Source organism: Idiotropiscis lumnitzeri, chromosome 5 (assembly GCF_059441095.1).
Source record: "Idiotropiscis lumnitzeri isolate Australia: NSW breed Sydney's pygmy pipehorse chromosome 5, RoL_Ilum_1.0, whole genome shotgun sequence".
Taxonomy (NCBI): Eukaryota; Metazoa; Chordata; class Actinopteri; order Syngnathiformes; family Syngnathidae; genus Idiotropiscis; species Idiotropiscis lumnitzeri.
The window spans coordinates 3,162,525-3,234,613 of record NC_142395.1 but is presented as its reverse complement, the minus strand read 5'-3'; the positions used below and the strand labels follow the sequence as shown (position 1 = coordinate 3,234,613).

At 43.3% G+C, this 72,089-nt stretch overlaps 2 protein-coding genes and 1 long non-coding RNA gene across 7 annotated transcripts; 1 reads left to right on the top strand and 2 right to left on the bottom strand.

The window, feature by feature from the left end:
* Positions 1 to 26,642: 26,642 nt before the first annotated feature.
* Positions 26,643 to 34,856, top strand: fgf19 (fibroblast growth factor 19). Of its 5 annotated transcripts, XM_088297091.1 has the most exons (5): positions 28,570 to 28,655; positions 28,742 to 28,851; positions 28,945 to 29,048; positions 29,614 to 29,758; positions 31,323 to 34,856. In XM_088297091.1, the coding sequence occupies exons 4-5, from the start codon at positions 29,723 to 29,725 to the stop codon at positions 31,641 to 31,643; spliced, it is 357 nt and encodes a 118-aa protein (XP_088153217.1). In that variant the 5' UTR covers positions 28,570 to 28,655; positions 28,742 to 28,851; positions 28,945 to 29,048; positions 29,614 to 29,722; the 3' UTR covers positions 31,644 to 34,856. The 5 variants fall into 5 exon arrangements, with proteins under 5 accessions (XP_088153216.1, XP_088153213.1, XP_088153217.1 ...); XM_088297090.1 differs by lacking the exons at positions 28,570 to 28,655; positions 29,614 to 29,758 and adding an exon at positions 26,643 to 26,661; XM_088297088.1 differs by lacking the exon at positions 29,614 to 29,758.
* An 828-nt stretch (positions 34,857 to 35,684) lies between these two features.
* LOC148335988 (uncharacterized) lies at positions 35,685 to 36,405 on the bottom strand. Its single transcript, XR_015843252.1, has 2 exons — positions 35,936 to 36,405; positions 35,685 to 35,838 (listed from the first exon to the last, which is right to left on the bottom strand). It is a non-coding gene; the product is annotated as an uncharacterized LOC148335988 (long non-coding RNA).
* Positions 36,406 to 42,550: 6,145 nt separating this feature from the next.
* Positions 42,551 to 68,447, bottom strand: LOC148335987 (apoptosis regulator BAX). Its single transcript, XM_088296837.1, has 6 exons — positions 68,206 to 68,447; positions 65,237 to 65,285; positions 51,206 to 51,367; positions 47,662 to 47,794; positions 43,323 to 43,427; positions 42,551 to 43,230 (listed from the first exon to the last, which is right to left on the bottom strand). The coding sequence occupies exons 1-6, from the start codon at positions 68,273 to 68,275 to the stop codon at positions 43,132 to 43,134; spliced, it is 618 nt and encodes a 205-aa protein (XP_088152963.1). The 5' UTR covers positions 68,276 to 68,447; the 3' UTR covers positions 42,551 to 43,131.
* Positions 68,448 to 72,089: the final 3,642 nt, after the last annotated feature.

The following is a 72,089-nucleotide window of genomic DNA, read 5'->3' as shown; positions in this document are numbered from 1 at the left end:
TGGCTCCTCCGTCCCACGGGTCATCATTCTCCAGCACCGGGGAAACTGCGAGCGCATGCCTTAGCGCACTGCCCGCTTGCTCTTCAGCCAGTGGGAGACGCCCCGCCACGGAGCTCCCCTCGAAACAAAAATCCTCCTTTCACTCAGTGGAAATACTTAGCTTACGGGTTCCCATATCGATTTTCTACTTCAGGTTTACAGTAAATGGAACAAAATGGAAACTCCAATTTTGCTAACTAGCACCCTTGTATGTGCATGCGCTGTGAGATCTATGATTGGCTGCTCTGTATGTCAACGATCGACGTAATGGGGACTCCTGGTTTAATGCAGAGAGGTATCGGAAGGTGTTTTTGAAATTACAAAAGGATGACCACATGGGATATGATTAAGTTGGCTAAGCAGTTGCAAAAAAAAGAGGAAAATGCTGAATGACATCAAACAATTGAAAGAGGCAAAAGATAAAGCTAAATGGATTCGGAATGGGAAAATGGAAAAAGAAAATGGCAAAAGTTATTCCAGTTTAGAAAAATGGGGATGAACATGATTTGTTTTTTTTTTCAAAACTACAGGCCAATGGCTGTGATGTAAGATATTCGAGAAATTGTTTAAAATTATTAGGTCAGACAAATCTATAGATTTAGAAGTACGCACTCCACATTGAGGGTACGTGTGGAATTAACGGAAGGAATATCAACTGTATTAGAGAAGAAAATTTTGTAAGTGTTTTTGTTTACCTTAAAAGGCTTTTGATACCTTGGATTAAAGTGTACTCCTTAAAAACTGAGCAAATATGGTTGCTGAGGAGTTGCATTCAAAGGGATTTGCAAGTTATTTAGAAAATAGGGAGCAGTTGTGGGGATAAATAATATTTTTATGTTTATTTTAATTTTTGAGGGAATATATTACAGGTGCTGAAGGGGTTGAAACAATAATTTAAAAGAATAAAAATCAGGTTGGATTAAAATAAATGATCTAATTAATTAGTGTAATTATAATTATTAAGTCAAAACAAATGTCACGTTATTCAGTAACAGTAGGAGAGACATGAGTGTTCAAATTGACATTTATGGTATTCATATTACTAGAGTAAGAGAAACTGCTTCTGGGTGTCATTCTTAATTAGAATTCGTGTTGGAAACCACATCTATCGAGCACAAAGTAAAAATTATCAAAAAACAATAGCTCTATTCGGCAGAGTAAAAGATACACTGGATAAGAAAGCACTATATATATCGATATTTAATACAACGTCATGAGTGTTCCATATATGACCCATTGGATTGACACATGGGGAAGGCCTACAAAACATACAGTCAGTCAATTTTTACTTTACAAAAAAAAGGGCCATAAAATAATTAGTAGTAAGCAATATCGAGAACCAACAAATCCACTATTTTTGCAATTAAAATGAATTGGATTTCATGAATTAACAGATAATAGTGTTCTTCAATTTATGCTCAAATACTCACCAAACGATGCAAATCATTAGCTAAGCCATTTTGAAACGCTGATACCCTCAGTCGGAATTTGATCCTTACATGCCTGACATGTTGCAGAAGACTAACATGTTGGAAAATATGTCTATTTTTTAATGTTATTATAGAGGAATTTCTCTCATGAGTTTAACCGTTCTTGTGTCCCTCTTGCGTTGTTCCACTTTTGTTATATTATTGATTGAGCTCACTTTGCTTGTGGCTTAGTGCTCGGCTCGGCTGGTTAGCACGTGGCTGCGGCCATCCAGACTGGAGTCGTTTTAAGAATACTGTTCTGAAGATTAGAGTTTGAAAACTGACAAGTTTAAGACTACTTATTTTGAGACTATTGTCATTGATATGGGCCTACTATTATCTTAGTAGTTTTCTAAATCTGGTCACGTAAAATGTTCCTGTTCTATTGGCAGATAATATTTGTTTTACTTATGATTTTTCTGAGTTAATATTTTTTCCCTTAAATAATTCCAGACAAATAGGAGTGGAAAACACTGAGGCCCTGGGTGGCCCACGGCCCTTATGTTTGTTTCCATACAACCCATCCCTTCACAGCCCAGTTTGTCTCTTCTCCTGACGCTCCTCTCCTCGTTTCACTGTGTGTGTCTGTGTTCCCTTTGGCTGATAAACTAAGCTGGTTGTTTGGTCTACTCTAGTTTTGTTTAGTTTCCTTGCTGCCTACTCTCTGTAGGTTATTGTTAATTTGATTCTTCTTATTATGTTGCATGAAGAACATTTTTTAAGGATCCATTGGCATTAATAAAGGAATTTGTGTTCCCCTTAAGAAAATATGAGCCTTGATTGGGTCAAAGTGACGTCTTACTGCAGGTTCCTTGCTCGATTGATGTGTCACTGGCTGTTAAGGATTCTTTAGTGCCATAAGCACTGGCCACTTATATAGCTCCCGATAAGACCTGTTAAATTTGTAGAATTAATGAGTCCTATAGAAAACGAACGTCTTTGTTCAGAGGCGTGTATCTAAACATCAACTCAAAACATTAAGACCCTTTTTCGATTTCTCTGCCGCTAACTCTCTCATGTTCTCTCTCTCTTTTTCTCTCACTCTTTGTGTGTGCGGGCGAGTTGGGATTAAAACACTTTTTTGGACATAAAGAATATACAACTTAATTGATATAGCGCATTTCACTTTCCAGATCAGGTAATAAAGTAATTAATAGATAAGATAAATATAAATTAGCAGGAAATTAGAACACAAACTAAAAGTCAAGTCAAGTCAAGTCAATTTTATTTGTATAGCCCTTAATCACAGACAGTCTCAAAGGGCTTTACATAGCCACAATTGACATCCCCGATCTTAACCCCCAGAAGGGCAAGGAAAAACTAAAAAAAACCTCATTAGGGGAAAAGTGAGAAACCGTGAGAAGGGACCACAGATGGGGGAATCCCCCTTCCAGGATGACCAGGCTGCAATGGATGCCAACTGGGCAACATTTGACACATACAATGATGCTATGCAATAATAGATGAGATAATGTGAGAGTCAATTGAATGAGGTGCTGCAGGAAGATGACTTCAGTGGAGTGGGTCCTCATCCAGGGCCGTAATATCCATGGCAGCATATCCGAGGATGAGCCTTCGATCTTGTTCCGGTCAGTTGGTGTAAATTCAGAACAGCCACTTCCAGGTGAATCACCATCACCTAATTCCCAAGTTGGGGAATTGGGAACAGAAAAAAAACAACAGAAATAATAAACAGGCCAACAAGTAGTTCAACAAAGTGCTGAAATATAAGGAAATCAGAAGAGGCGCTGCATGAAGACGACTTCAGCAAAGCAGGTCCCTTCCCGGTTCGTCAGTGCCGTAATCTTCAAAGCATGTCCCCATCACCTAATTCCCAAGCAGGAGAAGAGGGGGCAGAAAAGAGAAGAAGCGGCAGTAAACAGGCCAACAAATAATTAAATTAGATTAGTATACAAATAAATTGATCAAATGTTGCGCTGCAGGAAGACGACATCACTGGAACAGGTGCATGCCCAGTTGGTCAATGCCTTAAACTTCCTAGTGGGTCATAGTCACCTAATCCCCCAGCCGGGGGAAAACGGGGCAGAAAAGAAAAGAACAGAGGGGAAAAAAGCGGCAGTAAACAGGCCAACAAAATAGTTCAGCTAAATGCACAAGAGTATATAAATGCGTCTTTAATAGTGTTTTGAACATTTCTACTGAAGTGGCGCCTCTAATATCTGAGGGTAGTGCATTCCAAAGCATTGGTGCCCGAATAGAGAACGCTCTAGAACCTGTGGACTTCTTTTTGGCTCGCGGGATCACTAAAAGACCAGCATTTTGTGAGTGAAGGTTTCGGGACGGAACATATGGTACTACGAGGTCAACGAGATAGGAAGGAGCTAAGCCGTGCAATATTTTAAAAGTAAGTAGCAGAACTTTAAAATCACATCACAAGTGGACCGGAAGCCAATGCAAGTTAGCTAATATCGGGGTAATATGATCAAACTTTCTCGTCTTAGTTAAGAATCTAGCTGCTGCATTTTGAACTAACTGCAGACTTTTAATACTAGACATGGGGAGACCCGAGAGCAAAACATTACAATAGTCGAGGCGAGACGTAACAAACGCATGGATTAAGATTTCCGCGTCACACGTTGATAGAATTGGGCGAATTTTAGCAATGTTACGCAGATGAATAAACGCAGTCCGAGTAATATTTTTAATGTGGATTTGAAATGACATAGTTGCGTCAAATATAACACCGAGATTTTTTGTTGAGTCCTTCTGGGTAATATTACATTTATCGATACTCAGAGTGGTGTCTTTGAAAAGGTACCGATGACGCGCTGGTCCAATGATGAGCATCTCGGTTTTATCTGAGTTAAGACGCAAAAAATTTAAAAACATCCATTGTTTAATTTCGGCAAGGCATGCCTCTAATTTATAGGAGTCGCGCGGATTCGTTATATCCAACGGCATGTACAATTGCGTATCATCAGCATAACAGTGAAAACTAATGTTATATTTCCGTATAATATCACCAAGCAGTAGCATGTAGATGCTAAACAATAGAGGTCCAAGTACCGGTCCCTGCAGAACTCCATATGTGATCTTACAAAGATCAGAAGTCGCATTGCCATGAATTACACGGTGCGTCCTCTCCGACAGATACGAATTAAACCAAGAAAGCGCTGAACCTGAAATGCCAACACACGTTTCAAGGCGTTTTAATAATATGTTATGATCAACGGTATCAAAAGCGGCACTAAGATCGAGTAAGAGTAATATTGATGAGGTGTCGGCGTCCATAGCTATGAGAAGATCATTAGTAACTTTAGCAAGGGCCGTCTCAGTTGAGTGGTCGGCTCTAAAACCCGATTGGAAAGGTTCAAATTGATTATTAGCAGTCATGTATTCATTAAGTTGTTGCGCTACGACTTTTTCAAGAATTTTTGCAATAAACGGAAGATTTGAAACCGGCCTATAGTTGTTGAGACTCTCTGGGTCAAGGTTTGGTTGCTTAAGTAGCGGTCGGATAACGGCGGTCCTAAAAGCTGCTGGTACTACACCCGTGGTAAGTGATAGATTAATTATATTTAAAACAGACGGTCCTAGGGTCGTAAACAGTTCTTTAATTAGTTTGCCAGGAAGCGGATCGAGCACACAAGTTGTCGGTTTTGCCGCACTAACCAATTTTGTTAGGCTCTCAAGAGATATTTTTTTAAATTGACATAAGGTTATCGGACAGTTATCAGCCCTAATGTCCCTATTAACACCATTTATCGCGGAATTTGACGGAATGTTAAGAACAGTGTCTTTAATCTCATCACGAATACATTCTATCTTCTGAGTAAAAAATTGCATAAAATCGTGAGCTGAATAGGAAGAGCTATCCGAGGTTGGTCGCTGTTGCATTAGCATTGCTACGGTATCAAATAAATATTTAGGGTTGTTTTTATGTAAGACAATTAATCTAGAATAATAATTAGTTTTGGCTAGATTAAGCGCTTCTTTGTATATTAGTAAACTATCGCACCATGCCTGACGGAAGACCTCAAGTTTGGTCGCACGCCATTTGCGCTCAAGCTTCCTACAAGATCGTTTCAGTATGCGCGTTTCCTCTGTAAACCACGGAGTAAGCCTCTTTGGACGAGTTTTAGTTTTTAAAGGCGCGACGGAGTCAAGCGCATTTAACAAAGCGACATTAAAGTTGTTTGTGAGATCATCAATCGTACCAATATAATTAGGAAACGAATCAGTTGCTAAAGGGAGTAGCTCAGAGAACGCAACGATGGTTGAGGAGCTAATGTTACGGCTAAAACACTAAAACATACAAGAGACACCTGAAGAACAGCAGAAGAGCGCCAGTCTTACTAAAATTTAAAGTTTTAAGCAAAGGGATTATGGTTTTGGGATAGGTTTTAATTGAAATATTCTAGGATCATGTTGAAAGAAAATCTTTAGAACAGGAGATGTCTAGCAATTGGAGATTGGTTTACCAAATATAAAGTTGGATTAAATAGTTCTGTCGATGATTTATTAACTGATGTGTATTAAATGTGACAAAGGTAGACGACAGACGTTTTATGACTGTATGACGCAAACCCTGACATGACAGCATTCCATAAATACCAGACTGCTAACATCCGCATCTATGAGGTGTTTAACGTCACAGGTGCAGGATCGTCAGCTACATCCAGGAGGAACAGGAGAAACTACATCACGGGGACTGAATGGGAAAATCAAGAGACCCACAGTTGTAAACTTTGGCATACGCTGGCTGAATTGAGGCAAAATTAAGGATCTGCCAGCACAAATCTCAGTGAAATCAAGGCGGACGTGCCGAGGAATGGGTCTCTGTGTGGAATTGGAAAGTATCTTTTTGGGCAAGGAATTAGATATCTAGAGGTGAATGAAAGTGTGAAAGAAAAAGTGTTTGTACGTATATGTGGTTTGAGTGAATGCTTAAGGGACGGGCCTCAGGAAGAAAACCTGATGAAGGGCACCGGCAAGCCCTTACAGTACGTAGGGTGCAATGGGCGGACAGGCCTGATCAACCTGAATCCCTATTGCACTCCCGAGTATTGATTTCCAAATTATTATTGGTGACAGATTGGAGCAATTAAATTCAAGCATCAAGTGAATGATTGATTGCCGTTATTACACAAAATTTATGCAAAACTGAAAGTTTCATAAGGGAGGTATTTACCCCTTCTCACTGGCAAGTTCCACTCCTCCAGTTCTCTCCACAGGTTTGAGGTGACATGTGACCTGTGTGACCAAAAGGCCGGAGAACGCTTCAAATAGCGCCTCACCACGCCCATCCCGGAGGTTCTCCTCAACAAGGAGGGAGATATAAGATATTCTAATTTAGGGTCCACGAAACAGATTATGATATAGTTGTTGCTTTAGCGGGCTCAAGTATGTTGAAATTTGTGGTGTGAGCCGTTCTTTATTGAAGTGCGCAACAATCAGCAACATACAGCAGCGCAAAAAAACGGAAGTAAACAGAGTCTTCTTCGCGATACACAAAGTCACAGCATTAAGCAACAGCACCACCCATTGACAAATTACCGTACTACAACACTCCCACTTAATTTTACAATGGTATCTCGAAGTTTTAAACAATTTTACAGAGCTGTGCTCCCTTTTTCAAAAAATGTCAAGACAGGCAAACCAAAAGCACATTTCTCTTTTACAGTGAACTTCAGGAACTCTTTTTCACATTTCTTCAGGAACTCTTTTTACACGTTTCACACATTGTAACCAATTCAACTGTCAGACACCAACATATATTTAGACTGGAAATAATCCAATTTCCCTCCTAAGATTTTCTAATCTTTGTTTCGTAAGTGGCTTGGTCAATATATCCGCTTTCATATCATTTGTTGGGCAATATTTTATCTCAATTTGTCCATTCTGTACACATTCACGGATGTAGTGGTATCGAATGTCAATGTGTTTAGTTCTGGAGTGGTCCACAGGATTCTTTGCAATTGCGATTGCTCCTTGGTTGTCTTCCACAATTCTTATGGACATATCCTTCATCCCAAGATCACTCAGTAATCGTCTCAACCAAACACCTTCTTGTGCAGCTTGACTCAGTGCGACATATTCAGCTTCAGCTGTTGAAAGTGCAACTGTCGCCTGTTTCTTGCTAAGCCAGCTCACGGCTCCTCCACTTACTAGGAATATGTTGCCTGTTGTTGAGCGGCGGTCATCTTGATCACCAGCCCAATCAGCATCAGAGAATCCGATCAAAGCATCTGTGTTTGACTGCTCATACTTGAGAGAAAGATTTGCTGTCCCTTTCAAGTATCGGAATATCCTCTTCACAGCAGTCAGATGTGCAGCGTCTGGATTGGCGTTGAACTTAGACACAGTACTCACTGCATGAGCTATGTCTGGTCGTGTGGCCATTGCAGCATACAGCAAACTTCTTACCATTGACTGATAGATTTGTTGATTTACTGGCTTACTGACACCATCGCTTTTCCTTAATTTGACATTGGCATCAGCAGGAGTTGCCGCAGGGTTTGCATTTTCCATTCCATATCTCTTGAGTATAGCCTCGATATAATGCTTCTGACTAAGAAAGACACAGTTCTTATCTTTGTCTTGGACCACAGAGATGCCCAGTATGTAAGACAACTCACCCATGTCTTTCATCTTGTAGCGCTCACCGAGGGTCGTTTTCAGCAGGTTCATGTTCTCCTTTGACTGTGTTATCAGAATGAGATCATCCACATACACAGCAAGTATCTCAAGCTCTTCTCTTGATCTAACAAACACACATGAATCAGCTGTACTCTGTTTAAATCCTATTTCCGTCATGAACTCGGTGAAGGCTTTGCTCCAGCAGCGAGGTGACTGCTTCAGTCCATAAATTGATATTTTATCAACTTACATACCAAGTGTTCTTGCCCAGGTTTGATGTATCCCTCTGGTTGCTCCATGTAGATTTCTTCTTCTAGGTGTCCATTGAGGAATGCAGTTACAACGTCCATCTGGTGTACATGTAAATTGTTTTGGATAGCAAAGGACAGTAACGTACGAATTGAGTTGAATCGTACCACTGGTGAAAAGGTTTCATAATAGTCAGTACCGAACAACTGTGAGTAACCTTTGGCGACAAGTCCACACTTGTATCGCTCCAGTTGTCCATCACTACGATACTTGACTTTGAAAACCCATCTTGATCCGACTGCCTTTCTTTCCTTTGGTAAATCCACCAGGTCCCACGTTTCATTTTCCAACAGCGACTCATATTCCAAATCAGCTGCCTCCTGCCATTCCTTTGCATTTGGACTCATCATTGCTTCTTTCATCGTGACTGGTTCCGTCACACAGCAGATTTTGGCATGATGATCAACAATAACTGTATCAGCAAACTCATCATATCCATATCTCTTTGGAGCTTTTTTCAGTCGGTCACTTGTTCCAACAGGTGTATCAACAATGACCTCTTGTGTTTCACTCTCATCTCCTTCCATGCTGATTTCAGTCTCTGAGCAGGTTACTTCCACTTGTTGTTTCCAATCAAAGTTGGATTCGTTGAAGATGACATCACGACGAATTAGAATCCTTTTTCGTTCTTCATCATACATACGGTAGCCCTTTGCATTGTTTGCATATCCCACGAAACAAAGTTTTACAGCCTTTTTGTCCAGTTTGCGTCTATCTTCGTCAGGAATATGTGCATAAGCAATACAGCCAAAAACCCTTATGTGTCTCATGTCAGGTTTTTTCCCATACCATCTCTTGTAGGGTGTTTCTTGCTTCAAGACAGATGTGGGCAGCCTGTTCTGAATGTAAGCTGCCGTGGCTACAGCCTCTGCCCAGTACATCTTTGGTAACTTTGCATGAGATAGCATGCTTCTAGCAGCTTCAACTAGTGTCCTATTTTTTCTTTCTGCAACACCGTTTTGCTGCGGTGAGTGAGGAACAGTAATTTCATGATGGATGCCTTGATCCTTCAAATATTCTTGAAACTCCCTTGATGTGTACTCACCCCCATTGTCAGTTCTCAGTCTTGTGATATTTCGCCCACATTCATTCGAGAATGTTTTCTCAAATTCCTTAAATTTGTAAAGAACTTCATTCTTCTGTTTCATGAAGTATACCTTGCAGCATCTCGAGTAGTCATCAATGAATGTCACAAAATATTTTGCTCCACCAATAGATTCAGTCTGCATGGGACCACAGACATCACTATGAATGAGCTGCATTCTGCGTTTGGACCGTATTCCTCCAATCGACTTGTATGGCCGTTTGGACAGTTTGCCTTCCACACATCCTTCACAGAATGGAATCTCTGTTTCTGCAGAAAAGTCCACCCCTTTTACTAGATCCTTCAGTTCCTTCAGCTTGGTGGTGTGTCCCAGGCGCTGGTGCCACAGACTAGCTGCGAGTGATGCACCATGACAGGCGAGTGAATTTCCTTCAACATCCAGCTGATAAAGTCCATCAGCTCTTTGAGTTCCTATTCCATGGAGGATTCCATTTTTTCCACGAATGTAGCAGTGAAATTTCCTGAACTGTACTGTATTTCCCTTTTTGGTAGCAGCTCCCACTGAGAACAGATTTCCAGATTTTTTATTTATTTATTTTTTTTTTTTTGCATGGTTCCGGCGCCGCGCGAGTGGCTGCCTGTTTACAGCAGCGTGGCTCACTATTGAGCCTTTTTCGTGTGTTTTTTCCCTTTACCCTTTTTTATTTTATTTTTACCTCACCTCAGCAATGGACATCCAACTTGCGGTGGTTTTACTACTGTTGGGGGTTGTTTTTTGCGCGATCGTGTCCGGAGACGAAACTCGGAGCTACGGATCGATCGTGTACACAAGAGATCAGCTGTTAGCACTCCGTGCTAACCCCGCGTGGGCTCCCGGAGCGAGACCCGATATTCCCCGCGAGCTGAGGAGGAAGAGACGGGGATGTCGTGCGGGGGCTAAACGCCAGGCAAGGAGGAGACGATATCACCCCGTCCTCCCGTCCGTTATTATGGGGAATGTTCGATCCCTCCCCAACAAAATGGACGAGCTAACAGCGCTAACCCGGCACGAGAGGATTGTCCGGGAGGCTAGCTTGCTGGTGTTCACGGAGTCGTGGCTAACAGAGCTAACGCCGGACGCCGTCGTGGAATTGGACGGCTTCCAAATACTACGCGCGGACAGGACACTGGAGAGCGGTAAGAGAAAAGGGGGAGGGCTGGCTGTGTTTGTTAATGATAGATGGTGTAACCCTGGGCATATAACTGTTAAGGATCAACTTTGCAGTCGGGACATTGAGATGATAGCTGTTAGCATGCGTCCGGTCTATTTACCGCGAGAGTTCAGTCATGTGATCGCGGTGGCGGCGTACGTGCCTCCCTCTGCTAACGGTGAGACAGCCTGTGATGTACTGAATGCAGCTGTGAGCAGGCTACAAACACAGCACCCAAATGCCTTGTTCCTTATCTCTGGTGACTTCAATCATGCTTCTCCTTCCTCCTCTCTGCCTTCATTCACACAATATGTAACATGCCAAACCAGAGACAATAAAATATTGGACCTCTTCTATGCCAACACCAAGGAGGCGTACACGTCACTGCCCCTCCCCCCGCTGGGCAAAGCTGACCACAACTTGGTTGCTCTCCTGCCTGTGTACTAACCTCTCGTCCGCAGGCAGCCAGCTGTGACACGCACAGTTCAGCGATGGTCCGGAGAAGCCGAGGAGGCCTTGAAGGACTGTTTCAACACAACTGTGTGGGAGGTATTCAGCGAAGCTCACGGTAAGGACATTAATGGTCTAACAGACACAGTTACAGACTATATTAACTTCTGCATGGAGAACACCATTCCCACCAGGACTGTAAGATGTTTCTCCAACAACAAACCCTGGATCACACCGGACATTAAAGCTCTCCTGAAGGAGAAAAAGAGGGCTTTTGTTTCAGGCGACAAGGACGAGCTGAAGAGAGTGCAGCGTCAGCTGAGAAGGAGGATCCGAGAGGGGAAAAAGTCCTACAGGATGCGGATGGAAGAACAACTGCAGCGGAACAATGCCAGGGATGTCTGGAGGGGCCTGAAGACCATCTCAGGCCACGGACAAGCAGGTAAGACCCAGAAGGGGGGGGGGCTTCAGTGGGCAAATGAGTTGAACCTATTTTTCAATAGGTTTGATCAAATGTCTGACCCCGCTCAGGCTTCCCTGATGCAGACCCCACCCACCCCTCCTGCCACTGCGAACAAGACCCTCTCTCCCCCTCTCTCGCCCCTCTCTCTCTCCACAGGCTCCAGTTCCCAGCCTCATCAGACAACCACCACTTCCTCCTGCTCAGCCTTGTTCCTCACAACATCTCAGGTGAAGAACCAGCTGAGGAAGATGAAGGCGAGGAAGGCGGCAGGCCCAGATGGGATCAGCTCCCAGCTCCTCAAATCCTGCGCAGACCAGCTGTGTGGAATCGTCCAGCACATGTTCAACCTGAGCTTGAAGCTGGGCAGAGTCCCCCAGCTGTGGAAAACATCCTGCCTGGTTCCGGTTCCAAAGACACCCCATCCGAAGGAGCTCAACAACTTCAGACCAGTGGCGCTGACGTCTCATCTGATGAAGACCCTGGAGAGACTGGTCCTCATCCATCTGCGCCCCCTGGTCAGCTCCTCAATGGACCCACTCCAGTTTGCATACCAGCCTGGCATCAGTGTGGATGATGCCATCATCTACCTGCTCCACACTTCACTCTTCCACCTGGAGAAGGCGGGGGGCACGGTGAGGATCATGTTCTTTGATTTCTCAAGTGCTTTCAACACCATCCAGCCCGCCTTATTGGGAGACAAGCTGGAGCAGGCGGGAGTGGCCCACCACCTCATCACATGGATTCACAACTACCTCACAAACCGGCCACAGTACGTGAGAACACAGGACTGTGTGTCTGACGTGCTCCTCTGCAGCACGGGAGCGCCGCAGGGAACTGTGCTGGCTCCCTTCCTGTTCACCCTCTACACCTCGGACTACAAATACAATTCCACAACCTGTCACCTGCAGAAGTTCTCTGATGACTCTGCGATTGTTGGCCTCATCACTGACGATGACGATCGGGAGTACAGAGGGGTTACGCAGGGGTTCGTGGACTGGTGTCAGCAGAACCGCCTCCAAATCAACGCTGGGAAATCCAAAGAGCTGGTGGTGGATTTCCGCAAGCGTCGGCACTCTCCACCTGCACCAGTGAATATCCAGGGAACAGACGTTGAGAGGATCTCAACTTACAAGTACCTGGGTGTTCATCTGAACAATAAACTGGACTGGAGCGACAACACAGACACTCTCTATAGGAAGGGTCAGAGCAGACTCTTCCTACTCAGGCGGCTGAGGTCCTTTGGCGTTCGGGGAACACTCCTCAGGAACTTCTATGACTCGGTGGTTTCATCAGTCATCTTCTATGGAGTGGTCTCCTGGGCAGGAGGCATCTCGGGCCGAGACAAAAAGAGACTGGACAAACTGGTGAGGAGGGCCAGCTCTGTCCTGGGCTGCTCCCTGGACTCTGTGGACTCAGTGGGGGGCAGGAGGATGACAGCAAAACTGTCATCAATGCTGGACAAACCAGCCCACCCATTCAATGACACTCTGAGAACACTCTACAGCTCCTTCAGTGACAGACTTTTACACCCTCGCTGTACCAAAGAGAGATTTCGCCGCTCCTTTCTGCCGACTGCTGTCAGGCTTTTTAACAAGAACATTGGGTCAGGCCTACAAACAGGAGGGCATTAGTGCAATTGTGCAGTCCTAGAATGCAATATACACTACTACTTTACTTTCAGCCAAGGGTGTACTTAAACATCGACCAATGATGTATTTTGTTTACCATTACAGTATTCTTATTACAATACTTCTATCACTGTAGTATTTCTACCACTGCAGGATGTTCACTATTACAGTACTTTTATCATTGCAGTACTTTTATAATTACGGTATTTCCTATCATTGCGGTACTTTTACTATTACAATACTTCATCATTGCAGTATTTTTCCATCGTTGCAGTACTTCTACCATTATAGTACTTTTATCATTGCAGTATATTTTATCATTGCAGTACTTTTACCATTACAGTATTTTTATCATTGCAGTATTTTCTATCATTGCAGTACTTTCCTGTCATTTCAGTACTCTCACCATTACAGTACTTTTATCAGTGTAATATCTTTATCATTGCAGTATTTTCAATCATTCAGTAGTTTTTATCATTACAGTGTTTCCCCCTCTGTATAATGGACAGGCATTAGGAGTGTTTCCTTACACTTAGATACGTTTATACTGTGTATATTTGCATGCTTTTTATGAATGTCTGCTGCTAATGTTATACATTAACGGCTACATTACGCCGCCGACTCTGTGTGATCTATATCTTTGCTGCTGTAACACTTCAAATTTCCCCATTGTGGGACTAATAAAGGACATCTTTATCTTTATCTTTATCTTTTATAGCTTAGGAACATACAGAACATCATACATTGTAATCCGTTTTGAATCCCTTTGTTTGAAAGTCATTTCCAAACAGACATTTCCTATTCCAAGGGCATCAACCACCCTGCCGTCACCTAGTTTTACAGTCTGTGCCTTTAAGAACTGGTGGTATTCTTGAAGTATATCTTTATCACATGTCATGTGCTTTGATGCTCCTGAATCAATCAACCATTCACCTTGTTGCGATTTGTCAGTTGAATGTACTTCTTTTGTGACAAAAGCACCTTCTGTTGCATCTTCTTCATCTTCACACATCATGCTTTTAGCCTTGTGAGTTTTCTGCTTATCTTTGCGTTTCCAGCTCGGACAATCACGCTTGATATGACCTTCTTTCCCACATTTGTAACACCTCCACTTGCTCCGTCCTTCTGCTCCCACTGCATTGGAGCTATCCTGCACAGTTGCCTGAAATTGTGTGGACATGGCTGATGCACCACCTGTTACAGCACTAGCATTAACTCGTTTTTGATCCTCATTGATCAATGCTTGCTGAACAAACTGCAGTGTCAGATTGTCAATCTTTGTTTCTAGTGCAGTGACAATTGTGGCATAACTTGGTGGCAAGCTTCCCAAAAGTGTTACAATTTGGTCTTTCTCTTCAATTACAGCTCCTATTGCTGATAGCTGATCAGTAAGCTCCTTCATTTGTTTTAAATGCTGAGTCAAACGTTCTCCTTCCTTCATTTCACATCGGAAATATGTTTTCTTCAAAAACAGTTTATTTGCCAAGGTATCTCTCTCAAAATGGCCTTTCAGCGTAGTCCACGCCTCTTTGGGAGTCTGACAACATGTTATCAAATACAACTGGGTTGTACTCACATTCAGTACTATCATGGAGAACGCCTTCTCACTTCGTTTAGTGAATTCAGCCTGTTTGTGGGCGTTAGCATCAGCGGCTAGTGTGTCTGTCTCTGTTAGCATGCCCCACAGTCCTTTAGCCTTTAGCAAGTGCTCCATCTGAAACTTCCACGTTGCCCAATTCTCCGGTCCGCTCAGCTTGTCAATAAACAGTTTCTCATCCATCGTGAAATCCCACGGTACTGTTTATCTCTTACAAAAAAAATAATTCGTGTAAGCAACCTTTTTAGCGCCGTTCTGGGCCCATAACCTGTTGAAATTTGTGGCGTGAGCCGTTCTTTATTGAAGTACGCAACAATCAGCAACATACAGCAGCGCAAAAAAACGGAAGTAAACAGAGTCTTCTTCACGATACACAAAGTCACAGCATTAAGCAACAGCACCACCCATTGACAAATTACCGTACTACAACAATGTGCCCCACAGGTTTTATTATTCACATTGGGTGCACGACTAGATAACACACACCCAGTCCAGGATAGGGCAAAATTTTGTTGGATTGTTTAGACTTTTCCATATAGTACGGCACCACAGCGGTGATACTTGAAGTTAATGTCAGTTAAGTGGGGCAGTTGCGCTGTTTTTATGAAAAATGACTCACTTAATGCGAGGGTAGGTCCTCCGTAGGGGGATGCGAGAGTTACATTCGGGACAAAATTTACTTGTCAGGAACTGTCCTCACTTGAGGCAGAGGCCCAACCTACAGACCAGCATGATGGTCATCGGCTGAATGGGGACACCTCAGGTGAGATTGGCCGTGCCGTGCATCAGATATTTCTGGCCCTGTTGAGGCCGATGTTGCTGTGTCTTTCAGGTGGGGAAGGGGGAGACAGGCCTGGTTTATGTGGCCAGGGCGAGACGCGAATGGAGTGAGCCTTCCGGAAGTGACCCGTCCAATAATGTCGTCATTACACAGCTGTTCCAGTTGGCCGTCCTCAAGGGCGTGTACCTTCCGGTTGCAGACATCATGAGAAACAGTCCATCAATGAAAAAACTGCTAATCAGTCTAAGTAGAATGCATTTGTTACATAATTTTACACTACATCAGAAAAGGAAAATATGGGATTGGATTAAGGAGCGTTCCTAAAAATTGTTGCACTTGCAGGTTTAGGAGGACAAGAGAGATAAAAAATAAATAAATAAAAAGGGGGAGCAGCTAAGTCAGCAACCGACGCATGCGGCTCCCATTGGACCTGCTCCTTCCACCTCTGCTGCTCCTAGGCAAGGTTCGGGTGACGCGGCGCCACAGCCGACTGGCTGTCCGTAGCAGGGCAGTCAACGAGGTCGGGATTGCGGTAACAGAGGTTGGGGTGGTTATAGGGGTTGTGAGTGGGGTGTTCTCTTGCTGTGGGGTGTGGGGTCACTGGGTGATGAGCTGACCATACCGAGCCACTTTCTGGAATCTGCCATCCTCTGGTCCGGTGCCATACCTGTCGCAAAGAGCTCCACCGGCGCAGGGGGCGCCATCGTTACCCACTCCCAACGCACTCTTGACACCAACCCGCTGGTACCCCATTTTATGACAAGGGGCCGCGGAGCTTCAGCGCTCGAGGACTGGCAGGTCCCTGCATTCCGGGGACGGTGGATGGACAAGTTTTCAATGGTGCTTGATACTGGGGCGAAATATTCCACACGCTGTGAGCTCCTTCCACATCTCCCAGTGAGCAACAACACTATCCTTGTGGACACTCGAGATTGCCTGAGTCACTGCCCTAGACTGAACGAACACTGGAATTCGAGTGGCATTTCCGGATGGGACTGAACTTGACTGTGCACATCTTTCGGAGGCTCTCTTCCTTCCCAGTGGCTGAACTAAACTGAAACATCTGAGGGCAGCTCTGAAACCTGGTTCTCCATCCTCCCGCGGTGGGTATGCCCTGTTCCTGCTCTGTTCTGAGTGGTGTAGCAACCTCCACCCATTCAATTCACCAAATGACACATTACATTGTACATGTGATCACACACATGATTTGGTTTATCAAAATGCATTCATCTATATTTAGTCAGGAGTCGATCTTCCATTAGGATTATATATTTGTTATGTCTACCGGCGTTGCCTCGCACGCCTGCCTTGTCCCTGAGCAGCGGAAATGGTGTCATGACCCGTGTCGGGCATGTCAATGTTTTTGTTATTGTTTTCTTCCCTCCTTCCTGCCATGTGCTTCTGTTATTGTTTTGTCAGCTGTGTTAGCGTTTCCCCTCAGCACTCGTCATCACCAGCCACGCACCTGTTCCCCGTTACCCTCATCAAGCACCTGCTTCCCATCTGCTCCCCTAATGACTCGGACTATTGAAACCTCCCAGACCGACAACGCAGTGTCGGGTCATTTTCGCCTCTGTGTCTCGCTTTGTTGCCGCATTTCATGGACTGCCACGACCGCGTTTATTTCCGGCCCTGTTCATGCTCTCTGGTTCCTTGTCCTTGTGCCCGTTCAGTCTTGGTTAGTTGTAGTGATGGGTAGATGAGGCATCCTGTATCGTTTCGATACAGTGACACAATGTGTTGACACTGTGTTGACACTGTGTTGCTGAATACTGACACCTGGTGGACTTGCAGGAAACATTTGACAGGGTCATCTGACACTGATCTGTCAAACTAATTTTATCCAATTCCATTGATTAGCGACGTGATGTGTTTTTATATATCCTATTTCGTATTACTTTGCATCGCACTAATTATTCTCTTTTTTATCTAATTTATATATTTAACTGAATTATTGTTGTATTGCACTGGAGAGGGGAGCTCTCTAATCTCGTTGCACACTTGAGTACAATGACAAAGGGATTTCTGATTCTGATTAGGCATTTGCTTTCACATTATTTTTACATACACGCAATTTCATAAAAAAAATCTTTGATATTCAAGACGCAGTTGATAAATTAAGAGAACATCTGTCTGAATGCCCAAGCAAAAGTGTTGTGAATGACAATGCACTCATTGTAATTAAAGATTTTTATTAAAAAAATTAGTTTCTCCAGCGTTTTGTTATTCAGTCTATTTCTTTTTTTTGAGGCAATTTCCCCCGCCTTTGAGAAGATCCTCTCACAAGGCACTGAAGAGGCCGGTGTGCACAACGCCTGTGTGGCTAATATAAATAGGTGAGGGAACGTTGCCTCCATGGACTTCCAGTATAAGAGCGGGTCTTCCGTACGTGCAACGTGTCCTGCTGACATATAGCGCTGCACCTCTGAGTGCGCATCAACAGTGACGTCTTCCATCTTGCGGATCTTTAACGCAAAGTAACGCGCCAATAACTCGATGCTTGTTTTGAGCGTCCATCCTGTTGACAGATGCGCTTCCTTATGAACACAGTTTGGCGCGCGACCGCTGTGTCGACACGTTTCTGGGAGTGGTCACGTGACGTTCTCAAAGCAGTACGCGCACCGACACGGGGTTTGCCCTGGAAGCTCGGCGCGCGCATCGACGCCTCGGTGTCGTTGGACCCATCACTAGTTAGTTGCCTTTGTTGTTTTTTTGTCCACGCCCCGTTGTTGTCCCTGCTGAGCTCTTCAATAAATCCCCTTTAAGTTTCACCTACCCCGGCTTCCTCGCTTCTTGGGTCCACCTCCTCATCGCCGCAAGGCGAAACCCGACAGAATGACCCGACCCCGAAAGAAGGACCCAGCGAGGGGCTTGCGGCGGCGTCATGGACACCGCCGCACGGACCACCCCCAACAACCCGCCGATCAGCTCAGCGCCACGTCTGCCACGCTCCCCGTTTCTCCAGATTACGTCATCGACGGTTCCCCGGTCAATCCACCCCCTCTGATCCTCGACCCAGATTACGAGGACGAGTTCGTAAAGACCGCCTCCCTTTTGGACTCCCGCCGCGCTGAGCTGGGAGCACGACTGGCCCAGATAGCGGAGCAGGTGGCCTCGATAGCGGAGAAGGGCGCCGCCGAGGCACCACCCCGGGAGGCTATCATGGAGCTGACAGCTCAGATGGCGGAGCTGGAGGTCAAGATGGTGGAGAGCATGAGGCTGGCACAGCAGGCCGACCGAAAGATGGCTGAAAGGGGTCACGCCTCCACGTCGTCTGCCGCACCCCACGTCGCCTCCACGTCAGTAGCAGCAACCCACGTCGCCTCCACGTCAGCTGCAGCAACCCATGCAGCCTCCACGTCAGCCGCACCGACCGTGCAGCCTCCGGTGCCTGCCCCTCATCAGCCTGCCGACCAGCCCCGTACCTCGTCTTTGTTCTACGGTAACGCCCTCGACTTCCTCCCCGACCTTCCTCCACACTGTACCATAGATCCCGAGTACGACGACAATTTTGATCACCAGGCTAATTCACCCACTCACGCTTTTGTTGACTATGATTTAGCAAAAGATTTTGAGCACTATGCCCCTCACGTGTTGGTCGAGTCCGATACTATCAATGATTCTGAGCACTATGCCCCGCACGTTTTTGTCGACTCGGATCACGAGTACGATGCCGACCACATCTACGCCTTGTTAGACGCTCAGCGCAACCCGGACACAGTTAGTACCAGTCACAATTTCCCCCCCGAACCATTCCTGACACCTTTTTCGTTTGAGTCTTCCAAGACCACCTCCCACTCCACCTCGCGCACTTCACGTCCCAAATCTCGGAAGTCACGGTCGCGTCGCACACCTCGTTCACCATCGGTTTCAGCACCTGCTCACGTTCCCCTGGCACCCCCTAGCTCGCGTTCACCAGCCCCTGTAACCTTGGTCCCTCGTGTTCCCCATTCCCCTGATTCCCTATGGCGGCAGGCTGATAGGGATCAGGGCCCCCGGTTCGGCTGTGCCCGGACCGACTGCTGCATCCGGCCCTCTGTCGCCCCCCCGCCAGCTGCTGAGCCCTGCCCCGGCTCCTCTCCAGCCGCAGCGTCCCAACCCGGCTCCTCGCCAGCTGCTGATCCCCGTCCCGGCTCCCCGCCAGCTGCTGAGTCCCATCCGGACTCCCTGCCAGCTGCTGAGCCCCGTCTCAGCTCCCCGCTAGCTGCTGAGCCCCGTCTCAGCTCCCCGCTAGCTGCTGAGCCCCGTTCCGGCTCCTCCCCAGCTGCTGAGCCCCTTTTCGGCTCCCCGCCAGCTGCTGAGCCCCTTTTCGGCTCCCCGCCAGCTGCTGAGTCCCGTCCCGGCTCCTTGCCAGCCGCCGAGCCCCGTCCCAGCTCCCCGCCAGCTGCCGAGCCCCGTCCGGGCTCCCTGTCAGCTGCTGAGCCCCGTCTCAGCTCCCCGCTAGCTGCTGAGCCCCGTTCCGGCTCCTCCCCAGCTGCCGAGCCCCTTCCCGGCTCCCCGCCAGCTGCCGAGCTCCTTCCCGGCTCCCCGCCAGCTGCCGAGCCCCGTTCCGGCTCCCCGCCAGCTGCCGAGCCCCGTTCCGGCTCCCCGCCAGCTGCCGAGCCCCGTTCCGGCGCCTCGCCAGCGCTTCAAGTTCCTGTTCCGGCGGAGCACGTCCTGCGTCCGCCACAAGTCCCTGTTCCGGCGGAGCACGCCCTGCGTCCGCCACCAGTCCTTGTTCCGGCGGAGCACGCCCTGCGTCCGCCACCAGTCCCTGTTCCGGCGGAGCACGCCATGCGTCCGCCACAAGTCCCAGTTCTGGCGGAGCACATTCTGCGTCCGCCACAAGTCCCTGGTCCGGCGGAGAACGCCCTGCGTCCGCCACCAGTCCCTGTTCCGGCGGAGCACGCCCTGCGTCCGCCACCAGTCCCTGTTCCGGCGGAGCACGCCCTGCGTCCGCCACCAGTCCCTGTTCCGGCGGAGCACGTCCTGCGTCCGCCACAAGTCCCTGTTCTGGCGGAGCACGTCCTGCGCACGCCACAAGTCCCCGTTCCGGCGGAGCACGTTCTGCGTCCGCCACCAGTCCCTGTTCCGACGGCGCACGCCCTGCGTCCGCCACAAGTCCCTGTTCCGGCGGAGCACGCCACGCGTCCGCCACAAGTCCCTGTTCTGGCGGAGCACGTTCTGCGTCCGCCACCAGTCCTGGCTCCGGCGGAGCATGCTCTGCGTCCGCCACCAGTCCCTGTTCCGGCGGAGCACGCCCTGCGACCGCCACAAGTCCCTGTTCGGGCGGAGCACGTCCTGCGTCCGCCACCAGTCCCTGTCCCCGCTGCGCCCGGCCCGCCGCCGCTCCAAGTCCCCGCCTCTGGTGCACCCGGCCCCCGGCCGCTCCAAATCCCTGCCTTGGCGGCGCCAGACGGTCCGCCGCCACCCAAATTCCCTGTCCCGGCGGCGCCCGAGGACACGCCATCGCTTCCCGTCGCTGCCTCGGCGGTGCTCGACGATCCGCCGTCGCCCCAAGCTCCTGCACCGGTGGTGGAGGACGACACGCCGCCGCCTCTCGCCTCTGCCCCGGCGGTGCCAGATGAACCACCGCCACTTCTCGCCTCCGTGTCGGCGGCGTCCGACGATCCACTACCGCTCCAGATTCCTGCCTCGGCGGTGGACGATGACCAGCCGCCGCCTGCTGCCCTTGCCTTGGCGGCATCCGACGAGCCACCGCCGCTCCGCGTTCCTGTCTCGGCGGGGCTTGACGACCAGCCGCCGCTCCACTTTCCTGTCTCGGCAGGGTTCGAGGACCAGCCGCCATGCCACGTTCCTGTCTCGGCGGGGTTCGAGGACCAGCCGCCGCTCCACGTTCCTGTCTCGGCGGGGTTCGATGACCTGCCGCCGCTCCACGTTCCTGTCCCGGCGGGGTTCGAGGACCAGCCGCCGCACCACGTTCCTGTCTCGGCGGGGTGCGACGACCAGCCGCCGCTCCACGTTCCTGTCTCGGCGGGGTTCGACGACCAGCCGCCGCTCCACGTTCCTGTTTCGGCGGGGTTCGACGACCAGCCGCCGCTCCGCGTTCCTGTCTCGGCGGGGTTCGACGACCGGCCGCCGCTCCGCGTTCCTGTCTCGGCGGGGTTCGCCGACCAGCTGCCGCCCCAAGGGCCTGCCTCGACGGCGGTCGACGACCCTCCGCCGCGTCTCGTCCCTGCTCCGGCGGCGTCCGGCGTTCCACCGTGCCTCGTCTCCGTCTCGGCGGCGTCCGACGTCCCGCCATCGCTCCAAGTTCCTGCCTCGGCTCCGCCCGCCTCAACGCCGGTCCAAGCGCCGTCCTCTGCGGCACCCAGCGCCCCGCCGCCGCCCCTCGTCTCAGCCCCATCAGCGGACTCCATGTGGCGTTCGGGTCGTCCCGGACGTCCGCCTGAATGGCCCCATCGGGACGCACTGGTCTGGCCCCCCGGCCGGCCGCCTGAATGGCCACATCTGGACTCGCTTGTCTGGCCCCCTGGTCGGCCGCCTGAAAGGCCACAGCTGGACTCGCTGGTCTGGCCCCCCGGTCGGCCACCTGAAAGACCACAACTGGACTCGCTGGTCTGGCCTCCCGGACGCCCGCCTGACCAGTCTTTTGATTGCGGGTCGTGGTCCCGCCTTCCGGCCCCCTTCCGCCCACCCCCGTTTTTGGACAATGTTTTTTTTGTTTGTTTTGGGACGTCTGGGATCCGTCCCTTGAGGGGGGGTACTGTCATGACCCGTGTCGGGCATGTCAATGTTTTTGTTATTGTTTTCTTCCCTCCTTCCTGCCATGTGCTTCTGTTATTGTTTTGTCAGCTGTGTTAGCGTTTCCCCTCAGCACTCGTCATCACCAGCCACGCACCTGTTCCCCGTTACCCTCATCAAGCACCTGCTTCCCATCTGCTCCCCTAATGACTCGGACTATTTAAACCTCCCAGACCGACAACGCAGTGTCGGGTCATTTTCGCCTCTGTGTCTCGCTTTGTTGCCGCATTTCATGGACTGCCACGACCGCGTTTATTTCCGGCCCTGTTCATGCTCTCTGGTTCCTTGTCCTTGTGCCCGTTCAGTCTTGGTTAGTTGCCTTTGTTGTTTTTTTGTCCACGCCCCGTTGTTGTCCCTGCTGAGCTCTTCAATAAATCCCCTTTAAGTTTCACCTACCCCGGCTTCCTCGCTTCTTGGGTCCACCTCCTCATCGCCGCAAGGCGAAACCCGACAAATGGTATGAATTGTTTACTTTCACAGAGCCACAAATCACATTGAATATCGATGCGCATCATCATACAAAAGATCTAGGCCCCATAGTTGTTGAATACTCCGCGTCACTATCAGAATATCATATTTTAACACCCATTACAAATTCTTCGGTTTTGGGAACATCCAAAATTTCACAAGACGGGTCGCTCGGAAGAGGTAGTTCTGTGTGCGTGTCTCTGCTAGAGGAGTTGTGGACCCAGGGCCCGACTGATTTGGGGCTCGGCTCCACAGCTCCGCGATTGTTTTTACTGTCTCTACACCCTCCCCCGGTTGACAGAATCAGTGTGGGCACGGCCTGGAGGTGGATTGAAGCATTCGGGAGACAATAGGAGGTGAAGACTGCAGCGGTCTTGGAGCTGTCTATGTCTTCGAGAGCACCTATTCCTCACATAAAAAATGGTTTAATTTGGCATCTACCTTATTATAGTTTCGGGATTTTTTATTTTTTTATTTCATTTGGGTTGCTTTAAAGATTTGACAAAACACGGTCAAAATTGGATTGTTAGCTCGGCCGAGGCTTAATTGGCAATCTCTAAACACAGTTAGATATTTGAACTCAGTGAACTAAATTTTATTTTATTCAGGAATGATTTGCCCATGTTGCGAAGCCAAATTCTAATATTGTGCCATATTAGCTGGATATCATTAGGACATTATGTCATGATCCGCGTCGGGCATGACAGGGGTTTTGTTGTTTTCGTGTGCATGCGGTTTTGTTATTGTTTTCTTCACCTCCCGGCCATGTGCACTTGTTATTGTTTTGATCTGCTGAGTAGGGGCGTTTCCCCTCAGCACCTCGCCCTCACCAGCCACGCACCTGTTCCCCGTCAGCTCACACACCTGATGCCCATCTGCACTCCTAATGACTGGACTATATAAACACCTCATCCCAACAACTCATTGTCGGAACATTGCCCCTGCTACGCCTGCCCTATGCAATTGCTGCCGCACTTTCCGGACTTCCACGACCACGTTTGTTCCTGTCAAGTTCATGCCCCTGTTCACGTCCTCGTTCCCGTCACGCCCCTCAGCGTTTTGCCCCCGGCTTATGTTCCTCGTCTTCCTTTTCTGTTAGTCACGTTTTGGTTGCGTCCTTGTTATTTTTCATCCTGCCACGTTTGTTTGTCCACGCCCCGTTGTTTGTCCTCGTTAGCTTTATTTAATAAACTCCCTTAGTTTACCCTTCTCCTGCTTCCTCGCTCTTTGGGTCCACCTCCTCCTCGCCGACCGGCGACCGAACCTGACAGAATGTTCCGACAATGAGTTGTTGGGATGAGGTGTTTATATAGTCCAGTCATTAGGAGTGCAGATGGGCATCAGGTGTGTGAGCTGACGGGGAACAGGTGCGTGGCTGGTGAGGGCGAGGTGCTGAGGGAAAACGCCCCTACTCAGCAGATCAAAACAATAACAAGTGCACATGGCCGGGAGGTGAAGAAAACAATAACAAAACCGCATGCACACGAAAACAACAAAACCCCTGTCATGCCCGACGCGGATCATGACACATTATTGCGAACCAACACTGCTGGATTGTGGTGATTATCGGCAAAACTAAGTTTATATGTTGGAGAATTGTTTCTGGGGGCAATGCCTGTGAGGATGACACGGTCTAGATTATATTCGAAGAAAGCTATTACAACAGTCTGGGAATTGAAATAGATATAATATTTGGTGGGTTTACGTTAATTAAAATATATTATTCAAGTGACTGATACAACCTTCACAAACAAATTGAAAAAGGTGATTGAATACAATTAATTATGATATTATTGCGATTATTTAGCATGCATTCTTTGAAGGATTGTATAACGATTGCTGGCATTATTTTAAACACTTACGGGACAGAAGGTCAAATATTTAATTTAGCAGGTTCATATTTACTAAATATGTTAAACATTAATTAAACAAAAAGCATTTATCAAATGAAAGTACGGTGCAATTAGATACAAAAGGTTGTAAGTGGTTCTATTACTCACAACTTCGACCCGCACCGGAGTTCTTTCCCCGCTATGGTGAGCCTGAAAGGTTGACCGCCCGGACGGGCAGGTCAAGAGAGGGGGAGATACTGACCAATTGAAACACATACAAATCAAACATAAAAATGGACACGGCTGTCCTTTTCCTTATTATTTCTGGATGATAGGCTTGCTTTCTACGCTTTCTAGAGGGAAATTGTACGAATCTGGACCAAATTTTCCCACTGACAACCCCCCGAGAAACAAAAGCCCCATTTTTGATAATAAGGTGGCCAAGCAAAATTTTATGTGTTTGAAGTTGAATGGAGCAGGACACACAATTGGACAAATACCGTGGGATTGGTGTGAAACGAATGTGTCTCTTCCAGCAGGACCCCCGCTTTCCCGTGCGGACGTCTGGTTGTGTTCTGGTGGGAAATTTCTATACGACAGGCTGCCGACCAATGCCTCTGGCAGGTGTGCCCTGGTGACTTTAATTATGCCGGTGAGTGTGACACCTGTAGATTTGGACCAGTTAAATTGGGATCAATTCAATCAGGTCATCCCGATGTCCGGTTTGGATAGACAAAAAAGAGGTTACAACAGGGGGACATTGATGCAATAAGCGTGCCAAGAGGGGTCCCGGACGAATACAAATTGGCAGACCAAATCGCATCAGGGTTCGAGAGCATTTTTGTTTGGGTGACCCCAAATAAAAATGTGGATCGGATAAATTATGTCCATTATAACGTTCAGAGATTGAGTAATTTTACTACTGAAGCTTTAGAGGCGGTACATGAACAATTGTCAAAAACTTCATTAATGACATTTCAAAATGGGATTGCTTTAGATATGTTATTGGCTGAAAAACAAGGAGTGTGCGCGACATTTCGGGATCAATATTGTAGTTTCATACCAAACAACACGGCACCGGATGGCGCGTCTCACCAAGGCATTGGAAGGTTTGCAAACTTTAAACAAAAAGAGGAAAGAACATGGAGGTGTAGATTCGGAAATGTGGTCAGGATGGTTGAATGTCTTTGATTAGCTCTATATTAATCTCAGTGGCAGTATTTACAGCTATTATGGTGCTTTGCGGCTGTTGTTGTATACCTTGTATCAGATCTCTTACAGTTAAAACCCTCGAGCGTGCCTTGGGCCCTCTGCCACCGGGTGGCAAGTACATGATGATCCCCGTGTCGGACCCACAGCCGGTCCATGGGGTTCAGCGGAGTAAGTGGTAATGGCCTCAGTTGTCTGAGGCCATGAGAGGGAATAAAATTTTTATATATCATTCTACATTTTTATTTTTTACTGTTTTTATTATTATTATTATTATTTTTTAAATAAAATTTTTATATATCATTCTACCTTTTTTATTTCTTACCGTTTTTATTATTTTTTTCTATTATTTTTGTGGGGGTGATGGCCTCAGTTCACTGAGGCCATGAGAGGGATTAAAGGATTTTATACATTGGACTATAAAGGATTTTATACAATTGACTACAAGTTACATGGATTCAGTTTAATGCAATAAAGATATTTGCTGATTGTGCTTTGATTCGATGTGCAGTGGAAGGTCAGGGCAGGCTGTGTGAAATGCGTAGGTGGCAGATATTTTTTGTACAGGACGAGCCGCACTTCTGATAACGGGGGTACTGACGCAGGGCCTCCCCGACATCAAGGCGCTGCTGTGTGAGATTGGACGAGCCGACACGTCATCCTGCGGGCAGAAGACGTCCACTAAGAGAAAGCTAAAGTTAACTGCAGATGACACATAGCCAATAGTAGAATAGTAGGATATCTTTGCTTTGTTTGCTGAAATGTATAAATGATCCTGGGCAACTCGGGGGGGGGCGTCATCCTCTGTTGGGCACAGGGACGCGCAGAGCTGTAATGGTAGGGACCCGAGCCCCAGATTTGTATTAGATCTCCTGTTAGGAATAAATGCACTCCCGTGTGAAATCGCCGGCTTTCTGGTCATTTCTCTCTCAAAACGAGCGCGCACAATTGTTGGATGAATGTAGGTCGTGTTTGGTTAATTTAATTGGAGTCAGATAACTAATTCGAGCACTTTGGTAAACGTTTGGTACATTTAAAGTTAAAAATTCCAACAATTGTCAATAAAATATCTCTTAACAAAGCTAAATTGATAAAAAAAATATCATTTTGAGAACAGTACTCTGTGGTGCAAATATTGATGAGATGATAAATATTTACTATATGTTTTTTTTTTAACTTTATTAACATGAACAAACCAAACAGTTATTAATACGTACATAATATAGAAAAGACAAAAAGAGCCAGGGTTTTTTAAACAAAAGATCTATATAAATAACATAAAGCAATAGTTTTAATATGTTTACTCTACATTTTTTTATGTTTACAATACGTTTGAAGTCGAACCTCTTCGTTGTGCTGACATCAGCCATTTCCGAGTTCCAGCTGAGAGCGTCTGCTAAATTGCCCACGTAACCGTCATCTTATTTTATGTTTCGATATGTAATGGTTGCAATACTACGCAGCCCCTTAGGGGACACGGAAGAGAAAAAAAAAACTTTGCGTTCCCTCACAAAATCTTTGCGTTCCCTCGCAAAGCTTTCATACACACATTCACATATCACATAAAAAATTATGAAAAAAGCATTGCGGGTATGAATTTTTATTTTGGGAGAAATATGAAAAAATTGTTTATGAATAAATTAAAAAAATTATTATGGGTTTAAAAAATACAAAATATGAATGTGATAAAAATAATTCGCACACACAACATATTTTTGATATTTTTTTAAATAAAACATTTTTGATCATATTTTGAAATAAAAATTATTATTTTTTTAATCACATAAAAAAATATATGAAAAAATATGTAGCATATATGTAACATTTTCAGTAATATGTTTGAGACCATTTTCAGTTGGTCATTTTCAGCCCACTATTTGAGAAACCACTGGGTTAGAAAGATGTGAGTGGTGTTTTTTTTTTGGCAGTCTGTTGTCCAAACATGTTTCTTGCTTGCAATAACATGAATGATAAAACAGACTACGACATTGTAGACAGCTGCCATTTTGTCCAGCTTTCTCTTGCATCGTCACCGAAAAAACATATTCACATAACGTATTTGTCACTCTCAATTTGTCACATAGATGTCTCAGACTCTGACCAGCAGGGTGTGCTAACATGCACTCTGCAATTCCCCAAAGGGAATAATGTCCTATGGTCGATAGAGTTGTTCAGTCAATAGAATGCACCTCGTTTGTTTTGGGGGAAATTTGAGACTTTAAAGTGTGCCTTATGGTTGTGAAAATACGGTATTTATCTTTTTAAAGGTTTATTCTGTTTTTACAGTGAATAATAAATACGCAGAATTTCACATTTTAAATGTTTTATCCTTTAAAAGTTTTATTAAAAACAAAAAAAACTCATTCATATGTATTTTTGAATGAATTTAGAAATGTTTATATTTTGGAGATAGAGATGTTTAGGGTAAAATGTAGGCAGAGAGTAAAATACTACACCCCGAAAAAAACAAAACAACCTTTATGCTTTATAATCAAACACTGATTTTCTTTGTCTTAATCACTTACAGTATACAGAGCTCAGTTTAGATTTTATTTTCGAGGGGCGGTGTTGCAGTTCATGCTTGATTTAAATATTTTGGTATTTGGGCCTCTTTGGGGCCAAAGAGAACAACGATTTAGTTGGACGTTGCGAAGGGGTGTGTTGGAATGCTTCTTGGAACTGGATTTGGGGGAGAATGTTATCAGAAACTGATAAGGACAGCATTTAAAAGGCTTGCTAGAGAATAGAGTACATTATACTATCAAACAAGAAGGATAGCGGAAACTGAATAGGATCAGGGGTCTTGAAGAATCATGCTTCTGGTACATAAGGTCAATATATTAGTTGTTAATATATTTGTTGTGGTATCCTTTGTTTATATACCACTTTCAATCCTGGAATCCCACTTACACAACAGCTGGAGTGAGACAGTTCGCTTTAGGCACCTGTATGCTGCCAGGGCAGGAGTACATCTTGTGATTCATGAAGATGGACAGATTCTCACCTCTGCCGATCAATCTATGTATAGTAAGTAATGTCATAATTTTACAGTGCAGAATACTTTGTTTGCTATTGGTAATGACTACATTTTTTGCTCTGTTTATTAAATGTGAATAAAAGGCCTGCTGGAGATTCGCCCTGTGGATCCAGGCTGTATTGTCATCAGAGGCATTGAAACCGCACAGTTTCTTTGCATGCATGTTGATGGAATGTTGTACTCATCGGTAAGTAATCACGTGTGTCTCAAAACTGTTCTATATGAGATGTGAAAATTCACATTTTTTTCACTTGTGAGGTGTACAGTACTTTGGATTAATAGTTAGTTTTTATGCGTATAACGCAATTAAAAACATTTTTAATTTTTTTTTTTATTTTGTGTGCGTGTGCGTGTGCGTGTGCGTGCGTGTGTGTGTGTGTGAGGGGGTGTTGTTTGTATGTGTTTGGTCCGCTATCTATATTTACTTCGCAATTGACTGGTGTGGAGTACAGGGTGTCCCCCACCTCTCGCTCAATGTCAGCTCAGATAGGCTGCAGCCAACCCATGAGCCCAATGAGGACAAGTATTCGAGAAAATTGATGGGAGTTAAACAGGTCCATGTAGCTACTTTTTAGGGTGACAGATTTTTTAGGTTCAATGTTACAATGGCAGATCACAATATTTCTCCCACATTATATTTTATTTTTATTTTTTCAATTGGTGTTAATATGAGTGTGAATGGTTGTTTTCCTTATGTATTCCCTGTTATTAAATGGATATCACTGTGGACTGCACCTCTCTCCCCAATTTAGCTCCAGCTCTCCTGCAATCCGACTGAGGTGTTATATTATATAATCAAGTGTTTTAGAAAAGGGCTGACTGGATGGACTGTACACATAGCGCTATAGGGAAAAGTGGCGCATGGAAGAGGAAGTGCAGGGACTAAACACACAATGGGTAAGGCAATGAGGGACAGGTGGAACATATGAGGGCAGTGTTGAAAATCAACACGAAGGGGCACGCATGAGGCCCCTGAGATGGCAGATGTAAAAAATAAACAATCACAGATTAAAGTAAATACACAATTAAAATAAAAATGACCCAGTAAAGCTCCATAAACTAAGTAGTTGAGATTTTGAGATCTTGCTAATGTGCACCTGCCTCAACATTGCTCAGGAAGTGCACTCAGCACATCAACATTATCAGAATCAAATATTGAACTTTTTTCTGACCAAATACAATTTACGAATTTGGACAAAGATAAAAAATGCACAGTGAGTGACTGCTGCTCAACGTTTACTGTGTCACAAAACTGAAAATATCTGTATTCATACAACACTCGAAGTCCAGTCATTCATTTCAAACAAGCATTTGGTTCATCAACCTTTGTCCAGTTTGGTAAAGGATAGAATATGTTTACAGAACGAAAAAACTGAATGAAAAGTGCCAGCAAAAACAACCTTGGCCTCTGAATAGATAGCTCAGCCAAGACAAACAGATGTCGAAGAACTGAAAGAACAGCAGTATTCAAATGTCCGTTTATTTATTCAATAAAAAAAAAAATGGTGTAAGAAATAAATAAATAAAAAGTGTAAAAAAAAAAAATTTAAAAAACTTAAAAAATCTTGTGTCCATTATACAAACCAATAACTCTTCTTATCACTCTAAATAGCAAAACATTACACTTTCATTGATTTGACAGAAATTCAGTCCTCATTTGCTATTGCCTCCTTTTTTAAGGGCATGCCGACTTTTTCCACCCCAAACAACTTCCGTATATATTACATCTTAACTGAGTGATATTTTTCTCATGTTTTTGATAACGTTAGGTTGCAAGTACACAACGAGACAATTTCCCGTTTCCTCCAAGAATCCTGTACATTTTTTTTCTAGTCAAGGAGACATTTTGCAGTTAAAACAGGTTTTATTGTATTATTTATTTTGCCTTGACATCTTATGATCTCTTGGTACCTGTCATGAGTTTGCTGGTGTTACTGGTGTATTTCAGACTGATACATCGTCCATAGAATTATTGAAGTTAGCAACAAAGATTATTTTTATTTCATGATTTTCTCTTCATACACCACAACAATGATTATGACATAAAACAACCGAGATGTGATTCCGCAGTGTAAAGGGTAGACTTCTAACTTTGAGTGGTTTCACAAAAATATGGCACTTACCATTTATAAATTACAGCCATTTTAAGATGCCTAAAATTGCCTTAATTTTCAGGGTCTCAAATTCATATTGACAATGGACTCAAAACAGTTCAGTGACGAGGTGCGGTCCATTACCTTGCTACTTTAAGACAATGAAGCAGATGAAAGTGTGAAGGTGGTAACAACTTAACTCCTAATATGAAGTACAAGATCTCAATGCAAGTGAATGTAAGTTGTACGTTACATTATTTGAAAAACATTGTCGTGGAGGTAACATCACAAAAAGCACCCTGGAGACTGGTTAAATTTTTGTAATTGATGATTTGCAAATATATTAAATGTGGCCATTTACATTGCAGAACATCTACAGTGAAGATAACTGCACTTTCAGGGAGCAAATCATGCCAGATGGATACAGCATCTACATCTCTGTCAGACATGGAGTACTTCTTAGCTTAGGAAACCATCGGCGGCGGCTTCAAGGCAGAGACAGTGGTGTCCCAGCTTTGGCTCAGTTCCTGCCTCGAATCAGTACTGTAAATCAGGCATCAACTCCAGCTGTGCAGTCTGTTTATCACCCAAGCCTGGACGCGTCCCAAACCAATAAACCACTTGACACGGAAGAATCCTTTGGTGTTCTTGCGCGGATCATTCATAGCCCCAGCTTTCATAAGCGATGAGAAGGCAGCATTGAGACCTTAAGAAACAAAGATCGGCTGCTCAATGCCTGTTTGACCCAGGCATGTCTCCAGGGAAGTTACATCATATTCAGTTCAGTGAAGTCCAATGCGACCAAACAGAATCCAACAGATGAGCAATTGAACGTGCTTCTCGGAATCTGTAAGAATCAAACATATCATTGGAAAAACACCTACTAAGGGCATTAGCCAATGAAGTGTGAATGTGCTTTTGAATGGCTGTCTGCTCCTAACTTGGCAGGGATAGGTTTGTGCTTCCTTATGAACTGAAAAGGATTAATGATGATGGTATAGAAATGGATGAAATCTGTATTCACAAAAAATGCATTTACCTTAGCATTAATCCCTGAATTTTGAGGATTTCAAATGCTGAAGAAATAAAGTCAAGACAACTAGTGACTACTTGTATGCAATAAGGATGTCTGGCCATAGCTTGTAGGGTTGTGTCCTTCTGGAACTGAGCGACTTCTGAAGATAAGAATGCAGATACCATTTCCCTACTAATGGATGGGTCCCGCGGCACGGTAGCCGACTGGTTAGCACGATGGCCTCACAGTGAGAGACAGTATTGGGCGTCGGTTCGATCCCGGCTCCGGCCATCCTGTGTGGAGTTTGCATGTTCTCCCCGTGCTTGCGTGGGTTTCCTCCGGGTACTCCGGTTTCCTCCCACATTCCAAAAACATGCATTGTAGGCCGATTGAACACTCTAAATTGCCCCTAGGTATGAGTGTGAGCGCGGATGGTTGTTCGTCTCTGTGTGCCCTGCAATTGGCTGGCAACCAGTTCAGGGTGTCCCCCGCCTACTGCCTGAAGATAGCTGGGATAGGCCCCAGCACACCCCGCGACCCTAGTGAGCAGAAGCGGTATAGATGATGGATGGATGGATGGTTGGGGCCCTGCATAAATGCAAAACTATCCTGTGATAGGCAAGAGATGAGGGTAATGGTCTGTGGACAACCCACAAGTTGAAAAAACATTACAGAGATCCTTTCCACCAGTTGTCTGCCCCATTTGATCAACATGGAGTTAAACTCTGATGACTGTGTTCTATTTATTTAATTAATTAATTATTTTTTTTAGCAGGGTAGTAAATTACAATGGTCAATATTTAACAGCATTTCATCGAACTACCCAAATCTTGACAGCAGTAATTTCCCAAACATTGTGCTGTGAGAGATCATTTCGAAAAATTATCCAATTATCAATCCATACATCTCAAACGTTATGCTTGCAACAAGCTGAGAGCTAAAATAGAGCAGGTTCAAGATCATTCTCTAATTGAGCTCCAATATGCTGGAGTTGCCTACGTGCAGAAATTAGAACGTTACTTCAGACTTAAATATAGTGTTCCCTCTGTACTTTGTGGTTTGATTATTGCGGATTTACGCTGTCGTGGGCTTTTCATTTATGAACCTAACTTCTTGGGGTTGGTTGTTTGAAAAAAAACGAGATCATGAACATAAGAGGATGTTGCCCCCAAAATCCCATTCCCCTTATCGTGGGCGCGTTCAGAAATACGCTCCTACCACACTGCTTAACTCATCTTGTTTGAAAGCTCAGAATGTTGTTCAAATGTCCCATTTATTTACGGTTATTCAGTGTCCCAAAAAACGACGTACCAGAGCCCTGTGTGTCATGCAATACAGATGGAATCGGTTTACGCATGAGCTGCTGACTCCATGCTGCGTTCAGAAATTAAAGTGAGCGGAGTGCGCCCTTGCCGGCGAAACAAACATGGTGTTGTAAATTTTACAAGGCTAAAACAAAAGAGCTTGTCATCTGCACAAAACAAGATTTGAAGAGAACCAGTTTCGCTTGATGGTCAACATATTGAAAATGGATAATTTGAAATACCCTGGCACATTTTAAGAAATAAATGAAGGTAGCCGAAATAAGTAAAACAAAACTACTAATATCTGCCCTTTATCAACACAAAATGAATGGCAACTACAGCCAGGGCACTCTTACAAACATAACAATTTTAAAATATATAACAAAAGTGATCAAATCATTAATTTATAAATTATATATATTTTTTTAATTCAAAGACTGTTCTAATAGCTTTCTTGGATTCTTGAATATGTTCTAAATGAAAAAATCTTTACATCCATTTTTCTTCGAAACATTTCTCAAAACTGCCCACAAGCGCCACACTCCAGCAATGTTGGTTTCCAAGGCCCAGTGGTAACTTGAACACGGTGTTTTGTTCTGAGACGTGCTAAAGATGTACAGCTAATATGGCACAATATTTGCAAAGTATGCAAATTATTTTTTAAGTAAATCAAATTGAGTTAACTGAGTTAAAATATTTAACTGAGTTAAAAAATTTGGGATTAATCAACTGAGTTAACGCTTTAATTTTGACAGCCCTAATATGTATACTGTTTGGTGTCGGTCTTCCAAGCGTATCACCCCATACTTCCCACACTTCAATGCAGTGGGTCAGCTATTGAACAATCAATGAATTATTCGACGAAATTGATGAACATTCTTGTTCAGTGATTCTTTGTCCTCATATGTTTCTGAAATAATTTGGGATACCTTTGAATTAAAGTGTTCTACATCAGTTTTCCATGTTAAATGTTCATCAGTCATAAAAGTTAGGAAGTTGATTTTATGATCGCTTTCAATCTATATAAATCAAATTGTATTGAATGGTAATCTGTTCCTTGCACCATCAATGTTGCTTCCCCATCGATATTCTGTATAGTGAAGTGATGTGGAGTGATATTCCTGCAACTAAAAATAATAAATTTGGTCTTGCTATAATTTAAAGACAATTTGTTAACATTGAATCACGTCATACTTTTCTGAAATGTTCACAAGGTAATGATTGTATTCATTTGCAATTTCCTCTTTTCTATAAATTTCCTATGGCCTTACGTTTATTACACCCCATGTGTTCTTTGAACTATTTTTACTTTAATCCTTTTTTGTGTTTTTATGATTGATTTGAGTTTTTTTTTGTATTTTTCATACCAAGCCTCTGTGTCTTTTGTTCTTAGATTGAAATCATTCTGTATTGTTTATTTCGTACAGGCATATGTTAACCTGTTTGTCATTCAAGGATTGTTAATAGTGTTTTTTTCTGCTATGAGCATACATTTTGATCTTTTTACAATTTTTGTCAAATGCATTTAAAAGTGTAATCATTAAAAAATATAGACCTTATTAAAATCTCTTGGATATACTTTATATTCTGTCTCTTCAAGGATTTTCTCTGGAGGCCTTTAAGATTTTTCAAAATGTATCTCTTATATTGGAATTTCCTCATCCACAGTGTTTATACATATTTTTTCATGAATTTTAAATATGGATACTAATGACTGCTCACATTTTCATTTACAAAGCACTGATAATTTCATCATGTCTGTATTAACATTGGTAGGAGCACTATGACTAGTGATCCTGGTTGTTTGGGTATCATAGGGCATAGAACTGCAATTTTCATGCCATTCTTAAAATCATTTGTTGCTGCAATGCTACCCAAATCTATATCAAAGTCACCACGAAAAAATTTTTATTTGCTTTTAATATCCTCGGTCATTCAATAATTTTATCTGGACAACAAATAGGCATCAGGGCCATATGGTCTATATACACATGTAATCAGTAAAACTTTATCCCACATGAATGATTTCTGCTGCTAATACTTCGTTCAAGTTAATCACAGGTACGGTTTCAACGTAGATAGCTTCGCCTCCACAATCTTCACCCATCCTGTTTGCATAAAACATATTGTATACTTCTATCTGAACTTAATAAATATATTTCCTTGAAATATTTCTCTGCTACAGCAATAACTTTACGATTCTCTCTTAGTTCACAAAAACCTGATTTTAGTTAATTTGTATTTCAGACGTTGGCAGTGTGTAATGGGCTGGCAAACGTATTCTTGCAAACCTTATCTGACTCTTGTATTAAACTGTTGGATTGAAAAATTGTTACATTGCCCTAGTATGTGTATGTGTTACGGTTACTATCAACCGAGGAGGTGAAAGGAGGACCCAAGAGCAATCGGCATTAAAGGCAATGAGGAAGGATTTATTGTGAGTGAATGTAAGTGAGGCAAGTTGTCCAGAGTCCTTTGGAACAGAGGGTTGAATCAGGCAGTGCAATCCAGAATCCAGAGAGTGCAGGTGGCAGTCAGGCAGGGCTTGGGCGGGTAGGCAGGAGGCTGCGGCAAACGCGAGAAAAGAAAAACCCAACGAATCAGGTTAGCCAAAAACACACCACAGAAGATTCGCTGGGAGCACAGATGTGGACCGTAGTACCAAGGCAAGGGCAGGAATAATCTGGCGCCTGACTCCTGGCTGCACCGAGCTTAAATGGTGGTGTTGATGATCCTGATGAGCGACAGGTGTGCAGGAGCAGGAGCCTGAAGAGGTAGGGGCGTGACCAGGAAGTGGGAAGGAGCCACTCAAGCCCTGTCAGGAAACAAGAACACCACAGTATGTTTTGTTTCATTGTTCCAAGTCTGAAACATAATATTCCAGGTCAGTGAGGATTTGACTTTTTTACTCATTTATTCACGTGAGGTCCTTTATTTCCTTCATAATCTTCATTAGGATCACCTTTGTTTAAATTGATACTTTCACGGACACTAAATCCTTTATTTTCTTAATGTAACTACTTATTTTTTTGCCATTTTGACTGTGCAAAAAATGTAAAGATAAAAATAATTGCTGCTAAATATTCTGGCTGATCTGTCCAGTTACATGCTGGTGTCAGATTTGCTCGTTGCACCACTGGGCGTCAGCTCTGACGCCTTGGTCTCACCTGTTTGTTTCTCTTGAGCACTGCTGGCCAGTGTCGCTGGGCGATGAAAAGCCAATCTCCTCCACATGTGCCACTCACGTCGCTGCAGTCGCACAAAATCTCTGACGCTTTAGTCTCACCTGTTGGTCTCTCTTGAGCGCCGCTGGCTGGCGTCGCTGGGCATCACTGGATGATGTTATGTCAATCTCCTGATTCACTGGCTCACAAGGATGTTCAACACAGCCTTGGAGGATTTCCAGTACATGACGCCTTCCTCAATGTTGAACCAAGGGTCCAGAAGGTCCACTAAGAGCCAGCGAGCGTCAGCACGCCACTAAATCTTCTTTTAACTGGTATCTAAGAGATGCTCTCAGTGTCTTTATCTGATTAAAGCCGTGTTTCGCTGAGAAGCACCGGCATACGAAGGTCGCGAATGTTGGAATCGTCTACTTCTCTGACAAAAATCAGGTGATTGCCTCTGTCATTAGCGACTATTTAGGGATTTTAAGAAAAAAATGTTGCTGCAGGGCTGCCTTTGTCTTCATATTTTTTCTTCATGTCTCTTTCACCATCTGCTTCACCTCCTGTCTTTTGCTATTAATGTTCTTCAACTAGTCCAAATGTATTGGAAAACATGGGGTCCTCTTCAAAAAAAGCCGACATTTCTTTGTCGGCTGACGTCCAAGGACAGCTCGAATTCTTCTTTCTTCTGTGGTCAAGGAAGAGAAGTTCAGTTGCAACAGCGAGTTAAGCAATATCTTCTGAAACTTAAGGGACTTCTTCCTCGACCAAGACCTTGGTTTCAAAGATGTTGTGGACATTCAGTCTTAATAATTAATTGCCAATCTTATGATGTATACAATTTCATCTGTGTGCATTTTTTTTATTATTATTTTAATTCATTGTTATTATTACCACTACAGTTCTTTTTCTTCTTCTTCGAAAGGGAAGACGAAGGAGAAGAACCTCTGCCACAAGTAGAGGGATTTATTCATTTTGCATTGGAAAAGTCAAATTGACTAAGTGTAGCAATTGTTGAGAAGGGTGAAAACCGTGCGTCGGTGACGACTAGGCCATCTCCTATTAACACAGTGCAACTATAAATATTAGCATTTTCGCTGCAAAACAAACCCACAATGAAGAGTTAATACTCGCTGTGCACCATTGGCAATGAGTGCCACTGCCAACTACTGGAATCCATGTGCAATTACACTTTATTGGAGTCTTGTCTCATTATTGGAGACAAAAAGCATGTTTCTCTGGGGTCACCCCCCCTGGGGGGCCCGCCCCACTATTTGAGAAGCACTGTATTTACTCTTTCTGTACATACAGTTGTCAGCTAAAGCTAAAGTCTCTGACTGTCTCTCTCTGACTTATTAACAGTCTTCTAACTGACAAACTGATGGAAGCGCGGTCAAAATAATGACGACAGACTGGCCGATGGTCCTGAAATAGCAGTGATGAAATGTAATTTAGCAATGAATAAAGGGTGATTTAAATAACTATTATGGAATGACAGACTGACATTAAAGTTTTAGTTTGGCTTGAAAAAATGACCGACTGACAATGAAGGACGTGCGACCTGTACGCTGGCAACTGACGGACAGGCAAAATTTACTGACGTGCTCACTTCTGAATGTTTCCTTCTACGCACTCATTCATGCCAGGCCTGAAAATAAAAAGTCAATTCATGCAATACACGTTGTGATTGTTGATGATTCAGGTCCTCAGTGTGAAGAAAATTCAATATTCAAATAAATGGATGCTCCACTTGATGAGTTTTTAGTTTTTACAGCCAAGAGGATGAAAACTTTGACTCAAACACTACCACAGTACACAACCAGGTTATTATGTGCACATTTATTCTCAAACACAAATAGCAATTGAAACAGGTAGTCAAGAACTATACAGGGACATGAATAGCAATGAATGAGAAATGAATGGGATGAAATAAATTAAAAATGAATGATATTTGCTCAAGACGATAGAAATTTCCAATAGTCAGACAAACATGGGACTGGGTCACAGTCTGGTAAATTCTCCAAATGTTGAGCTCACAGTTTGTCAGATTTGGCTCCTAACGAGAGCATTTCGAAGTTTTCCATGATTTAAGTCTCGTAGTCGGTGGCAAAGTCAGTTGATGAAAAACTGTGGCAGGAAAGACTAAAAAAGTAAAATAAAAGGGGGGCAGATACAAATGTGGTCTCACGGCCTACTTGGAGTTGCAGTTGTGGTCAGCGGAAACAGTCGGAGGTGCACGGTGAGAAGTTCTAGCGCGCGGCTACTTTTGTCAAGTCTGCCAGACCAAGCAGGGCGTTGGTTGTTTTATTAGGCCAGTGCTTCACAATTAATTTCTGTTACCCCCCCGCAAGAAGAAAACAATTCGTGCTCCACCACCACCAATCACTCTTCGCCGCAATTATCAATTAGCGAATTTTGTTGCAAAACAAACCTACACTGTAAAGTTAATACTCGCTGCGCACAATGAGCAGGGGTCAGCGCCACTGCCAACTACTGGAGTGGATGTGCAATTACATTTAACTGTAGTACAGCTTGAAAAAAAATATGTTCCCCAGTAGTGCTGCACGATTTTGAAAAAAAAAATAAATAAATAATTGCGATTATTCAGACCTATACTGCGACCACGATTCTATTTGCGGTTTTTGTATTTTACACGTAAAAATGCATTAAAATGCTACTGTTTGTAAAATATGTGTTATGGAGTATTAATGACAAGTGCCAAGCAGTATGTCAGTCAAGGCTGTAGCGCAGTCTGTCTTTATTGTGCACTTCCGTGACTCGCTGCCGCTCAGTACTGCAAGCGAGACGGACATAAACAATTGCGGACAGTAAACATATCTCACAATACATTACACTGTTTTCCTTTCTGCTTCGACTTGCTTTATTTTATACACTCTTTAACTTTTCGTTTACACTTGTTTCTCATTTCCCCGCTCACCACTGCAGCATATCCGCTCATCTCCTCCACTGCAATCTTCCTCACGCATGCACGCGCACACCCACACGTCACACACAAGCTTGACACAATGCTCGCAAAACTACGATTGTGAGTCAATTTCGTTACAAAGAATTTGCTCAATATTATAATACAAATCACTAATGTCACCATTTGATGAAAAGTACAAAGCGCTCTCCTCTGGCGATTATATTGTATTCGTTTTTTGAGGGCTAGAAAAAGCAGCATATTCATCATTGCTTGTATCAGACATGCATGATCACAATTTACAATGTTGCCATTAGTGCTGAAAAGATGCACTGAGAGGGAGCTTGTCACCGGTACACACAAATACTTGGGAAATAATTTTCCGATGTCAATTTTTTTCAAAACGTGAATGCTACTGTTAGCGATCTTAGCCTAGCACGTGAATCACCGCTATGTTACGTTATTGTGTGATTAAATAACGAGAGAGCGAGAGAGAGCGGTTAACTTGCTTGTTAACGTTTACTATGACGACTCTCCTTTTTCCTTACAACTCCACATTCCTCTAACAAGTCCACTGATTGGCTGAGATAACTCTGATTGGTTATATTAACCTTTACACAACACGCTAGTTGTTGCCTCCCCTTCATCTGTTTATTTCGAATCTGTTTGACAGGCTTCATACTCGAATCGGTGGTGCTATTTTAAAGGTTGAAATACGTTGGTCGTGTTGCCTCTGGATCTGATGTTTTTTTTTAATTTTTTTTATGCGTTCCATTTTTGTCGAATCTGCCGTACATCCAAATAATAGACGTACCGCCCGTTTTATAGCACGAACATCTCTCTCTCCTCGTCTACGGCGGCAGAAGTTACTTCCATTACATCCACTTTAGTACACGGCAATGACAGAAAAAAACAGAGGTGCACACGTAGTGTGTTATTGTCGGACTGCGTTGACTGTTGGCTCCGGAGCGCAGACTAACGCGTGTTAGCCAACTACACTGATTGGCCAGCGCTATTAAGACCCGAGCATCGACAATTATGGTTGGCTTATTCATCTGTCATTCAAAGGCCAAAGGTTGGGGGAGGGAGAAAAAAAATAAAAAACTTCACTGTTTTGCAATTAGGTAATCGCACTACGTCAAACCTCGATGTCGATTCGATTTCGATTTATCGTGCAGCCCTATTCCCCAGGTTCACACGCGCCCCCCTCAGCATCGCACTGCGCCCCCCCAGGGGGGACCGCCCCACTATTTGAGAAGCACTGTATTAGCCTGTCGCATTCTGCAATAGCCTGGCGGCACACACCAAAAAACAAATAAAAGACAGAAATTCTTGGAGAAAAAAAGTAGAGAGGAGTAAATAGATGTTCAGGCTCCAGCAGGAAAAGAGCACCAGAAGAAAATTGCAAAATTCAAATTCACTCTCAAAGCCTCCGCTAACATATGGGGGGCTAATTAGTCACTGAAACGTTACATTTCTTTGAACAAATCCATTTTAGAAAATTGTCCCACCTTTTATAATATATTACGATTAAATACAAAGTCAAAACAAAATCACCCTGACCACGAGTGATTCAAAATGGAAGCAACAGATTGTAATGTACAATTGTGACTCTTACTACATGCCAAATAATCTAAATCAAGATAATGCAAGTCAGACAAAAGGGCGCACACAGACATGAAACACATTTACAATATTTCATAGGCAATACATAAATAACGCAGACTGAATGTGTCATTATTTTACTGTTCTGTTGTACAAGAAAAAAAAAGGACATTTGCAGTTCTCGTCGTTGTCCTTTTGGGGTCACCAAAGTCACACATTTGAGCTGGGCGTCAAATGTTGATTGATGTCTGGCTTGTGTTCCCGAGCTCGATGGCATGTTTATCAGGGGTCACCCTAAATAAAGGCGTGCCCACTTGAAGTCTGTAGATAAATCTATTGAATTTCTGAGTGTTAACTGTGTTCACAGCTCGGTGTGATGTTCGCATTCCCGCAAGGGTGTCCTCATCACCCTTCCTTGGAGAAGAACCAGATTTTCTGGTCCCCTCAAGGGATATTACGAAAAAATTAGTCCATATTGTGTAAATGGAATGGTAAATCTGGAAAACTTTTGATAATCGCTACATTAGTGACTTCTACAACCACTCTAAGTGCTATCTAAAACAAATAATAAAAAGGAAATGGTGCCAGTGCCAAACATGTGCTCCTCATGTCAGCGACATGCCCATTCCTGCACGGTGGTGGTAAGAGTCCCAACTAAGAACAATAAAAGGTGTGGTGTTCATAAAGTCAGTAGACTTTAGAAATGTAGAGAAAGTGATGCAACCAGTAAACATGTTTTTGTGAGACTGTTGATGAAACATTTGTATACAAGTTGTTTATATAATTTTAATGTATACTTATAATTGTGTCATTTTTTAAATTGCATACCGGCAGTTATAGCAATATACATCACATTAAAACAAGTAGTAACTCGTAACAACAGTATTTAATTCTGTATATAGATAAAAAGAAGGAACAGGAGTTCTGAGATTGCGACTATTGAAGTGAAGCTTACGTCAAGGGTATACATACACTGCGTAACAATTATTGTTCTAGTAGCCTTTAATGAATAGCATTTTTTGTCTATACTCTGGCCTTGATATTTGTGTCCTAATACCGCAAATTGCTCACCAATGCACCAGAGCAGGGGCCTCAATTCCCTGGTCATTTGCATATTCCTCAGCATGTCTAGTTGAGTAACATCTGGTTTCTTGAGCACGGCAACTTTCTCTGTGCATTCAAGACATATTGGGGTGCTCAACAAAAAAACATGTGGTCCCCCGTTTTACTTGAAATTGACTGTTCTTGTCACCAGTCTTTCACTTCATGGCAGGTTTTGAAAAATACATGACTGGGACTGGGCATTTTCATCCACTTAGTGTCACTTCAGAATTACGTTTGGCCGAAAGTTGTCATGAACCTGAGTTCTGGTAGACCATAAGTGGAAAAACAAAAACAAGACACACAAGGCAACGACCAAAAACATGGTGACCGCACTAACAATAAACTTCGCCACAAAATATCATCCTGCAGGCCGAAAATGGCCAGTAATGGAGATTACTGCTCGAGAGCAAATACAATAATACAATAATAAAGTGTTGGGGTGTCTTAATGTAAATGACTTGTTTTAACAAAATATGAATCCAGTGAATAATTTATTTAATGTTTCAGTGACAAGGTGGAGGAGGAAAAAAAATAATAGGCACATAATAAATCAATAAAGTCATCTCAAGAAAGATACAGAAAAAAACATACTTCATCTTGCATACAAAAAGAAATTAAAATGCTAAGTCAGTGCCTACCATAGCTATTACAGTTTAAACCATCCAATCTGCAGAAAATAGCAATTACAAATGACATCTCAATAAAAAAAATGAGACTCACTCAAACATGTACAACACACTTGCGGCATATTCAGTAGTTATTAATCTGTAGAAGCCCATGGCGGCCATCTAGCTGAAGTAGTGCAGCAGCAACTCCAAACGAAAGACAATTAAGAACAGTTGGTGACTAATACAAAGATACAAATGTCCATAGGACAGTTCACATCCATTTCGATTTAGGATAACAATTATCAATGATCTTTGGTGGTTTTAATCCTTGGTTGAACCCTTTCTTTGGTTTATAATTGACAGTTACTCATGGCCTAAAAACATTTCATATAAACAACTGAAAATATTAGTTGCAAATAGTTCTCAACTAAAGTATTGTGACAGCTGATTGTCAGCGTGTTCGTCTATAATAAACAATGGTTGCCACGAAAATCACTGATGCCACTAAGGTAAATGTCCTCCAATGAGACCATCCATGGATTACACCTTCCTACAATTAAATACAGAAGATATATAAATCTATAAATTAGTACAGAAACATATTAAAACGACAGGGGTTAATAACGTTAATGCATGACTTACCCAGCCTCCCTGCTGAACAAGCCAATAGTAGAGTTGCTCTCTAATAACCTGTAGAACCCAGCTGATTATGAGTCTGATGTTCTCGAGATGATTTGTGGTCAGTGCCTTGGAGATAAGATAAAACCCAAAACATTGTACACATGTGGACACCATTTTTATACAGTACATATATTTTTTTATAAATACAGAATATATAAAAAGTCCTAAAAGGCCACTTCCGCCCTCCATAAAAAGTGGTGAAGGCTCTATGGCTGTGTGCGCACATTTAGCGTATTTTCCGGGTCATAGGGCGTTCTTTAAAGTCCCTAATCTTCCCCAAAAAATCAAAGTGCCTTGTAAAGCGACGCGCCCATTATATGGACTAAGCATCACTCGCGACCATCAACCCTTTTACTCATTGGGCTGTTCGGAGTGGATGTTAGCACACCCTGCTGGACAAAGTCTGAGTCATCTATGCTTCTCATTGACCGTGACTAATACCTTATGTGACTATTGTGTTTGGGTGATGGTGTAGGAGAAAGCTGGACAAAAGGGCAGCTGTCCACAATGTTGTAGTCTGTCTTATCATTTATGTTATTGCAAGCAAGAAACGTCCCGGGTTTAGACAACAGACTGGAAAAAGCCCAAAGCACAACAGCACATCTCTCTAAACAGTCATGCACATCTCTCTAAACAGCCATGTGATTGGCTGAGTCTGAGTGGCTCCCAAAAAGCCATTGCTGTAATTGGCTAAGGCTGAGTGGCTCCCAAGAAGCCATTGCTATAATCTTTTTGTGTTATTTTTATTTCTTTTGGGTATATAGATGGCATGAGAGATACATGTTTTGTGTTAATCTTATTTCTTTATTTCATTGTTTGCTTGTATGCTGAGTTTGTTTTTGGTTTTGATTTGAAACCGTGACTCTAAGGAGTGTGGTGACCAGTGAAGTCCCTCCCCTGACCTTGTCCAGTAGACTAATGCCAAGACACCTTATATTGGTTAGAGTCATTGTTATTGGCAATGATTCCTAATAGTTTCATGACATCTGTCATTGAAATGCGGTGATACCTCTGGCAACGATCTCTTAGGGGATTGAGTTCTGGTGAGCTGGCATCAGCTAACGCGAGCAGCCGAGCCAATGCGAGCAGCTGAGCTAGCGCGAGGCAGTTGAACTAGTGCGAGCTAGCGCCTTGTAGTGCGGCGCGCCTAGTATATGCATTAAATACGGAAATAGCACCCTCAACTGGTGTTGCGCCCTTTGATGCAGCGCATCTTATGACAGTAAAAATACGGTAATTGACTAAATATGCACTAGAATATCTTCATCTTTTGTTCAGAATCAGCTATTTATCACAGGTAACTGACACAACTTGCTTCTTGTGTTGTCAGAATTATCTAAATACAATACTAAAATGTCATGGTATCAATACGAAGGTGCGCATGCCCGCAGCTTCCACCATACCCAACGCACCCACTCTGCAACCATCGCAGCCTACCCAGCAGTCAAGAGAGCCCTCACTGCGTTCCTGCCTGTAATACTATCATTTATTGCTGCTAAATATTGCCTGTGCAGCGATGGCAGGAGGGCCAAGTCTTGTTAATGTTAATAAAATTATCGTTCATGCCTGGTTAAAGTATTTGTGAGTTTTTTATCCCCATGGCATTAAATACTTAACTTCCTCAATGAGGAAACATAGGACGGTCAATGGATAAATGCTGGGCTTTATCCCGCCCCATTGGACGCTTAGCATCTCTGGGGGACTATGGGGCAGTGGATGATCTGTCTGAGGCTAATCACTATTTGATCGACAGGGAAATAAACAAATCAGTGATCATGTTATATAAATCTCAAACAGAGCAATTTTCATTCTGTTGTATTGAACTGAAACTTTACCGATCCCGAGCGACTTTGACTATGTTAAAAACAATGACCATTCTGTTTTTTCAACTTTTGATTTCTTGAAAAGGAATGGATGGTAGAATCTACATAAGTTCCATGAATAAATAAACACACAAATTTATAATATAGGCCGGAAAATAATGAGCTTCCCCCCTAGAGAGATCAGCAGCTGCCACTGAAGCGCATGGCAACCTAAAATTATATTAAATAAACTTTTGATCGTACACAAATGTGCAGTAGTGTTTTCAACTAATATTGTTATCACTATTTTAAACTAATAGTATACAATGTTAGCTATAATGTTTCTTGTAACTGTATAGGGATTGACATTCTTTTAGCAGAGGTGGGAGTAAGTCATACATGTGCAGATCACAAATAAATCTCGAGTCGTAACCTTCAAGTCTCAAGCTAGTCAAGTCGCTACCAAATTTCAAGCAAGTCAAGTCATTAGTTGGTTCAAGAGAGTCATTAAATGAAGTAATACAATCTCTCAGTAAAACACATGTTGGAGTGATAATAAAAATTTTCTTTCCACTGATTCTACTACAAAAAGTCATGTCATTATCCACACCGCTTATCCTGTACAGGGTCGCGGGAGGGTGCCGGAGCCTATCCCAGCTGACTACGGGCGAAAGGCACACTACACCCTGAACTGGTCGCCAGCCAGTCACAGGGAAGTCATAGACATTGTCACTGAGTGGGAACTGAACCCACGCTGCCTGCACACAACTCAGGCGAGTGCACCACTACACCATCAGTGCCTACTACAAAACGTATCTCTATAAAAACAATTAACTAAAGAATAAAATAAAAATAAATATATATATAATAAAATATAATACAATACAATAATGAATGTCTACACATAATTTATCTAGAAGAATGCAGGTTATTTCTGTATACAAACATTTATATGCATGGCAGATTAATGAGGAGATAAACACTGAAATGTGATGAATGAGGCCATAAACATGTAGAATTATCAGATTTAAAATATGTTTACGTTGTTTCTGGTGCCAATCTGTTGTTTTAAGCGACTTGGGCACAATATTGTTTTTTGGCGCAGAAACTAAAACAATATTTGTAATTTCATCCATTCTCAGATCGCATCAGAAGTGCTACATTGCTAAGACTCCCTAGCATGTGACCACCAGCAGATATAAACAATGCGTCATTTGCCTGACAAGCATTGTTGTGATTATACTCTATTAAATCATGTGCTTCACTGGCCATAATTGTGGGGTTACTGTATGCAATTTACATAGGGACTTTATTTTGGTTTGCATAAATTACATTTTTGCTTGGTAGCCAGGTTCCCCCATTGCATTTTAACAGACAGATTGGCCCTTCACCAATGTGGAAAGTGAGGTAAATGTTTACCTCGCCAAACTTGTCATTGGCAAGGCAGTGAACGGGGAGTAGGCCCCCTGCTTGATGTGGCCAGTGTGGTAGCATAGCCTTTCACAAGAGCTACTAAGGTCGGTTTGGTGTGGCTACAAAGGACAAAATCAGACTGCAAAGTTAGAACTTGGGATGTAACAATAATAATATACCCTTTATTAGTCCCACAATGGGGAAATTCGAGATTCGAACCCAGGCCTCCTGGGGAGACTGGGTCCTGAACGCGGCGCCTTAGACCACTCGGCCATCCAATAACCATATATCATATTATCACGGTATGGACCTCAAGATACAATAATTAAAACAGTATTGTGGGGAGTTTGGTGACATAAAAAAGCTCACAATAGTGCATAAAAACTCAGGAAATTCTAAAGAAGAAGCTCATGATGATGAAATCAAAATCTGTTGTACATAACAGTGAGAAAGAAATAGGCTTGTCCAGTCATTTTATTGTCACGTTTTCCTATTGGCTCACCCATGTGAAGTTTTATTGCGTTTAGATGAAGCTGTCGAAAAATATGAATTTTTACGGGGATGTGCTGCTTTTAATATTGTAACATTACAACAATATTGTGGTAATTTTAATGTCGTTATCGTTACAGCCCTAGTTAGAACTGCATAAAGAATAATCAGTGCCCCTCTGCTCAATCTTTGAGAACCTGTATGATGCCCGGATTTCGAAAACCTCATGCAAAATTGTGTATTCACTGTATTATTAATACAGCACAATTGCCTGTGGCTACGATTGAAAGGTTTAAGTTCTGTTGAAAGATATGATAACCATAGAGCTGACATGAAACTTTAATTTATCAGCAGGCCTAGGCCAAATCCTATGCAATCCTGTCTTTTGTAGGCATTCCAGTTGGTGTGTGTCAGTACAAGAAGTTACCACTTCAGGATTTCAGATCCTCAAAATACGACAGCAGTTATATAGTACATTTAAGATGACAAAAGTAAAGAGAATGATATAAAAATACGGCTTAAATATGATGACAATTCATAGATACGGCTTTCACTTTTCCAGTTATTTCATATAACATACCACGTTTGCTTGTTACCTTGTATATGAGTCTGTATGCTAGATGGAAGAGAGCCACAACTCGACCCCAGTTGATGCCATCAGCAAAGATGTTTCTGGCCACCTTCATGAAAATATCCTGAGCACAGTTTCCTTGAACCTGGTTAATTAGTCTGAGAAAAAGAAATGGAAATACATGAGCAATGCCTTGCAATGTAATAAACAGGCAACAATTTTGATGAATTTATTTCATTTCATCGTATTCAACAGGTCCATGTCTACAAGTAGGTTTAAATATCGTCCCCCCCCTTCTTGAATTGTTCTTTTATAAATACTTTAAAGCAGTGATTTTCAAACAGTGGTATGAGTACCACTAGTTAAGTACAGTTCACTTTTATTTAACAATTAAATACATTAACATTTCAATACATTTGAATTTATCAGTAATCTTGTAGAACAGTTTGTTTACAAACATGCATTTATTTCATTTTCATTTATATTATAAGCAATACATTTTTAATTTTATCAGGTATTTCTTTTCATATATTCAAACACAAAATGTTGCATGTTCAAACAGTGCATAATGTCACAAAGGCTTACAATAATTTCAAATACACTTTTTAGGAATAGGACCTCTGTCACCCTTTTGATGAACACTTAGGCCTAGTACGACACTGTATGTAAATGTTGGCCATGCTGATGCTACGTGAGCGCCAAGTACTTCTTTGAGGTAGTATGTGGTTCAAAAACTGTGAGAACCACTGCACCATTACAGTAATTAAGTATGGGAACAAAACATTTCCTGTAAAATTGTCTTAGTTCTGTGAGGACCGCTCTCCAGCCAGGGCGGGAAAGCGGTGAAGGTGGATTCTTAAAGCGCTGACAAGGGAAAAGGTTGGGTAATAAGGATTTATTTTGACCGGCAAATGACAATCAATACTCAATAGGCAAGGTAACTTGCTATCAATAATACTTGGGTATCTATTATTACCGTCGTCGGAAGACGAGAACGAAAAGCGCTGGAGGGAGAAAACTCACACCAGGAAAATCAAAACGAGGAACAGAAAATGCTTGCAACGCAAGAAAACCGAAAACGAGAATGTCCTTCCACAAAAGGGTAAGGTTAGATCCAATGCACGAAGCGAGAACAAAAAGCGAGCCGAAACGTAGCTGAAACATAGGAAGCAACAAAACCTTACAAACACCATACACGGGAAAACTTGGGCGAAGACTGTAGCGCAGGCACATGGACAAGAGCAAGTTCGGTCAATAATCCGACGCGAGTGTGTCCGCGTCGATGGCTTAAAATAGTCCGTGACTCATTAACTTCATTGGTCGCAGCTGTATGGCTCGTGGGCGCGTCTCGCTCGCGGCCGAGTCCCAAAGTAGCGCGCCGTTGGGCACGCCCACTCAGCAGCAACAAATACACATGGATCGTGGCAAGTTCCCTTAATTCACAAAATTTCTGTTACCACTTGACCACGTTTTTTAAACCCTGCCGACTGGGTGAGGGTAAGCTAGACAATTCGCTATGCCTGTCCACGTGGAAATAATCAACCTTTTTCTAATTAATTTTTAAAAAGATTCCTGCAAACATGGAATTTTTTCAAGAAATGTGTGTCCACATGGAAACACGAAAACATACCCTAAACTTTCTCCTGGCTGCCCTTATGGTTGTTTATATGTGGGGATTTAAGAACATCTGGGAAATACTGTTCTCCATATCCACTTGTTGCTGATGGTGGTTGAGGAACCGAAATGTTTACTGCAAAAGCATATCATGCTTAAGAGCTTCTGCAGTGCAAACAAAACAGGGTAGTCCATCTTTGTTATTTATACTGTAAATTTTGGTGGTGTTTGTGCACGGACATGCGAGCTGGGACAACTAACTGCAGCCTTGGCACAGAGGTAAAAGTGAGCTGTCTAGTAGCCGGAGGGTCCACTGTTCAATTTCTGCTCTGTCTGAGTCATGTGTCGTTGTGTAGTTGAGCAAGACACTTTCACCCCACCTGCATGGTTGTGTATGAATGTTTGGTGGTTGTCAGAGGGGCCGTAGCTGGCCGTTGCCACACAATGTGTGCATGTGCAAGTGAATGAGTAATGAATCCATTTTCAGTGATTTGAGTGTCCGGTTGTTCAGAAAAGTGCTAGATAAATTTGATGCATTATTATTACGTCATCTCAGGAAATTTTGAATCGGGGGGGCAGCATTTTAAGTTCAATCCCCTTTGAGACCCGGTTTCAAAGTAAATGGTTTTCTAGCTCCCATCAACTTGGGAGTAGAGTGGCTGAATGCTCTGCATCCATAGTAATAAGGCGGACACAGGGAACATGGAGTTGGAGTGGATGAGGAGCATAGAGATTGGGCAGGAGTGGCAATATAAAGGAGGTCAGATATATAAAATGGGAAAGGTTGTGCAGAGCATTGAAAGTGAGGAAGACAAATTTTGTACCGTATTCTCTCTTTCGTGGGGAGCCAGTCGAGTTGTTGAAGGATGTGGCGAGAGGTAGGGGTTCGTGAGATGACACAAGCTGCACAGTTTTGAACATGTTGAAGTTTGTGGAGAGATTTGTTGGTGAGGCCATAGAGGAGTGAGTTACAGTAGTCAATGTGGGAGGTAATTAAGCTATGAACAATAATGGCAGCGATATGAGGGGTGAGAGCCACGCAGAGGTGAGAGATGCAGCAGAGATTGAAATATGCTGAATGAGGATCACACTCCGACTAAGTACCTGAGGGGAAGGGGGAATGGGTGTGTTATTGATGGAAATGCGAATTAGAAAAAGTGTTTGTTTTGTTGAGTGGTGCCAACAATTGAAACCATTCAGTTTGAGTAAATGAAAAGAAAACCAAGAGTTTAGCTCTTGGAGACAGGAGGCAAGGGGGAAAGCTGGAAGGGCTGAAAAGGGTTTGGAAGATAGGTAGAGCTGGGTGTCATCCACACCGCAATGAAAGTTAATGTTATGTTTGCGGAAATTGTAGTTAAGTGGAAGAATGTTCATAATGAAGAGGAGGGGCCCCAGGATGGATCCCTTGGGGAACCCCAGGTGTGACAGGCAGAGAATTTGATACATGAGACTTAAATTGAGTGAATTGAGTCTGAGCTGAAAGATAGGCGGTGAACCAGGTCTCAAGTGTGTCAGTGATGCCAATGGATGCCAGTCTCTAATGGAGAGTAGAGTGAAAGATGGTGCCAAATGCTGCTCTGAGGTGAAGCGGAATGAGTATGGATGGGGCAGAAGTAGCACACGGTTATCACATTATCTTTCTCTTGTCTGTCAGATTGGAAGTTGAAGGGCTAGCTGGTAAATTCAAGAAGCAATCTTACTGACTCAAAAAGGAGGCAGCGGTCCCAGCCAGCTAGGAGCCAGCAGGACAGGCAGAGTCGTGCCGGAGTGGACTTTCAATGTTGCAGTGGAAGAAGACCATCAACATATGTTTATATATTTTAACATTAGAGTACAGCAGAGACAGAAGCCATCATAACTGTCTTAACTGGCACATGAAATTAAGCGTCTGAGGACGTATTAGGAACGTAACCACATTAACCAAGCAATACCCGGTTAATCGGTTTAAAGCATACCGTTGGAGCTCTGCATTTCTGTTCAACTCATCTGCAATCTTTAGTAGCTGTTCCACAACTTCTTTGATTTGTGGCTCCTGTTGTTCATTTGATCGTCCACCTAAATCCTCAGATGTAACATGTCGACTGGGGTCTTCTGTATTTATTCGCTCTATCACATACCTGTCATCAACAGAAGATGCAGAAAGAAATGCTTAATCAATGGAATAAGACACATAGTTGAGCAACAGAAGTAGTTCACATAGTTACAAGAAACCGTGAAACTCATTGCTCCACAAAAATTCTCCCTAAAAAATTCTAAAACGAACAACTGCCACGTGAAAGAAAAAAAATGTAATATACAGAAGTGATGTGGCATTCCTGTAACTGTCCAAGCTTTTCAATTTCCCGCCATGTTCAGTGTAATTGCTAAATTTTCATTTCATGAGAATTTAATTGAACATTAATGCAACTAAATGTAATTGAGGCCATTTGGAGTACTAGAAAGATCAATAAATAATTGTATAATTTGCTCCAACGTGATTTTGAAGGTGGCCCAAAGACTCTGCAAGACCACTCCAACAAGTGAACAAGTTCATCAGGTGATGAATGCATGTCCATGATGAAACGTATGGCGAACCAGACGGTTGTCAAAGTGTCAAAATGAAGGCAACATTCACACACACGGAGATGTTTAACTCTCCAGACCAGGTCTTGTCAAATATGTATGTCGCGGTGTTGCCATCCACTACACTGCTACTTCTTAGCTACAGATTAAACATGGCATTTACAAGTTATTCATCCAACAATACTATAATAATTATTTTGTTTTCATAGATGGAAGTGACCATATATTTTCCCAAAGTGATCATTTCTGTCCTTGATTTCCTCGTCAACTGTCGCAATGACAACGTTAAATCACGTCATGGTGACTTTAAATCTGGGCTTTTCTTTTTTATTTTCTTGCTGGGTGCCACTAAACTACATGCCTTTCGTTGCAATAGCTTAAAAAAACTGCACTGTGGAGTCCCTTGTTTCATGTCTGTCACCGAAAACCTAAACCACTGGGATCAAATGTTTCCCACTCTTTAGCCTCTTTGCGCTACCCAAATTAGCAGAAATTTGGGACGGAAACAAGGGGGCAGGGTGGAGCAACGGAAGCTCATGGGTGTAAAGGAGTACCGCAAAAAAATACATTAAAAGTTGGGCATGGAAATCAATTTAACATTTGTTTTAAATAATCCACAACAATTTTTTCAATGAATTCATCCATCATTCCATCCATCAACTGCCAAGGTCACGTCCCGGAGGCACCAGCCTAACCAGGGAAGCCCAGATTTCCCTTCCACAGCCACAACTTCCACCTCTTCTGGTGGGATCCCAAGGCGTTCCCAGGCCAGCTGGGAGACATGGTTTCTCCAGTGTGTCTTGGGTCGCTTCCTGCCAGTGAGACATGCCCAGAACACCTAACCTGGGAGGCATCCTAATCAGATACCCAAGCCACCTCATCTGGCTCCTCTCAACCTGGAGGAGCAGCAGCTCAACTCTGAGTCCCTCTCGGCTGACCGAGCTTCTCACCCAACCTCGAAGAGAGAGCCCAGACATCCTGCGGAGGAAACTCATTTCAGCCGCTTGTATCCAGGATTTTGACCTTTGGGTCACGACCCACAGCTCGTGACCATAGGAATGGAGTTCGATTGGTAAATTGAGAGCTTTCCCTCTTGTCTCAGCTCCTTCTTCACCAAGAATGACTGATCCAGAGTCAGCATTACATCAGATGCTGCACCGATCTGCCTAACCTCTATCTTATGCTCACTCGACTTAGTTAAATTTAAAATGGCACAAATAATGTACAAAGCATTCAATAATCACATTTGCCACAGTACAGTAATACCCCGGTTATCGCGGTTAATGGGGACCGAGACCACCCGCGAAAACTGAAAATCCGCGAAGTAGCGGCTCACCTTAAAAAATGCTTAAAAAAAAAAAAAAAATATATATATATATATATATATATGGGGAGAGAGAGAGAGAGAGTAGAATAGAATAGAAATCCCTTTATTGTCATTGTACTCAAGTGTGCAACGAGATTAGAGGGCTCCCCTCTCCAGTGCAATACAACAATAATACAGACAAATATATAAATTAGATAAATAAAGAAGACAGTGCAATGGAATTCAGTACTGAATAGGGCATATAGAAACACATCACAATGCTGTTTTGCGAGGTTAGGGTGGTCTCGTGTGTGTGTGAGAGTTCAGTATGGAGATGGCTCTCGGAAAGAAACTGTTTCTCAGTCTATTGGTCCTTGATTTGATGCATCTGTAGCGCCTGCCAGAGGGCAACAGGTCGAACAGGTGTGAGTTTGGGTGGGTATTGTCATTGACGATGTTGAGAGCCCTTCTGAGGCACCGGGCGGTGTAGATGTCCGACAGTGGGGGGAGAGGGCAGCCAATAATCCTTTGCGCTGTTTTGACTGTCCTCTGGAGCCTCACTCTGTCCGCCTCAGTGCAGCCGCTGTACCAGGTGGAGATTTCATGTTATAACAAAAAAACCAAATTATTATTAAAACGTATTTTTTTATTCCCCAGCCATTATTTTCGTATTTTTTCAATTACTTCTTTTTGTATTTATTTAATTACTTCGACTTTTACCTGCTGGTACGCCGTCCGGTGTGCCCTGTGAATGTTATGATCCTCCAGCAGAGCTGGAGGATTGAGCAGGACTCTCCAAACGCAGACACGGGAAAAAAGGTGGTGATACAAAGATATTTATTATAATCACAATATATTCAGTGTAATCAACGCGTCTCGCAGCAGCTGACGGCATGGCGCGAGACGATCGCTGGAGGAACGCCCACACAGCTGAAAAAACAAAAACACACGCGGCATGACAGGCACGGATCATGACAGTGAAATGAAAGGTGGCATTCTTCATTTATTTATTTATTCATTCATAACTGACAGCCACACGCTCCGCTCCTGCCCGGGCGGAAGAGGTGCTCCTATTCGGCTTAACTGTGACACACGCCCGCCCTCCTCCTCTGGAGCTTCCATTCGGTTAAACTTAGGGGCCGCTTGGAACCGCCCGTGCCCGGGGAAGGTGCTCCTCTTCGGCTTACTGTGACGCGAGCATGCGCTCCTCCTCCGGAGCTTCCATTCAGGTAAACTTAGGGGCCGCTTGGAACCGCCCGTGCCCGGGGAAGGTGCGCCTCTTCGGCTTACTGTGACGCGAGCATGCGCTTCTCCTCCGGAGCTTCCATTCGGTTAAACTTAGGGGCCTCTTGGAACCGCCCGTGCCCGGGGAAGGTGCTCTTCTACGGCTTAACTGCCACGCACGCCGGCCGGAACTCTGGTACGGTCCGAACCGCGCGAAACGTCGCCACCAATCGTGTCCGGGGGAACTTGCTCTTCTTCGTCCACTCTCTTCTTCGTCCACTCTCCTCTTCGGCGCACGCCGGCCGTCTAACCGCTCCAGCGCCCCCTCGTGCCGCTCGGCGAAACTACAATGCCCCCGAATATTTTTTAGACCCGCGAAGCACTGAAGCCGCGAAAGGTGAACCGCGAAGTAGCGGGGTATTACTGTATTCACAAGCTGTTCGAAAATCAGTCATGATATAACTTAAAGGGCACAGAGGGACACGGTCGAACCCCTTCTCCAAATCCACAAAAAATATGTAGACAGTTTGGGCGATGGGTGTAAAGCTGATCCACTGTTCCAAGGTCAGGACGAAAACCGCACTGCTCTTCCTGAATCCGAAATTCGCCCTCCCGACTGACCCTCCTCTTCAGCACACCTGAGAAGACCTTTTCAGGGAGGCTGAGGACTGTGATTCCTCTGCACTGTAATTGGGACACTGCACCTTCTTATAAAAGGGGGACAACCACTTCTGTCAATCTAGAAGCCGTGTCTCCGATGTCCTTACAATGTTCCAGAGGCGTGTCAACCAGGACAGCCCCACAACATCCAGAGTCTTTAGGACAGGGCCGTCAAGATCCAGTCCTGGAGGGCCGCTATCCTGCATGCTTTCATTCTCTCCCGGCTGCAACCCACCTGATTCAAATGATCGGCTCATCAGCAAGCTTTGAAGAAGCCTAATAAGTATCCTGCTCATTTGAAACAGGTGTGTTGCAGCCAGGAGAGATGGAAATGATGCAGGACACCGGCCCTCAACCAATGCCGTTTGACACAGCTGCTTTAAGAACTCTTGTCCACCCCAGGGTTGTGCCACAGAGGGGCTCTTTCACCACCACAGGAACTTCAACCCCAGAGATAAGAGAGCCCACAGACTGCATTTTCATGGGAAGGTATTTCGGTTGTATTGAGGAGGTCTTCGAAGTATTCTCTCCACTGAATCACAATGTTCAGTGTTGAGGTCAACAATACTCCCCCTACTCCTCACTATATACAGTGTTGACGGAGCACTGCTTCTCCCTTCTGAGATGCCCCAGGTGGACCTTCAAACCTGCCCGGAAGTTATTGTCAATGGCCTCCCCAAACTCATCACACTCCCAAACGTTCCTCCCAATCTTTCCAAACAAAAGTCAGGCCCCGTTTCCCCACCTGAAGGTGAAGAGAGGCAACCCTCTCCTCCACGGGGTGAACTCCAACCCACAAGCGCCAAGCCTGCGAGCAATAAGTTTGCCCTAACCTGATCTGCACCTCTCACCTTGGGCACAGTTTGGAAGAGTGTCCCACCCCTCTTGAGAGGTGCAAGTCCAACTGAGAGGCAAGTCCAACTGTATCTAGTCTGAACTTCTTCGCCTCACACACCACCTCAGGCTCCTTCCCGGTCAGAGAGGTGGCATTCCAGATCCCTAGAGCTAGTTTCTGTAGCCCCTCCCACAGATCGTGAGCCCATGAGAAGGGGGACCCACGTTACCTTTTCAGGTGGAGCCCGACCGGGCCCCGTGGGTGCTGGCCTACAAGCCCCACCCCCCAGGCCTGGCTCCAGAGCAGGGCCCTGGTGACCCCTAGCTAGGGAAAAAGTAATCCTATTATTTTGTTCATCATCAGGGGTCACAGAGCCTTGTTTGACATGGGTGACCCGGCAGTGACATAAAGCTCCAGACAACTTGGCTCCTGTGTTGTTTTTGGTCGAGACTTAGACATTTGGATTAAAATGCATATTAGTTTTCGTCCGATTTCGTCATTCCTATTCGTGATAGTTTTAGTCCAGTTTTAGTCGATGAAAACTCAAAAAGGTTTTAGTCGGTTTTAGTTGACGAGAACTCAAAAATGTTTTAGTCGACGCAAACGCAAAAAAATGTTTTAGTCTAGTTTTTGTATATTTATTAGACCAACACTCAAAAAGGTTTTAGTCCGTTTCAGTTAAAAATAGTCATACAAGGTTTCCACCCAATAGCAAAGACTTTCTGATGGACTATTAAGGATTATGCATTACTAACAAATAACGTAACAGTGGAATCGATGCTCTCATTGCTCCAAAATAAGCCGAGAACCAAAACGTTTTATTTGGCAACTGTAGTGGCTTTATTTCACTTAAAGCAACGTAAAATAAACATGTTTGAACAACATAGACTTGTAGTAGACTTGTTTTATAGTACAGTAGCACATGTACAAACTTGCTCAAACATATGTTTTGTTTACTTGTACCAGCTTGCGGTTATCAGCGCGAAGTCGCCTTGCGAGTGTCACTGTCGCCATGGTCCGTCAAAGGAACACGTGTCAGTATGTGTGAGCAGAGACGAATGACAGCAGACGTGTTTGTGCGGCATCAGTGTAGTATTTTGGCAAATTGTACGCCCACTACTTAGTGACGTAAGCGCGCACACGAAGGATACAAGGAAGTTATATTATAAGCAATAAAAATTGGCACACGTACGCCGGAGTAGAAAAAAGCAGAGTTTGACATTATTAGAACCTACATGAGCGGCACGGTGGCTGACTGGTTAGCACGATGGCCTCACAGTGAGAGACAGCATCGGCCATTGGTTCGATCCCGGCTCCGGCCATCCTGTGTGGAGTTTGCATGTTCTCCCCGTGCCTGCGTGGGTTTCCTCCGTGTACTCCGGTTTCCTCACACATTCCAGTAACATGCATGGCAGGCCGATTGATCACTCTACATTGCCCCTAGGTATGAGTGTGAGCGCGGATGGTTGTTCGTCTCTGTGTGCCCTGCAATTGGCTGGCAACCAGTTCAGGGTGTCCCCCGCCTACTGCCCGAAGATAGCTGGGATAGGCTCCAGCACCTCCCGCGACCCTAGTGAGGAGAAGCGGTACAGAATAAGAACCTACATGACATGGTGTCAGAGTTGAGTGCTCATCGACTTGCCGACGGAAGATGGACGACACAGGTGTCGCCACGGATGGATTGGTTTTCAAATAACCTGCCCGATGCATGGAGGACGTTTCGTCAGCATGTGGAGCTTATGTTTTTCGGGGCCTCTACGCTCTAACAGTGAAGAGGAGAAATGCAGCTAGTTGCTACTTTGGATTGGCGAGAAGGGCCGCAATGTGTTTAAAACATGGACTCTTACGGCGGATGAAGAAAAAGTACTACGACAGGTTTGGAAACTATGTCACGCCAAAATCAAACCCCATTTTCGGACGTTACAAATTCCACGAAAAGATGCAAAGTGATAGAGAAAGTTTTGACCAGTTTGTGACGGAGCTAAGGCTGCTAGTCAAAGACTGCAACTACCCAAACAATGAGGAGATGGTCCGCGACCGTATTGTCTTTGACATAAGCTCGCTAAAAGTACGTGAAAAATTACTCTGTCATGGTCCCGACCTCACGCTTGAGAATGATATTGATATTGCATGTTCGCATCAGTTTTCGCAGCAACAACTTTAAAACGATGATTTCCACTGCGACAAACCCGGCTAGCCAGTCCGTGCATGGAGTGAACAAATGGACAAACAAAGCAGAACAGAGGCGCCGTGGATGCAAAATGGCCAACGCAGCAGACAGTGGAACTGTCGAGAGCAAAGAGTGTGGTGCATGCGGGCGAGAGCACAGCCGCACAGAGGACTGTCCAGCAAAAGGACAACAATGCAATAAATGCAAGAAAACTAACCATTTTGCTTGTGTCTGTAGGACAAATACACAGCACAAAAAGGCAACCTGTCAGTCTAAGAAAGTGCACACTGTTTCTGACCACACAGAAGAATCGCCGCCTGAGTTGTTTACTGACAGTTTAACAAAACTACATGAAAATTCAGCAAAAGAGCAGGCATTTGCAGAGGTGGAAATAGGAAAAGCAAGGCACAAATTGAAGTTCAAAGTGGACACAGGTGCCCAGGCTAATGTAATACCAACAGATGCATTTTGCAACAAATTTGGAAACGTGGTGCTGGGTCCATCAGAAAGTAACATATCAGGATATGGAGGACAGAGACTCAAAGACAAAGGAGCTTGCAGGCTAACATGCAGATACAAAGGATTAACAATTATGTTAGACTTTGACATTGTTGATGTGAAAAACGCACTTGCTGTTTTAGGCATGGGAGTATGTCTAGATTTAAAAATAATTAAGCTGGTACATATAATCCAAGCACAACCAGCAACAAGCACAAGCATCACGGAAGAGTTTGCAGATGTGTTTGAAGGAATTGGGGTCTTTCCTGATGAATGTGTCCTCCACCTCAAACTTTCAGCCACACCTGTAGTATGTCCACCTCGACGCAACCGATACGCTCTTCGTGATAGCCTCAAACATGAACTGGATGAAATGGAAAAAATGGACATTATCCAAAAGGTGACAGAACCAATTAAGTGGGTGAATGCATTAGTGACGGTGGAAAAGCCGACAATGAGTAGACTCAGGGTGTGCCTTGATCCTCGCGCCCTGAACGAAGCCATTCTCAGACCACACTATCCACTTCCTACTCTAGATGACATCACACCAAGGCTTGCTGGAGCACAAAATTTCAGCGTGCTGGGCTATCAAGCTAAGACATGAATCATCAATGCTAACTATCTTCAACACTATCTTTGGCAGATACAGATTCAAGCGACTGCCCTTCGGTACCATATCTGCACAAGACAAGTTCCAAAGGAGGGAAGATGAAGCATATGAGGGACTCCAAGGCGTTGCAGCCAATGTAGATGACATCCTAGTGCATGGTGACACTAAGGAAGAACATAATGAAAATCTGCGCGCCATGTTGTAAAGTACGAGAGAGAGAGAAATAAAGCTGAATACAGACAAAAGCCTCATCTGCGTGCCAGAGGTGAGCTATTTTGGTCACAGGCTGACACGGGAAGGCATCCGGCCTGACCCGCGCAAGGTTAAGGCCATCAAAGAAATGGTTCCCCCATGCAACAAAGCCGAGCTGGAGACCATACTGGGCATGGTCACTTACCTCTCCAGATTTGCCCCCAGACTGTCAGAAGCTACAGCTCCCCTCGGACAGATGTTAAAAGAGAGCAACGAGTTTGCAAGGAACTCCAATCACGGCACAGAATTTCAGCATATGAAAGATCTGCTGACGCAGGAACCAGGCCCTATACTCACCTACTTTGACCCCACAAAAAAGGTTAAACTGCAGGTTGACGTATCCAAATGCGGGTTGGGAGCTGTTTTACTCCAGGATGAGACACCGGGCACATATGCATCCAAAGCACTGAATGCAACTGAGGAAAACTACGTTCAGATTGAGAAAGAGCTGTATGTAGTACTTTTTGGATGTAAACAGTTTCACCAATACCTGTATGGTCTCCAGGTGGTTGTGGAATCAGACCACAAACCGCTAGAGTCAATTATGCGGAAGCCTCTGGCAGCGGCTTCCCCAAGACTCCAACGCATGATCCTGCAACTGCAGCGATACGACATTGTGATCACACACAAGCCTGGTAAACCGATACCAGTTGCAGACACACTTTCCAGGAAGTCGATCGAATGTGATGATAGTTCACTGAGTGAAGGTAGGTACAAATTCACACTGTTGTTAGCAACGCACCAGTGTGTGTGACAAAAAAATGACCGAGGTCAGAGCTGGCCCAGCCCAAGATGAGCAACTGTCAATGTTAAGGTCAGTCATCATTTCAGGGTGGCCTGAGTCGCACAAGAAATGACCACCTCCTATTGGAGCATACTAAAACCAGAGGGATGAGACTTCAGAGACAAATGTTATCTTGCTGAAAGGAGAAAAAAATCATTGTGCCTCACTCACTCAGAGGAGAAATGCTTTCACGCATTCACACTGGACATTTAGGAATTGAAAAATCTAAGCAGCGAGTGAGTACTGTTCTGGCCTGGGCTGGGTAAAGAGATAGAGGCGCTAGTAGCGTGCGGATAATTTTTAAACCTCTCTTTCATGACGGTGTTGAGTTGCTTTCACTTTCGCTTTTGCCCTGTGAAGTTATTGCATTCGTGATTTGTCGATGCTGTTTGGACTTCTTCTCATAAGGTGTTATAATAAAGGCGTCTGTCATTGTTTTTTGAGAAAATGGTTTTACATCGGGTCCCACTAATGAGTCTGAACTGGTTATACGGGGGCTCGTAATAGCATTTAAATGGTCGGACAGGTTTCTTGTATTACCTTGTGTTGCAGCAAAAACGGCGAGGCACTGTTGGCAGAGGGTTTTTTGTGTATTGTATATTCCTTTTTATGGCCGAAATAATTCCACATTTCTGATGTTGAATTTCTTTTGGGGACTATCTAATAATAATAATAATAATAATATTCCCTTTATTAGTCCCACAATGGGGAAATTCGAGATTCGAACCCAGGCCTCCTGGGGAGACTGGGTCCTGAACGCGGCGCCTTAGACCACTCGGCCATCCTGGCATCTACTGCCGCCGTCGTCTCTTCCATGTCGCCTGTTAGTGTTTTCAGAGCGCACAGAGTGGGGGTGCAGGGGGATTGGCCACTGACTGGCAGGACGGAAGGGGTGATCGAGACAAGCTTTGTAGAGCATACAGTAGCTTGCTGTTTCTATGAAGCTAAACAAATTTTGCATGCTCTAAGAAAAAAAAGACAAAAACATCGCACGTCCTACGACGTGACAATCGCGCATGCGCACATCGCAATCGCGATGTTCAAACCGCACATCGTGCAGCCCTAGTATCAGTCCAGACAGCCAAGGCCCTCAAGGACAAAGCTCATGCACATCATGCAGACCCATACTTGAGCCTATTGGAGTATCGAAACACTCTCGTTGATTGACTGAAATCGCCAGCACAGCTACTGATGAGCAGGCGTTTGCGCTCAATGCTTCCATCCCCCAAGAAGCAACTTCAACCTGAGCTTGTATGTCGCAACACAATCGACAGCCAGAGAGAAGCGGGTCAGACAAGTCAAAAGCTCTATTATGACAAAACTGCAAAGGCACAACCTGCCCTGCCTGAAGGAGCCACAATTCATTTCCAACTTCTAAATGGGAAATGGGAACCCGCAACAGTCGTTGAGCAGGCACCCCAAGATCATATAACGTCATCACGGAAGAAGTCCAAGTACTCAGGGGCAAACGACGTCACCTCCTAAAGATGAAAAACATGACTGACAAGGAAACACCAACTCGTGACGCTGATGATGAGAACACTGACTCAGTGACTGTAGAAGAAGACACTGTGGGTCAAGTCAACTACGTGTATATCCAATTTATTAATTGTAATTTGTTTAATAAAATTGCTCTTAAATCTTAAATATTAGCTTTGGACTCACAGGCTTACGGCCATTGAAGGCTATCTAATGACGCATTTTACTGTCAGCATTGTTACGTACGTGGCTGTTTCACGTCAACAAAAAATATTCTGTATTGTGTATAAGTACCGTTAATACATGCTAAATTGGTCACTCCATTTATGATTAATTAAAGTAGTCCCACAGAACACAAAAACAGGACATTGTAGTGATTAATGTAAAAGACAAAAATGCAAAACATGTCTTGTCGACATATCACGGTGTTATTTTGTTATACTGCGAGCATGTTTAAACAGAAATGAAGTGACACAATTGAGGACTGAGGTTTATCAACATTTAACATTTTAGTAATTGAGTATGATTGTCCTAACATGTTTTTTTGTGGTATAAATATTAAGTATTTATAATTACAGTGTGTTGCACACAATAACATCAAATTATGAATCTGTCCCATGGAGCACCCCCAGTGATAATAGTGTATTGTAAATGGTATGAAATGTCACTGTTTTATATGCTTACTCAATTTTATTTTGCTAAGTGTTTGCATGAAATAAAACTATCTGAATCCAAATACATTTTAAGTAGACTATGAATCTACTTCAAATTAAAATCACAAGGATCCCGATACATTTTTAAGTAGATGTATAGCATACTTAAAATGTATCAGGAATCCAGATGCTTTTATTTCAAACAACCACTTGCCAAAAATAAAGTTGGATAAATTCTACATTTTTTTCCAGTGTTGTTCTTTCTGCAGCAATAATGAAAGTTATTCACACTGAGCCATTTTCCATACACACTTGTGATCATACAATACTTTTCTAACCAACTATTCTCATTTTCTTTTGGAGTTGCTACATTCTCTGAGAAAATCAGTCCGGCTGCAGCAATATTGTAACCCACCCCCCGAAGTCAACTGCAACATCATCAACATACCCCATTATGTGTTATCCTGAAATTATTTTTATAGAGCTACTGTAAATATTAGGGATGTAACGTTTCACTCAAGCCTTGATTCGACTTTTCATTTTTTTTCCCTAATCGCTGCCTTGTCTTTGTGCTCTGTGTTTAGTGCGGCAGCCATCCACAAACACAATCCGCTATTATGTTTGGCATAAGCAAGTCAAGTAGGGCTTCCACAAAAAAATTTGTTGCTCGTCGATTACTGACCAACAGTAGTTGCAATTGGTCGACTAATCTGATTATATGTAAATGATCTAATATGACCATCGGTAGTTTACAGCAGAATTCTTTATATGTACAATATAAATATACAATATAAAGTCTTTGTATGCACAAAAAATAATTAAGACAATAAATAAGATTTTGCATTCAACTTATATTAAACTGTGCAGCTTGTACCAGCATTACTGACATGTTTTATTAAATGATGGAGTAATTGAAATGGAAGGATACCGTGGCTTTCATTTTTTTGGGCTGCAAATGTGTAACTGCAAGTCACTGAAACAGCTGAAATCATTTTAAAATGAAACCAAAAAATATACGCTATGCTGAATAACACTAATGCTAAACTACCTATAAATATAAAAACATAGTTCACTCTTCTTGGGCACCAATCCTTTTTTTCTCCTGCAGGACATGAGGCATTTTCTAGAGAAAAACACAGCGCCAAATAATTATATAAATAAACGATTCAACAGTTTTAATAAATTTTAGATGAATCGTTACATCCATAGAAAATGAATATCAAATAATTGTACATTCTTCATGTGTGATGTCAAAAATAAGATTTCAACTGATTGAAATTGATGTGCATCAATACAATTTCACACAAAAACTCGTAGTATCCAATGATATTGAATAATAGATGTTATGCCTCTATATAATACCCGGTGAATTAATACTATGTTTTTATTACAATGTCTATTTATACTATGATGTGTACGTTTGTGCGATTTAGTACCCGTGATTTTGTCAATAATATAAATTCTTATGATGTCATTTTCTCGTGGCTCTGTTGAATGGCAGCATCTTCGTGTCCTCATTAACAGAGGCCCATAAGTCAGACAGTCCATCTGAGGGCACGAATTCATCGTCAATCTCATCTAGATGATCAACACTGTCTGTCTCCATCTCTGCTGTTTTTTCAGCCCACTCCGTCTGGATCTCAGCTATGTCAGTGACTTGCAGTTACACTCCATCTCAGCATGCCTGGTCAGAGTTGCAGCCGTCGGCAAAGAGCACATCCTGGACATGACAGTCAATATTTCTGAAAATATAATGACATGAAATTGTCATCATGCAATGTATATTGTTCTTCGGGCATGACAAGCCATTTTGGTGCTACTACTTTAAAAGAAAAAGATAAATGACATTGAAACTAATATTTTCAATTAAAATGTGTCACGTCACATGATCATGACACGTTTGAAAACACGGTATGGGGGTCACGTATGTGACAATGCTGACAGGAAAATGTGTCATTTGCCGTGAGCCTGTGAGTCCAAAGCTACTACTTAAGATTTAAGAGCAATTTTATGAAATATATTACAATTAATAAATTGGAGGTACACTTTACCTGCTGTGAAGATGCTCTCTACCGAGCTGTTGGAAACTTGCAACGGGCCGAATCTTCGGGCCGAATCGCTGACGGACATTTTGTTTTCTTCTTTGCGCATGCGTGGGTAGAGGAATTGCCGCTCGACTGGCTTCTCTTGGGACCAGCCTGTTGCCGGCGTGGCGTCATCCTAATTTGCATGTTGGGGAGATTCGTCCTCTCACAACTTGATTCGTATCCTCAGCTCGCAATTCATGCGTATGAAGATTTGTAGTCGTAGAAACGAGAGTTGTATTCACAAAACATTTCACCCTTACAATTTTGATTCGTACTCACAAGAAAAAAATTCAAACCCTCATAACTCTTATTCGTATTCACAGGGAAATAATTACGGATATCTTACAACGACTGATGCAGATCGGTTAATTAGAAATTAGCCTTTTTGACAGCGATCCTACTCCATAGGGATGTCATACATTTTGAGCGTCTGGCGAACCACTCACTAACAATCTCGTCAACGAAAATTTCATGCACATCACGTCATGTTTTCGTCATCAAATAACCTCGTTTAGCTTGATATTGTCTCGTTATCGCATGAAAAAAAGGGTCTTTAACGAAATATTTTCGTCATCGTTGCCGATAACAACACTGCTAGGCTCCAAGGATCATTAAGACACGCAAACCCCTCCACCACGAGCATGGTGATGCACATGGTCGAATTAATTAAAGAAAAAAAATTAAATAGATATGTCGCCTAGGCCTAATAAACATTATATACACACACAGATAGATAAGATTGAAAAGATAGATAGATAGATAGATAGATAGATAGATAAAATAATATGAAAAAGAAAGACAACATAGAAAAATCATACCACCAAGAAAGACAAAGTCCATTAAAAAGTTGTTCCGATAGGACTTACCCTCTGAGGACAATTGCTCCTTGCTCTAGGATACGATCGTCAATGACATCTGTTAAACATGATAGACACTTGATTAGCATTCAGTTCAAATCCCCTCCAAATGTATTCAACATTTGGGTTTGACATCAAATGTAAATATGAGTCAAAGGTGCACTGCATCCAATAAGATAAAAGTATTATTCATTGTCGTCAATAATGAAACGATATCAATTTTTTATTGGTATTTAAAAAAAAAAACTGTGTGCAGCTTCCATCTAAATAAGTGTTGATACTATTGAGCTACATACAGAATATGGAAGAAACTTTCATAACAGTGAAATATTCAATACTTGTGAGCATTAATCACTTTCACACAAATCAACATGGCCAGGAAGTCATTGCTTATCATACTAGCCACACTCAGGGTGTCATGAAATAAAATGCACACATAAACCATCTTGCCCAACACACTCATAATTCAAACAGGAATAAATCTAAGTAAAAACCAACATTTAGAATTGTAAAGAATTATGAAACCCATGCGTCATTGTTGAGTCCCTGAGCATTTCATGGACCACACTGAGCAACATGAGACATGCATACGGTGGCCACCAGCAATTATACAAACACACAGTCGGGGCGGCATAGCTCAGGAGGGAGGGTGGTTATTTCCCACCACTGAAAGTTGTGGGTTCATTCTTTATCCTGTCACGGCTTATCAAAAATGCGTGGAGGACCCAAAAGCAGACAAAAGTTTAATAATAAAACTAGCACAAACACAGAGAGTTATTAAAAGTAAATAATTCAACAAAAGGTGCATGTAATATGCAAGAAACAAAATCAAGTAAAGTAAAAACTAATGTGACATAGACTGAGACTATGTATAAATGTAGTCAATATTGGGGTTAAGGTAAAAAAATTGGATTTCTGATTCATTCATTATAACCTCTGGACATGGCTTTGGTGGCCAGTTATCCTCCAAAGTTAAATAACCAGAGTGAAACGGCGACACACAGACCTCATGGCACCATTATACGTCATCGCCGCTTTTTCTTGCAATTCCTTCCTTTCTTCCTCCTCGCGCCACAAGTGTGGTTTTGTTTATTACTAATTGTGTATTTCCGGTGGCTTCCGAGCCAAACACCACGCATACAAGCACGTCCTGCACTACAAATACTAAGACTCCTTGCAGTTGAGCATGCACAGTGTCCCGTGCAATCGGGGAATTACGATTGCCGTATTACATATGCACATAATGGGATTAGAAATTGAGTAAGCCAGGCATGATATTTGGAATTTTAAAAATGACAATTCTGCCAATATTAGTTTTTTAAAATGTTTATTGAATGCATGTAAACTGAGTCAGAAAGTCAACGTGAAACAAACCGAAACTCATCTAAATGCTCTGGACAGACCCTATGCAGAGGGATGAAGCAGGTAATGATTAAGGAGGCTGAGTGAAATCTGAACAAGATAGAAACAAGAGTTACAATCACGGAAGGTACTTACAGGAAAAGCACAACTCGAAGAATACCCAGACCGTAAACGTGTGAAAATACTGGCTATGGGAGAAAGCAATGCAAAGGCAATAATCCGATGGGGTCCATCAGTACCCCGCTAACCATAACGGCTAGCAGATGTGCAACAGGAGGCTCCACCCACCACCGATGACCAGGTAACTGGAGAACAGGGAAAAAAAGGAAAAGCAGACCAGGGAACATGACACAACCTTTGTGACCATGTTGAAGAAGAGGAGACTGTGTAAAAGCGCTATACAAATGAACACCCGTTCTTAGTTTTTAGTAGAAAACACTCATGGACAGTAAAATTCAATGAAAATAATTAATGCAAAATTGCTACTAAATGTTACTCAAGTAATTATTTTTCAGAAACTCATAATCTGCAAGTAAAATGTACTCAAGAACACTCGTGATAAAACAATCAAATTAGTCTTTCTTACAAAGACTAGCTCCTTCAATAATAGCTGTTTCATGGTGTATTGTTAGTTGGTTTTGATTCAGAATTCAGATAGTTTGTATTTGTTCGTCTATTTGTCTAGTTAGGTTATTGTGACCACCTGTCTTGTCATCCCAGTAACCAGTGTTAGCCAATCAGCTTCCTCAGCCATTTGTGTCTCATCCAGGCGTTTGTCATTGTTTTGTCCGTTCACAATCTCTCTTATCACTTGCGCATTTCCTCATGCTCATATATATCAGCCACGGACAGGTAATCCTTTTGATATGTCAACGTGGTCATAGGTAGGGATGTCAACATGGATGGTGCCAAGTGTTGACCGTTTTTGGACGTTATAAGCAATGAAAGTACAATGATTTCCAATGGAGGGTTTGTAATCTGTACCTTTTGTGAAGCTTGCAATACCATGGGGAGAAAGGCCATATTCCTCAGTAAAAATAGGCGTTTTTTCAAGTCGTCACGTTTCTCCCAAATGAATAGATAAAAAAGAAAATGATAACTAATTTCAGTTTCCTGATCAAAAACTATATAAACTGAGCTTGCTAGTGAAAAATAGGCCATCTTGGCTCTTGTCCTCCTTTAACCGTTTGGTAACGCAGAGCGTTGAACACATTTGAAACGAGGTGCGGGTGCGCGCACCAGTCCGGGCTGCGGTCGGAAATTATTGGGAGCGGAGCGCACTCCGCCTCTACGAACACAACTCTCAGGCAGTGCACGGGCGTCAGAGTTTATTTCCGAACGTGTCCGTACAGTCCAAGATCAAATTTGCTCCAAGCTTCTTTATATTTGTAGCTTAGTTACAATATTATTACCCTTGCCCTCACGTTTGCAGGTGGTGGACAAAGCCCACGGCCTGCAAAACCTTACAAATTTGTCAAACAACCGTTGACAACAACTTTCAAACTGATTTTCAAACTTGGAAAATTGGGCGCAGGATGAAACATCTTCGACTGAGCTGAATATAAAAAGTCTCATAGTTTCATCTGTGCAAGTTAGTACGGCGCTGATCAACATACCTTCCCCACCTACGGCACCTTGAAGTTGTTCTTCTTCGTCGATGTTCTCCTTTTCTCGATTGTCAGACATATTCCAAGATTCCTGTTGGATCTTGATCACGAACCTCGTGTGTATATAGATATATTAATGAGAATAATTCAAATATCTCACGGACGTATACGGTGGTAAAAAGTTTCCTCTTGTTCGGACGTGCCAGTCACGTCAAAGGTTTGTGGAACGAGGAAGTGAAATGACGTGGAGCTAGTCCACTGCAGTAACCGACACTCTCCAGTAGATGTACATAACTGGCACGTTTTTTTGCCTGGTCGTGGCAGACATTTAAGTAGTGCATTGCTGCCTCCTCCAGGTGTGATAGTATCATAGCACGCTCGTTTTATTCCGATACACCCTCTCTCTCTCTCTCTCTCTCTCTCTGTCTCTCTCTCTCTCTCTCTGTCTCTCTCTCTCTCTCTCTCGCTCGCTCTCGCTCTGTCTCACTCGCCCTCTCTCTCTTTTCTTAATTAGATTGTCAGATAATGTATGAATGGAAATGGTTATGATTTTACTAGTCTTATTTTAATTAATTTCTTTTATCAAGTAAATACAGCACTTTTATGCAACTTAAGCTGTTGTGCAGTGCTGAGTAAATAAAGAGGAGTTGAATTATAACAAAATTATGTAACATTAGAATTAAGAAACACATTTCAATGTTACTCTAGCTGTGGCTGCAACTCGGGAGAAAAACGAGCAAACAAACACACACACAAAAAAAAAACAACCCTCACCTGTTTTTTTGCTATGATTCATTCCACCCAGGGGCGCAGATATGGATTCTGGTGAAGTGGGGGGGGGGAGCCAAGTTTCTAAAAGTATAGATAAACATGATATATGTGTGTTGTGTGCGTGTATATATATATATATATATATATATATACTTATGGGCCCCGTTTTCCCATGTGTCCACATATTCAAAAGATGAATGGTCTTCAGGTACGTTGAACCATGTATGGGGATATAATATTTCACTCAACGCCACTTCCCAGTTCCCTTCGAGAGCGATGTGATGGGCCAGATTCACTCTGTATTCCGCTATCGTATTGTCTATATACACATCGGAACTTGAATTGGAGGGGAGGGTGACGTAAAAGCCACCTTCGAGATTCAGTTCCATGGTGTCAAATGTCGATAGTTCTTGTAAAAGCTTCTTATTTATAAATCCACGACTTGCGTAGCGGGGACCCAACTGTCATATTTCACAGGCCAGCCCTTCCAACGTATGAGAAACTGTTTCTGTCCGCCGACTTTACGCCGTTTGATAATCTTCTCAACATGAAAGATTTGATCCTTAGATATCGTGACTTTCTGGAGTTCATGTGCATAGAAAGATCCTCGCACGATTTCACCGTTGTAGTCTTTAAGCTTGTAAACAGGCGGAAAACGTGGTACACACTCCGCTATCATAAATAGTTCATCTGTAAAACTCTGCTCATATTTCTTGTCAAAGTCATCTCGCACTTTTGATATTCTAACATCCCCCGATTTAAATTTCATTTTTATTCCATCACTACCTACAGGTTTTAGGTTGCCATACAAGTTTTGAAAGACCTGCCAAGTACTCTCTGGAGTGACTTGATTAGGTTTCATTGTTATACTTGTATGATAACTTTCGTTGTAACTGTCGAGTAGATCTTGTAATACGTCGATATAACGACGTGTGTTCTCGGCGGTGAAATATCTCCACATTCTGGTTTTTAAAGTTCGATTAAACCTTTCGACCACCGAGGCTTCCAAATCACTGGCAGTTGCAAAATGATGAATATTGTGTTTTTACATCAACCTTTGAAAATGCTTGTTGAAAAACTCCTTCCCCTCGTCTGTTTGTAACTTTTGAGGGACGCCGCTAAGGACCGAACGAACCGATTCAAAGGCTCGAACGACTTCTGGCTTGCTCATCAAGGCACGCGCATATGCAAGCTTTGAAAACACATCGATGACCGTGAGTAAATATTTAAAGCCGTCGTTGTACCCCGCCAGAGCCTGCATGTCGCATAGATCGGCTTGAAATTTATTCATAGGTTTTGAAACAAACACTCTGTTCCTAGGGAAATGAATTTGAGCCGGTTTGTGCCAGTTGTATGCATCTTGCGGTGATAAAAAGTCCTTGACTTTATGACGCGTCACTTTTTCACCCAATTTCTCCCGTGCAGCTAAATGAAGGCGATCTACACCTCCAAAACTGGCGGGTTGAATGGGATCGTAGTAACGTTTTTTCAACCACCTCTTCACACTCATGATGGTTTATGATTTAGTTTCAATCGTCACACCAATATTTCTCTAAACACAGACACAAATGCTGCTTTTTTTTTTTTTTACAAACATCTATTTTTATTGGTTCACAGGCAAGGTAATAACTTTGTGAGTCGTGCTAATAAGATGAAACATGCTGGTGACATAAAAAAAAAAACATATGACAAGGTTAAATATGGTTACACACACACACACATGTATATAATGATATGAAATCTCTAAGTCGTAAAAAGCCTAGAAGTCATGGTTAAAACAGAAGGATTAACGTTTGCTTCCAACATATCTTCAAACATCTTCAGTTCATGTGCGACCTCCACAGGTTGTTGATGATATCTTATCACATCGTTAAACAGCGTGAGTATGGTGAGTACATGACCTACATTTATCTCATTTTCCCAATTTTCCAAAACATTTTGATACGTCTCGGAAAAACCCGACCGACTCACAGATATGACGTGTTGCAAAAAGATTCCCAAGGCGTTTGAAAAACCGTCAAAGACATGACACGCACTTTTTGCATAAACAATAAAATTTTTTCAGTGACAGGGTCTTTATCATCAACATCAGGTTTATATGTAATTGTTCTATTTATTATATCTGCCCTTCCATGGCACCTGTAGCCAAAAAACGATAACTTTCTCAACACATTACCCATTTTTATTCAAAGTTAATATTCTGGATAATATATTCTTCAAAACTATCACGCTGATCATCGTTTATCATAAGGCGGAAGTTCTCATCTTCTGCAAGTCGGGCCGGTAAGTTCTGTACGAGAGCTAACTCCACCAGTAAGATCTCTGCAACGCGTTTGACCCTTTCTTTATCCGCTTTTACAGAACACAACTCCAACAGGTAGTGAATACAAGGCAAAAACTGTTTGTTGCAAAGGATCGGTATTATACGTTCATAATGCATTCTTATATAAAATGACCCCCAAGATGAACATAGTTATGCAAACAACCCTGTCTTTTCTGATACCTTAGCAAAAAGCGATTGAGAATATAAAGAATCGCCGCTTTAATGACTATTACGAAATCCATATCAACCCACCCCTTTGGAGGATCATCCCATGACATATGTTGTACATCATCCTCAGGAATAGATGCAGGGATGGGGTTTGGTTCGGTCATAGTGTGAACCTTAGAGGAGTCCTACTCGTTGTTTGAGAACCTTTTTGACATAAGTAGGACTATCTTCTTTTTTTATCAACAAACAAGAAAGAAACATTCCTGAACAAGCTGGTTGAGCACTCACGGAGCCACACGCTGGTCTTCTGTGCGCTTGATCAAGTGAATAGCCTCAGAAACTGAAGAAAGCCATCTCTTCCCACCGTCCGGTAATAATAATAATAATAATAATAATATTCCCTTTATTAGTCCCACAATGGGGAAATTCGAGATTCGAACCCAGGCCTCCTGGGGAGACTGAGTCCTGAACGCGGCGCCTTAGACCACTCGGCCATCCTGGCAGCCATAATGTGACGCGCAGTTCGGCCGGGAAAAGAAGAGACGGACGAAGCCCCTTCTTATACAGTTCAGTCATGACGTCCCGGTATTCACCCCGTTTCTTCAGCACCTCGGCACTGTAGTCCACATAG

Coding starts and splice junctions, on each gene's coding strand:
- LOC148335987 (XM_088296837.1), bottom strand. CDS start 68,275: ATGTCTGACAATCGAGAAAAGGAGAACATCGACGAAGAAGAACAACTT. Junction 65,286..68,205: donor AGGTGCCGTAGGTGGGGAAG/GTATGTTGATCA, acceptor CATGTTTAACAG/ATGTCATTGACGATCGTATC. Junction 43,231..43,322: donor TTGTTCAGCAGGGAGGCTGG/GTAAGTCATGCA, acceptor ATTTAATTGTAG/GAAGGTGTAATCCATGGATG.
- fgf19 (XM_088297087.1), top strand. CDS start 28,638: ATGCTTCTGGTACATAAGGTCAATATATTAGTTGTTAATATATTTGTT. Junction 28,852..28,944: donor TGCCGATCAATCTATGTATA/GTAAGTAATGTC, acceptor TGTGAATAAAAG/GCCTGCTGGAGATTCGCCCT. Junction 29,049..31,322: donor ATGGAATGTTGTACTCATCG/GTAAGTAATCAC, acceptor TTTACATTGCAG/AACATCTACAGTGAAGATAA.